The 72,089-nt window shown below is 38.6% G+C and overlaps 1 protein-coding gene across 1 annotated transcript; it reads left to right on the top strand.

Moving 5' to 3' along the window:
- Positions 1 to 6,978: 6,978 nt before the first annotated feature.
- On the top strand, positions 6,979 to 60,160 carry SNCAIP (synuclein alpha interacting protein). Its single transcript, XM_062513126.1, has 11 exons — positions 6,979 to 7,035; positions 16,945 to 17,017; positions 27,355 to 28,217; positions 29,896 to 30,075; positions 31,661 to 31,774; positions 37,222 to 37,347; positions 43,796 to 43,965; positions 50,388 to 50,480; positions 52,826 to 53,894; positions 55,690 to 55,757; positions 60,076 to 60,160. Exons 1-11 carry the CDS (start codon positions 6,979 to 6,981, stop codon positions 60,158 to 60,160), a joined length of 2,898 nt encoding a protein of 965 aa, XP_062369110.1.
- Positions 60,161 to 72,089: the final 11,929 nt, after the last annotated feature.

Below are 72,089 nucleotides of genomic sequence, written 5' to 3' on the forward strand. Positions count from 1 at the left end.
TAATAGAAATATGAGTTAGAAGCTGGGGTCTTCTAAGAGTTCATATACATATGGTGTTAAATTTAAACAGCTACTCATACCTAGATGATCATGGTAGGTCCATCCCTTCCAACTCAACTATTTTCTTCTAGTCTAATGAAACTGTATGCTTCCCATGTCTTTGAAGTTTTCTATGTCTTTGATGCTTTCTCCTTGACCTCTGCATTTATCACCTGCAAAGGCACCATCTATATATAGTAAAAAAGATGTTGCCTTGGGATCTTCTACAAAGCTTATAATGTGTCCTCTTCCAGGGCCCACTCTAGTGTATTTACATTATATTTAATCGGATTACTCTTGCACCACAAAGCTCTGTTAGTAGACAAGTACACCAGCTGTAGGAGAAGTTAGACTGTGGAGTGACCATGCAATCGCTGTCTCAAAGAACATGTAATCTTTTATAGGAGACAGCACACAGCCAGGTACCAGGAAGCATAAGAAGTAGTGGGATAGCTAGAGACATGGTAGTGTTAGCACAGAGTAGCTCTGCTAGAACCCAGCAGCTAAGATTTCTTGCCTTCATTCAGCAGTCCAATTCTCACATTCCCCAGTTACAGCAGTGCTCATGGACATACTGTAACTGCTTTCTGCACAGTGTATTAAATAGTGGTGGAAGGCCAAATTAATTTCTGGTAGAACTTAGGTGATACAGTAGAATATAAGAATGAAGGAACTGAATTCAGTATTAGGCATTTCCTAGTGCTGACATCCCTTCCTCAACAGTAGATGTTAATTGCATTCTGGACTTTTCATTGCGTGCTGAATAGATCTAACGTAATGTTGCACTGTTTTATTTGTTCGAAAGTGAAGAAATTTGGGGTTATGATCTTGGTATTTCTTAATGGTAGGGAATAAAAGTCAGATGCTTACCAGATTTCAAGCATTAGTTGAAACACATACTGTGTGCTTAAATTAAAGATTTAAAGTCTTTCATTTCTGCCCACAGATCTTGTTCATCTTCAGCTACTATAGCTCCCGATGCTTAGGAAAGGACCATATGTTTATTTTGTTATCTTAGACCTATAATTGAAAAATGTAACCTTATCCCCTAATTAAAAAGCAACTGTCATGGCATTCTGGCATTTAAAGCCTAAATCTTTAATATTAACTGTGCTAAAGGAAACAAAGAAGTATTTTACCTCTGATTCACTTTATATTTGATTGAAAGTTTAAGTAAATCCCCAAATTTTTGTTAAAGTAGTTCTGACATGTGGAAAATAAAATCCCATGTGGCATTTAGCAGGATTTCTTTGAGTTACAACTGAAAGGAAGATTTAATTGACAGCAGATCTTTTATTGTTTTTTGTTCTTGGTTTTTATGTATCCATAAATAATTAAATTATGCATTTTCAATTACTTGTTTTATTTTGTCTCAGCAAAGGACATTTTCCCTGTGCTCCCCCTTGGATTTAGCCTTTCACATGCTCACACTGAGACTGTATTTGTCTGAGATACTGGATCAGTTTGCTTTTGAAGCTACTGAATTCACTAGTGCCTTGTGAAAAGGGCATCGCTACAAATCAGTTACGCGGTTTTGTTCCCCAGTTTTGCATTGAGCAGTCAGTACAAGAACCTGAACCTGGTGTTTGAACATATCCTGCCTCCTATTTCAGTCTCCCTGTTCACTCATTTTATTTCCTGACAGCAAATGCTCACCTGTAGGGCCTTGTTCTTGCCTGTGAGTGCTAGGGGTTACCTGATAGAGCTGATCTGACTTTTAAAGCATTCCTGCAATTCCTGCATCAAGTCCACATCCTCAAAAGGCAAGCCAGCCCCTAGGGATTGCTGATGGTGTGACTGTTTGAGACTGTGTGGAGAGAAAAATGCAAGGCTTGATCTACCTTAGAAACTAAATCTGTGAACAACTGTAAGCATTACATCTGTTGGTAATATGTGCCATCAGTCCAGAGTGGGGTTTCAGTGTTTGCAGAAGTTGATGGATTTGTTCCCTGCATCTAATACTTCATTGCTAGTATTATTAGAAATATTAGTATTATTCTGGAAATTGATCTTTTTTCCATAACTCATCTGATTGTATTGGATGTTAGTAACAGGATTTGAGCTCAGGTGTCTAGTTTTAGCTGAGAAGGAAAACAGAGGAAATCTCTTTTGAAAAAAACTATGGCTGTGTGTTTGAAAAGGAGACGGATGAGTTTGGTTGCAAATACTGCTACCTGTTGCAATGCAACATATGCAATATGCTGTTATACCGGTAATCCTAGTACTACCCCATTTCTGTGTAGTGGCTTTTAGCTTGATTTCTCCTGGTGGACTGGTTCACAAAATTGTAAAAGGCCACTTTTTCCCCTGAGTACATATGCATGATGCTTATCTGGTTTTCTTTTTTTGGTTGTGAATTCTGAGACCTGATCAGATTTCTTTAACCTGCATAAAATATACGTGTGTGCATATATCTCTCTGCAAGTCAAATGGCCTGACAGGAAATGCTCTTTCTGGGGTTAAAACTTTGTGGAATATTAAATTACTGGCTTCCAAAATACAGTTAGGAACATTTATAGGTTAAATGTCAGACATTTCTACTGACAAGCTAGAGACAGTCATCTGTATTGCTTTGATGTTGGTTCTGGAAACACATTATTCATCTCATGTCAGCTGCTGCTGGAAGTTGCAATTTTGGTTGCAATTATTTCTACCTTGAATATGACCAGTTGTGCTTATGATCCCCCTGTGAATCCTATTCAGATTGTTTCTGCTTCTGGTGGTGTGCGGGATTCAGCCATCACAAAGCTCTCAAAATAGTCACAGCTCTGAGTACCATCCTTACCATATGGTTTGGATTATGCATGGTGGAGTTCTCCTGTGTTAAATTGTATCCAAAAAAATGCACCTTTTGCATAAAACACAGAGTATAGTAATGATAAATCTTACTTGCTCATAATAATTGAATTGAGGTGTTCTATTTTACTTTGTTAAGAAAAAACATAAATCTTGTAGCGAAGTGAAGACATTAATCTCTTGCCCTTTCTTTTCGTGTAACTGAACACTATTTTCAGAAAACTTTCCATAGAGAAAATGTCTTTGTTTTGGTTGTTGACTTCCTCTTCAGCCTTTGTGTGTTTCATAGTCTTTAAGTTTTGAAAAGACAGATGATAACATTTTGGGGAAGTAATGATACGGGACTGTGGACTGACATCATGGGTTTTGTATGTCATTAGGTGGAATGAAGTCCTTTTGTCAGCTGTGCATGGGTACAGCAAATTTCTTTTGCTTCAATGACTTCTTCCAATTTGGAGTGAAAAAATGTGTTTGAATGGTTGAGCTCTTTCTGTTCTAAATCTTGAGATATATGATAACCAGGAATAATAGTTATTTTGCTAAAGCTGTGGAGGTTTTTTTTACTGGAGATTTTATGAATGGAATCATTTCTTAAGTGACTAATTTTACTTTAAAAATAATTTCAAAATTTATTGAAAAATTATTATTTAATTTTAACTTAATAAATTCAGTTTTTAGTTGAAAATAAAGTCTCTAGGTCACTTCCTGATTCTTCTTTACATGACATTTTAAAGAAGCTTTATTTAGCTCTTCTGTTGAAGAAATATAGTGGGTGGGCAGCTTTTAATCCATTTAATTCCAGTGAAAAACTGAAACTCATTGAAGCTTTGGTTTGTTTCCAGACTACTTCTATGTTAGGTGGTGTATATGTTTTTAATCTTTAAACTTATATTTTAATGCTCATTCCTACTTCATCCATTTATCATCTTATGTGGTAACAGTCCTTTAATTTGCGTAGGACAGTGCATACAGAATCATACAATCATACAAAAATATTCCGAGTTGGAAGGGAACCACAAGTATCATAGAATCCAGCTTTTTACACAGAAAGCCCCAAGAGTCACACCAAGTTTCTGAGCACATTGTCCAGATAAACCTTGATCTCTATTAGGCTTGGTGCTGTGACCACCTGGGAAACCTGTTCCAGTGCCCAACCACACTCTGGTAGCTGGCATATACAATGAGAATTTGTCAAATAGGTTTGGCATAGATATTCAGCCTTTGTCTTACTTCAAAAACTGATAATAATTTGGTTTGAGCTGGTATCAGTAGCCGCAGTGATAGACTGACAGCTAGTCTCTGCTTCTCTGGAGGGAGGTCACAAGTCCTGCCTGCAAAAGTGCTTGTGCATTGTCTCCATTCTCCACATGCTCACAAGTCCTTTAAAGACCCTGCTCTTTGGACAGCATGAACTTTCCATCGGATCACAGCGTCCTCTGGGCTTCCAGCTGCTCTGACTTGGGGTCCTCCACAGGTTCCTCCAAGGGCTGCAGGGGCACAGCTGCCCTACCATGGCCTTCACCATGGGCTGCAGGGGAATTCCAGCTCTGACACCTGGACTACCTTCTCCCACTCCTTCACTGACCTTGGTGTCTGCATGGCTGTTGCTCTCATGTTCTCACTTCTCTGTCCTGGCTGCTGTTGCACAGTAGTGTTTTCCCTTTCCTAAATTTGTTATCCCAGAGGTGCCACCACCATCACTGAGGAGCTCAGCTGTGATCAGAGTGCTTTCTCTGGAACTGGCTCCATCAGACACAGCAGAAACTTCTAGCATCTTCTCTCAGAAGCCAACCCTGTAACTCTCCCACTACAAAAACCTTGCCTTGCCAATCACTGCAATACATTACCAGTGCACTTTGCCACAGTTAAGCTGTAATGTCTCCCAAATACATAAATCTTTAAAAAATATCTGGACATTTTATGTTTCTGTTGAGGAAAACCTGCTGTTGTTTCTGCAGTGCAGAACTTTCTAGGCTTGAATGTGTCATGCCTTTTCACAATAGCTATTGCCTTTCATTGTCCGACTTTTGTCTGATTTTAGTGGGTCCTTCAGAAAATAAACTTAGCATTGGGAGTGTGCAAAATAAAAAGCTTCTGATGAGTTTCACAATAGAGACACTTCTACTTTTAGCTTTCTGTAGCTTTCTCTCTTCCCACTGCTTTACTCCAGTCTAACAGTAACAGTGAGAGAAAATTGTTGGTAGCTGAGGTTGTTCTTACGTATTGCTGTCCTCCTCAGTGTTGCCACACAACTGCTTGGAGAGTAGAAGTGAGAAAACCCTTGGATTGAGATCAGGACAGTTCAGCAGTGAAGGCAAAAGCTGTGTGTGCAAGCTGAGCAAAACGAGGAATTAATTAATCTTTTCACATGGGCAGGCAAGTGTTTGGCCATCTTCAGGAGAGCAGGGCCGTATTGTGCGTAACACTGACCTAGGAAGACACAAACTCTGTCACTCCAAACACCCTCCTTTTCCTTTCCTCCAGCTTTCTGTGCAGATCATGATGTCATCTCTTGTGGATATATCTCATTGAATTAGTTGGGATCATCTGTCCTGGCTGTCCCAACTCCTTTTGCACCCCTAGCCTGCTCACAGATGTGCAGGTGTAAAGAGCAGAGAAGTCTTTGTCTCTTTGTTCTCAGCAGAAAAGTCTGTGTAAGCCCTGCCCAGCAGTAATGAAAGCATCTCTGAATTATCAACTCTGTTCCAGCACAAATCCCAATCCCAGCCCCATACCATCTACTGTAAAGAAAATTAACTCCACTCCAGTGAAAACTGGAACATTCATTTAATATGAAAAGGATGCTGATAGTGTTTCAGTAACTTGGTGAGAAACAAAAATTTGCTTTTTCATTCTATTTCAGCATAATATTGGAGTTTTGCCTACGGTTCTCTTTAATAGCTCTAATAATAGTTCTCTCTAATAGATTCTCAAGAACAGGTGTATTAATATCAACTTTGTGCTTGGATAGTGTGTTATTAGAGAGATTAATGACTGAGGTTTTGTTCTGTCTGAGGCTTACAGAAGAGCATTGTTTTCAGACCCTATATCCTAGGACATTTTTAAATGCATGTAGAAGTTTCAAGCAGTCATTTTATTTAGGCCTACACAGCTGATTCCATTATTCATAAACATATTTCTTGGTAGTTTTTATATGAATAAATTGAGTTTCTAATTTTTTTCCTGAAGGTGTTTCTTTTGTTATGTGCAAGTACTGGAGGATCTAATTTTCTTCTATAAAAACACTTAATGCTTATCTAGTTACTCACATTATTTAAAAGTGCATTGTGCTTTTGTTTTTCAACTTCCTTTAAAATACCTTCCCTTCCTACTTTTACTTCTGTTGCACTTGTCTGTAGTGATGACACACACCTTCATAGTAGTTAGGATTGACAATAAGGGGTTTATTGTCTTTGATGTTCTGATTGTTGAAGCTTCAGTTTATTCAGATCTAATATTGACTTTTCCAGCCATATTTCTTGCTTTGCAAGAGAATTTGTTCTTCTTTTCCTCTTGATGCAAGAAAATGATTAATGTCCCTGATAATTAGTGCGTGTGATATAATTCTGGTATTGAATTCATTGCTGTTCTGGGGGATGTGAACTCAGTGCCTGAGGGGTGGTAAACCATTAATCTGTAAAGCACGGGCTGCATTGTGTGTTAGTCTGCTTGTAAGTAAAGATAAGACGTGTGCACAGCAGGATTCACAGTTATTTTCTGCCATCTTGGGTGGGTGAAAACTATGGTGGCAGGATCTGCTGTGTGTAAATATCCTTATGAGAAGGCACATAATCAGCACAGCTGTGGTTGCAAGGTCTTGAGGGTGTTCAGCATCTTAGGTCTTTAAACCTGTGTTGAACTTCCTGAGAGTATGAGTGATGCTGAACCAAGTATTTTCTGCCTCTATTTCAAGTAGCACTTAGCTGCTCTCCCAGAAGATTGAAATGCTTCACAATATGCAGAAGAGAGGTGGCAAATGGTATTTATCTTTTAAGATCAAATTAAGAAACACTTTAATGTTCAAGTTAGATATTTCAGTAACATAGCAACTAGATTTTGGCTCTCTAAAGACAACACATTTCTCTTTTCTTAATTAGGTCTTTATTAATGTGCTGACTCACCCAAAATGTCCATAAGAGAATAATGGAAGCCCCTGAATACCTTGATTTGGATGAAATAGATTTTAGCGATGATATATCGGTAAGTACAACTCTTGTTTTATTTGTAAAATAAATTGTTCAATTTGAGACAACCTTAGATATCTCAGTCCTGATGTAAAAAGCAACAATGTTGTTAGACATCACACTTCTTTTTACTTTATATAGAAGAATGTTTAGATAGGTTGAATCTAGAATAAAAGTAATATGTTTTGTAAAGGAAATCTCTCTAAAAAACTTGAAATGAAAACTTGATTCTTTCAGGTAGTAAAAATTACTTGTAGACAAAATTAATAAAATAGTTTCATTTCTGGGTTGCTTCTCACTGATACTGTCCTGAATGAGCTATTTGTGCTGTAGTACTAGCCTTAGACACAAAAATTTTAAGTTTACTTGTTTTAATCTAATGTGTTTAAGTTGTAAAAAACACATTTCTCTCACCTTTGCCCTTTTCACCAGTAGCCATTTCCTAGTACAGCTCAATTTTATAAATAGGTGTGATGTGGTAGTGTACAGAAAGAGATAGACTTCAAGGGATTCATAGGCAGCAATTAGTGTCACAAATAAAACAGGCATAATTGCAAGCAAAAATAATGTGTTGCTGTGTTACTTTCTACGTTCTTAGTATTTTTATAGGAGGCACTGGTACTGTGTACTTCTCTATTACTCATAATACTAGTTCTACTGCCAGTGTTTCTGCTGTTTGTGCAGTAGAGTTGTTGATATGTTCAGTGTTTGATAAAAAATGGACTTGAATACATAAATCTCTTATAAGAGAATTTATTAATTCAGTTTTCAGATTAAAGTACGCCATCATTTCCTTCCACATGTTTCATAGTTTTGTAGTAGGTTCTTTTTTTTTTTTACAAAAGGCCTGGTATTCCCGTTAGCATTTGGTACTCTTGATTCATTTTAAAACATTCCAGATGCTTTATTCACTGAGAAATTCCTTTTGAAGAGATTTTTTTTTCCCTACCTATTGTACTGTTGAATTTTTATTAAAGCAGAATATGGCAAATGCCCAATACGTTATAAGACAATGAGGCAGTCTTGAATGAATACCTTATTATGGGCAACGTTCTTTATATTACTGTTATATGCTAATTGTGTCCTGATATCTGTTTCTATACTCAGTTTAGTAAAACTGTAAAACATATAGATGTAACCTTTCCATGTTCCTCCCATTGTGGCTGTTGCTGCATACTGATGGGTTAGGTTACTCACTTTTCTGCTGAAGAGCTCAGGCTGCCTGCTTTGCTAGTCTGTTCTTTCAGTGGATGCAGAACATTAAATAAAAAATAATCACAAATGATTGAGGCAGCAGTTTTTCTCCCTGCTTTAGCAGGTAAGAGGACAAAGGATTTGTTGCCAGAACCCAAATCAACAAGAGAATTCGTGCTTACTCTAGTGCTCTACTCATATCTCAACATACGTAGTTTAGAAATACCTGACCTTCACATTTTATAATTAGCCTGCTCTGGTAAAAGCAGCTGTATAGCATCTGTACTAGTAAATTATATTATTCATGTTAGCCCTCTGCTTCTAATCCAGTGCAGAAAAGTGACTAATAATAATGGCAGCAAGAAGGCTGTTAAAATGATGCACTTACAAATGTACCTCATTTAGAGAGCCACTGTTTGTAGTCCAGACCCTTGTCATCCATTACAGCAAAACTGTAATAATCAAAAATAGAGATGGAAAGGCAGGAACTTGTTTTAAAAGGCAAATATATATGTAAGTAAGGGAAAAGGTGGGGGGAGTGGGGGTGGAGTTTGTTAGGGTTTTTATTTTATTTTATTCTAGGTTTTTTTTGGTGCTTTTTTTTCTCTAATGTTACGTTTGTACACAAGAAAAGGAAACTACATTTCTCCAATATTGTGGAATCCTGGAATAGTTTTGTTCGGAAGGGACCTTCAACAATCATTGAGTTCCAATCTCCCTGTTGATAGGTAGGGATACCTTCCTCTCGATCATGTTGCTCCGAGGCTCCTTGTGATGGGTTGACATTGACTGGTCACCAGGTGCCCACCAAGCTACTCTGTCACTCCTACTCCATCGAGAAGCTTGTGTTTTAAGGAGAGGGACACCACTCACCAATTAGTGTCATGGGAAAAAAAGACTCCTCTTGGCAATATTAATTTATTGCAAATCAAACAGCACAGGATGATGACAAACAAGGACAAATCTAGAAGCACCTTTTCCTCACCCCTCCCTCCTTGCAGTCCCGACTTCAATCCTGAGTGGTTTCCCTTGCTGCCTCAATAAGTACAGGGGGGTGGGGGAGGATGGGATTTGCATTCAGGTTAAGTACTAGTTTGAAAGCAAACCAGTGGGAGATCCCAAGTCAGAAATATAATTTAATAGGAAAAATTAAAATAAATGCAATAATACAGAAAAACTGACAGAGTCAGAATACAGCCTAACACCCTATCTGTCAGGGTGTTGGTAGCAGTCTGATTAAATGGTGGTTGCAGTTCTCCTGGAGTGACAGATATGGTACTGTTGAAGCAGTAGAAGGGTTTGATTTTCCTCTGAAGATTCAGTTGTGGTTATGGAGCTTTTGTCCTCTGGGAATTCAGTGAATAAGGCTGCCAGTTGTGTTCTAAACCTCAGATTATATCCAGGTAGGAATGTTTGGCTCCTCCCCCTGGGTGGAGCATCTCCCAATGGGATTATGTCATTTTATCAGTCATGCAGTAGGACTCAATGGCCCATTGACAGAAAATATCCCTTGGAGTTATCAGGGATGAGTCATGAAGGAGATAAGGAACACTGCCCTACCTGGCTTTAACAGCTTATGAAGATGGTGATAGAATACATATTTTTGGGTACATCTTGCATTGCAACCTATGACAGAGTGTCTCTTCTGTTCCCTCCTCATCCACTTCATATCTGCACCAGTGTGGAGTCACACCCACTGAAGGCAGTCCTTTGTGAACTTCTCCTGTGTGTGCTGTTCCCATATACCACAGTTTTTCACAGACTGTACCAGCATGTGCAGTCATGGACTGCTTCAGTAGTGCATCCTTTCCATGAGATATGAACCTTCAGGAACAGACTGCTCCAGCAATGGTCTCACACAGTGTCACAATTCCTGCCAGAAAACTTGCTTGTATGTGATCTCCTCCCCACAGGAATTAGTTCCTGCCAGGAGCCTGCTCCAGCACTGTCTTCCCACAAGCTGCAGGTTTCTTCAGGGCACATCCACACAATCCAGTATGAGCTCTTCTATGGGCTGAAGGCTGGATACCTGCTCTACCATGGTATTCTCATGTGACTACAGGGGAATCTCTGTTGCAGCACCTGGAACACTGCCTTCCCCTACTTTCTTCACTGACCTTGGTGTTACATTTTATTGTTCCTCTCTCCCAGCTGCTCTTATGCAGTGGTTTTTACCCTTTTCATAAATCTGTTATCCCAGAGGCTACCAGCATCTCTGATGGGCTCAGCCTTTGCCAGTGGCTGGTCGTACATGGAGGCAGCCTCCACTCTTAGTTTGCCACATAAACCAAATACAGTCATGTGGTGGGCATCCACAATTTCTCTGTGCAACCTGTTGCAGCGTCTCACCACCCTCATTGTAAAAAAATCCTTGTATTCAATCGAAATTGATGTTCTTTCATTTGCCCATTGTCTTGTCACTACAGGCCCTGGAAATCAGTCTTTCTGCATTTTTTTAATAAGTCTCCTTTATATACTGGAATGCCATAAGAAAGTCTTCCCGCAGCCTCCAGGATGAAGAATCCAGACTCTCTCAGCCTTGTTTCACAGAAGAGGTGGTCCACCTCCCTGGCTATTTTCATTATCTTCTTCTGGACATACTGAACAAGTCCATGTCTTTTTTGTCCCAGCAGCCCCTGAGCTGGAGGCAGTACTCCAGGTGGATTTGCCCAAGAATTAAGCAGAAAGATCACCTCTCTTACTCTACTGGCTAGACTTTTTGTGCCACCCAGGGTGTGACTGACTTTCTGGTCTGCAAGTGAGCATTGACAGTTTATGTCAAATTGTTCATCCTCCAGTATGCCAAGTCCTTCTCTGCAGGGTTTCTCTCAGTATCAGAGTCTGAATGGATACTGGGCATTGCTCTGACACATGGACACATGGACTCAGGATCTTAACTTCTTGAAGTTAATGATGTTCACATGGGCCCACACCACAACCCATCCCAAGGTTCCTCTGGATGGCATTCCATCCCTTCAACAAATCAATCACTCAGCTTGGTCTCATATGAAAACTTGCTAAGGGTGACCCTGATCCCATCATCTATGTCCTTGACAAAGTTACTAAATACTATTTGTTGCAGTGTGCATCCTTGAGGGATGCCTCTCGATGCGTTTCACTTTGAGATTGAGCTGTTGATTGTCACTCATTGTACATGGACAGTTCCTTGACCATCTATCCATCAAACCTGTATCTCTCTAGAGGCAAGGAAGTTATACTTGGATACAGTGTGCCAAAGGCATTGCAGAAGCTGAGGCAGAGGACATCTGTAGCTTCCTCACTCAGTTGTAGGAGTCCACTATCTTAGGCACGATTTTGCCTTTGTGAAGCCATGCTGGCTATCTCTAATCACCTCTCTGCCATTCATATGTATCAGCATAACTTCCAGGAGGATTTCTTCCATGCTCTTACTGGGCACTGAGGCATGGCTGACCTACTAGGAGTTCCTGGGGCCCTTCTTTGAATCTTTACTGGAAGAGAATGTGAGATTCGCTTTTTTCCCAGTCATTGGAGATTGACTGTTATGACTGTTAAAATATTATTGAGAGTGGCTTAGCAACTACGTCTACCAACTCCATCAGGGTTCTGGAATGCAAATATGGTGCTTATTTTATAAACTAAGATCGTTCCATTCCTGGTCTAAATGGTGTAGTATATTTATTTGACTGTAGTTCAGACAGCAGAATAAGTTTTTGTTTATGTTAAACAAAAGCAGTATTCTGGCTGCAGTGACATTAAGCAATCCAGCTTTGTTTTAATTTATTAAAATTAATTAATTTAATTTATTAAAATTGCAATGTTTTAATTTATTTCTTCATTAATAACTGCTCATAAAAAGGAAGGGGGAGAAAAAGCCCTTTAGGTTGCATTAAATGATATGCATTAATGATAAATGATAAACTATTAAATGATAGTTTATCATTAAATTAATGATAAACTACATTATCAAATGTATGTTTTATGCTTTCACTCTTTTCCTATTTCTCCTGATTTTGACTATAAATTTATTCCTGCTCTGAAGTTTTATGCTGTTGGTATGGTTACCTGAAGGTTTCCTAATCCTTTGATTGAAATGCAGTATTTACATTGCACTAGCAGATTGAGAAAATGGAAACAATTTTATTTTTTGGTCTACAGAAATAATGCAAGGTAACCTCATCATAACCGGAGTTCTTCATGCTAAGATACTTGTAAACTGTTACAGGTTGAGTGTATAGATAATTGCTTGGATCATTCTCTTAGCTCTGTATGAAAGCCAAGCTCAGTGGTGTCAGTGTGAGACTGGACCTAATTTAAAGGTTTGTGCAATGCATGTGCAGTAATTGAGTTTAGGTCTTAGTGAACACCTGTTCAATCACCAGGTATTTTGAAATAGCTTTAAATACATCTTGTGAATGATTACCTGGCAGGGAAAACGTAGACTATGCATTGTCAGGTGTATGCCAAGCTGCTTGCCTCCCATTTACTCAACACAGGGCCCCTCCTGAGCCTGCTGCACCCTTCCTTGGCCACAGGAAGAGCTGGGTCACCTCTCAGGCTCACACACAACCAGATTTTGCCTACCCAGCCACCAGTCCTTCTGGGCTCAGCATGCAGGGTCCTACATCACTGTGCAGGCACAATCATTAGCTGCAGCAGATTGATTTATTTACCATCCAGCTGAAGCTCCCTCTGGCCTCTCTCTCTTTTCTTCCTTTCTCCCATTTCAGAATGAAGCAAAATGCATATGTCCACTAAGTTGTTCATAGGAAGTGCTAGTTTCAGAGAGATATTTTGTACCCCTAACAGTGTTACTGGAGTCTATATAGGTCCCCTTTGAAGCTAAAGGGAGGAATAACATATCAAGTGTCTATATAAAATGCACAACACATAGCACAAATAACCTAACCAGTACTCCAATGATGCTCATCACAGCTGTAAGAGGTACATTTAGTTTGGGGAGGTGATACTTCCCATATGCACCATACCAGTCGCATCTTTCCTTCTCTTTTTTTTTTTTTTTTTTTGGTGGTTTTTTTTTTGGTTGTTGTTGGTTTGTTGTTTTTTGTTTGTTTGTTTGTTTTTTGTTTTTTTTTGTTTTGTTTTGAAGCTGCTTAAATTGACACTACTATTGAGAAAAATCTTCCTGCAACATCAGGCCAAGTATTTTTCCTTTACTTTTTCTAAGTATAACTTGCTGTTTCCAAATAAATGTCTCAGAAATATGGTGGCATTGCATAGTTAATAAATTATTAAGAAAATGCATTGTAAAGTTAATTTAATAGGCTTTTAATATAAATGAAGTGTTCTGTTTTCCACTAACACAAATAAATGGAAATTAGACTGTTTACTTGGAAACACTTGGAAAAATAAAAGCTGTAATGGAGGAAGGTGTTTGTTTTCAGTATCAAAATGAAAACAAAGAGCAATACATTTAGGATCAGGACAGAGTCATTGCTGTCTTTATCCAGTCAAGATCATTAGTGGTGGTAAATGATTTGAGTTCTAATACTGCAAACAGCTGGACATGGTCCTTCATGCTTTAAGGGTGTCATGGTTATGATAATCTGCTTTGAGAGTCTCACTCTGCATATAGCTTTGCACTTTGACTCCATTTAGTTTACAACAGAATGTTGAAAAGCAACTCTTGTTTCTTAATTTACTTGGATTTTTTACTATTTTGTATAATATTTCTCTGCTACTGTTCTTGATCAGTTGTTTCTTCTTTCTGATACTTCTAGAACACAAGTGCCATCTGCAAGTGCTGGACAACTGGCACAGAGCAGAACAGATTAAAGATATTTTTCCTTGTGTGTTTTGTTTAAAATTCATTGCAATAAAATTTGAAAACTGTGTGAAATTTAAAAGGTTAACATTGGCATTAATTCTATGCACAGTATTACATAATGGACAAATGTATTATATTATAAGGGAAATCCCATTTTTCCCTGAATTAGCAATGTCTGTTGGAAGAAGCTGGTAATATCTTGCATTTGCTACTGCCTCTTCTCTCATTTGCATTGATACTACTCTTCCATCTTGCAAAGTTCTTCAGGGTCTTATTAGAATTGACTCTTTCAGGTTGGACATCAGCAGACCTTAAATGCAGAAAAGGAGCCCAGACCTCAAACAGTGATCAAAAATTCCATAATATGTTGTCTTAGGAACAAGCTCTTCATTTGTTACTGAATATCACCATCAGCTACAACAGACTTTAATTAGATATCAAAGATCACAGTAAGCATTGACTAGGGAAGTAACATGATGTGCTGAGCTCTTACATTGTTAGTTATGCCCTTGGGCATGGCCCTCAGCTCTGGCTGACATGCTTACTCCAATGGTGAAATGTGAGAAGTGGTATTTAATTTCGTATGCAAAAAATAATTTGAAATTATTGGATGAAGAGTGGGAAGTAATTAATTTTATGTGCTGTGGAATAAGCATTAAGTTTTAAATTCTGTTCCAAGGGATGATTGCAATCTCAACTTATTTTGATGTCCTATGTAACCTTGAAATTTACAGTTGAAGAAAAGATAGGAAACATTACTGATGATTAGAACTGGAGCTTGATATGTGAGAAATCACTTCCAGTGGGAAGAGCTGGGAATGGATTGTTTTTATGGTTGGGAAAGGTCCACTTGAAAAAGTAATTTTAGTTGCTTCCTGGACCAAAAGTCAGTTCTTTATATTTTAACCACAAAATACAGAAGGCAGAAATGTAAATTTGCAGAAGTCTTTGAGGACTTCTCAAAGTAAGTGGGAGGAAATCTGTTAATGAAATCAAACCAGTATTATTAAAATGCATAACAAATTTATAAACATTGAGTAGATTATTGGTGGTGGGATGAATACATTTTGAAGCAATGCTGAAACAGAAAAAAATCTGTTTTTCCAAGAACAGGAAAATGACGAAAAGAAAGACGGCTTTCTGGTTTTGAAGTTGCCTGACATAGCAATAGAATACAAAAGGCTTCTTTCCAATTGAATTACAAACTGTGTAATAGTTTAAACTGCAACAGCTGGTCTTAGGAAGCTACCATATTCCTTGGAGACATGCTCCTTGGATTCTTGTAAGATTCTTACTAGACCAGTTCAACATTGCATTTTAAGTCTTTGTGCTGAAATAGCAAGATGTATAGCTTAACAGCTCAGACTTTATTAAACAATAACTAAAGTGAAGCCCAGCACATGGTGTTTGTCCACGTCTGTGTTTAACTTGTATTAATTTGTCTTTCATAGCATCCTTCTCCCTGTCTCCACTCTGTTCTTTCTTGCTTTAGGCTGCCACATCCTGGAGCAGTCACAGCCTTATAGACAACTCCTTGTTTAATGGGGATTGGAATCAATGGGTGGTTCTGGAGTGCTACTACACGTTTTAATTAATAAGTTCAGTGTTGATCCTGGGAATACTTACGAGGTTTTCTTCTTGTGGTTTAGGTTTCACACTACATCCCTGTATTAGGTTGGCGAGGGAAAAAGTAGAGCCTGGGAGGTTTTCTAGGCTTAATGAAGGAACTACAGTCATTTGAGTAAAAGTCTTAAACTTGCACCAGAAAAGTACATTACTCTGCAGTTGGTCACATGAGCTTGAATTTAGATTATTTTGAAGGAGATTGCCAGCTGTGCTTTAGAAACACATCAAACACTGAATGACAAACTGTCAGCAGAACCCAAGACAATGTATCAGAGTTTCTTTTTTGTATGGAAAGTTCATATGTTTTTTCATGTAGCTGTTTTGCTTCATTGGTCAACAGCACACCAACTAAAAATATCTCTTTCTTTGAAAACATATGGTGTTTATGTATTCTTAGAAAAATTTCAGTTGTGCTAATCCTAAATGCTTTTTTTCTATTTAAGTTTCCAAAATACTGTTTTTAATAGGGTCTTTTTTGTAGGCAATGTAATTGATATTTCTTTCACAGACATAATGATTTTCATTTGTTTAAGTGGAGATTCCTGTAACATTTAAACATTTAATTAAGGAAGACTTGCTATAAAGCAACTGCATATCAGAATGTATGATTTTTAACACTGGATCCCATGTCTTTCCAAAGGTATTCCACAAGTATATAAACTAAAAAATTCTGTTTAGTGAAATACCTATAGTATCTCTGGTTTTTTTTCCTATTTTGAATGGTTAATGTGGTGAATAACATGTTGATTCATATCAGATGTTTTGTCACATCAAAATAATAATACAAGTTTGCTTTAATGAAGCCCAGGTTAGAGAAATGAGCCTGTTGTCTGATGTGTGCAGGTTCACACACCCCTCTCTGAAATCAGACCTCTGCAGTGGAGATATTCTGCATCCCTTTTACATATTGGTTTGTGACAGCTTGAATTCCAGTTTTTAAGCATGGTAATTGTGGAAGTGCAGCACCATAATAGGTGAACAGGTGGGCAAAGTGAGATCCTTGAAGTTTATGATGAAGCCTGAATGTGGTCTGAATGTATCTCTCATTGTGTTGCATTGTGTCTGTGCCTTGAATAATAGTGACCTGCAGGAAGGAGAAATCTGAGGTGAGGAGGTGCTTTGCTCTAGCTTTGAAAGTCTGTTTCATATGTCTCAAGGTGGAAAACAAAAGCAAGTGCCATCTGATTTTCTCATGCAACATAAGAAGACTATCAGGCTTCCAGAAGCAGTCTTGTTTTGTAGATTTTGATAGTATCCATGACACTTGAACCTCTTGAAAATCTTACTTTTTATCTTTTTTAATTATTACATTTAGACATTTTTTCTCCTTTTTTGCAGTATTCTGTAACTTCTCTCAAGACCATCCCAGAATTATGTAGAAGATGTGATGCACAAAATGAAGACAGATCGGGTATGATGCCTGTTTTTGTCCATCCATTATATTCTAGGGTTTGGGGGGGTGTTTCTTTTTTTTTTTTTTTTGTTTTGTTTTGGTTTTTTTGTTGTTTTTTTTTTAATCATGTACAATTTGGCAACAATAGCTTCTTGGCATTCTCCGGTTGTTTTGTTTTTTCTCATTTATGTACAGTGTTCTGGAAACATGGGTTTCTTTTTTTTCAACAGATGTTAGTTCATTAGAAGGAAAGAAAGTTCCAAAAAAGGATTTGGCTGTGTACAGATAAATGTAGGGCTTCGTCTCAGCAGCTCCAAACCACAGTATGTGCAACAATTTACTTGAAAACCCGAGAAACCATTGGTGACAAGATGTAATAATGTAGGCGCCAATGAAAAAATGTTGGATACATTTACTACCCGTATGGCCAGAACCAGTCTGAGGGATGATGTTTTGCCAGAGTCTGAAACTGTATCAAGGATGCTACATGGTAGAATCTACTCTAAAGCATACTGTAGTAGTTAAGATTAAAGCTGAGTTTTTTAGTTTAATAGAGTAAACTAAATGAAGAATCATGGCATATAGATGAGAACCAGCTGGAGACCTTCCCCCTGCCCCCTGACAAAAAGTGCATTCAGTGTTGTTTTTCACTCTGTAAATCAGATTAATCCTCTTTTATTTTTCTTTTCCTAATAGAGGAGAAATTAATTGGTAAGAGAAGCATTTTGTTGAGCTATGAAAAGTTTATTGTGCTTTTTAATCCTTTAATTGAACTTTTGTTAATGTTACTTCAGCAAGTAATTTTATAACAGAAACAGGAGATCTGGGATTCATGGGATGATACAAGGACAAGAACCATTCTATATTTCAGCAACTTTTACTTCTTTATTTCCTTTCAGACTTTTAATTTTTTTTTATTGTGTTTAACTTGAGTGGAAACTTTCTGATTGCTACTTCTTCTAACAGTTATTAAAGGCCAGATCACCACATGTCACTATCCTTGGCAATAAAGAGAAGCAAAGCTTTCCTTATTATGGATTATTATTATTATTATAATCTCCTTATTGCAGATTACTGCCCACACAGGGCACAGCAGTGATTGCACATACAGTATTGTTACAAGCAAGAGCAGGGAAGAAGTGTAAAAGGCGAAGACTCCTGATCTGCCCCCCTCAAATTGTCCTATCTCTTTCTGCCTGGGTGTCCACCCATCCTCCCCTCCATCCTCCACTCGATATTCCCCTCTTTCTTCTCATCCTGCCCTATTACACCCTTCTATCCTTCCTATGCCTCATCCCTTGCATCCCTTTTCTTCTCTCTTCTTCCTTCCTTCTTGCCGGTTCTTCTCCCTTTCCTCATCCCTTGCATCCTGCCATCTTCCCCCTTCATTCCATTTCCTTTCCTCTTTCTTTCTGTTTCCTTCCCTCCTCCCACTCCCCTGCTCTCTCCCTGTTATCCTATCGTCACACCATTCCACACTATTCTTCTCCCAGTCTTCTCTCATTCCTCCTGCCTCCTTCTCTCCTCCTTTCCTGTTTTTCACCCACTTCCTCCTCCTTCTGCTCCTCCTTCTGCTCCTCCTTCTTCTCTGCCATTCTCCATAGCACTTAATCCCTCATTGCTCCCCACATGCTTCCACTGTTCTCTCCCACATTCCTCCTCCCATTCTTCTTTCTTCATTTAAAATAGTAAGGATGAATTACTAGTTATGAACTCTTCCTTTGTATTGTAGGATGCTGACAAATTACTGTGTATCTCTCTTGTTCCATGGTTGCCTCTGCAGATGGACATTTTTTGATTATTATTTTAATTACATCAATACTCATCTATTCCCTTGAAAAGGGTTTGACAGAAGCAAATACAGGGATTGCTGGAAGACAGTAGTAGTTCTGAGGAGTCTGCCAGTGGACGTAAATTGCAGATTGGTTAAAAGTCTTGAGTAAAAAGGGGCTCTTTTTCACTGATAGTATTATTGGCAAAGTGGAAACAGTCCTAAAAGCTGTGTTTTCTTACTACTTACCACTGATTTTGGTGTATAGGAGATGGTACTGAAGTCTTTCTATTTTTACTCTGTTTAGTCACTGAGTAATAATATAGTGCTGAACAGGAGTGTATCACTTTACAAGTCTGTACAGACTTCAGTATCTCCAGTCTTGAAATATCAACAGAGCTGGATTTGTCAACATTGTGTAAGGCCCCATTTGATAACTTCATAGTTGCTTTTGACAAAGTCTTTTGCCTTCCCTATACACACAGATCATTAAAATAATTAGATCATTAAAATAATATTGTCAAAGTATTGATGATGTATGCTATTTTTTATGAAAATAGATTTTGTTGTAAATCTTCCATACTATAGCATAAAGCATTCATACTGTTTTATATCTGAATTCCACTGTTAATTCAAGTAGTTACAAACAAAAAAAACTCAGAGGTTTTATGAAGATCTGATCCAGCTTTCTACCTCATACTGCCTCTTGCTTAGTTAGAGGTTGCATTTCTCTTTTAAAACTGAGAGGACTATGAAAGTAGAACTATCCAATAATTTTTTTTTTTTTTGAGGACTAAAAATTAGGCAAACGTTGATCATAGATAAGACATGTCATAGTCTAAAATCTGTCATCTTTGTCTCAGGAAAATACTTAGTTTGCTGAGACAGTTAAGAAAATTATGAAGAAAGTAAGATTCAACTTTATACTTGTAAAAATAATTACATACATACACATATACACAACTGTTTTCACTATCTAGTTCCTCATTGTGGAATTACATTTCTTAACTTTATGGCTAATAATGTGAAAGTGTTACTATTCATTGTTTGCAGGTAGGTTTGGTAAGTATGCCTGTCATTCCAATTTTCTTTCTCCCTTTCATGTGAACATTGAATAATAAGTTAGTAACATATGAAGGTATTTGGTTACATTGTTTTCAAATTACTCCAAGCACTTCTAATCCTAGGCAGATACTGGTGGTTTTAGAAGTCAGAGAGTCTTCTCAAGCATTTCACATAATTCCTTCAGCAGATTTTTTTGGGGTTTTTAGAACTATTTCTGATTGCCTGTAACTTTTGCTCAAATTACTTGTTCTTTTGGAAAGGGAGGTATTAGAAAGTCTGACAAATACTTTCCCAGTGTGTAGTTTTTCCTCCTTGAAATGCCACTATCACCTCCCTTTATTGGACAGCAGTGGCTGGTGGTTTGTATTATTGGGAGGGTCCTGTTCCTGCCTTACTCTTTAGCAAGATGTGCATTGCGTTCATGCAGCAGCACAGTCTCAGTTCTGACTCAGAATCAAAGAATCACAAAATACTCTTGAGTGGGAAGGCACCCACAAAGATCATCACAGTCCAGCTCCTGGCCCTGCACAGGACACCCCAAGAGTCACCCCACGTGCCCAAGAGCATCGTCCAAACACCTCTTGAGCTCTGCCAGGCTGGTGCTGTGACCACTGCCCTGAGGAGCCTGTTCAGTGCCCAAACACCCTCTGGGTGAAGAACTTTTCCTGATATCCAACCAAAACCTCCCCTGACAGTTTCATGCCATTCCCTCAGGTCCTGTCACTGTCACCCCAGAGCAGGGATCAGTGCCTGCCCCTCCTGTTCCCCTCACATGGAAGCTGTAACTGCAGTGAGGTCTGTCCTCAGTCTCCTCCAGCCTGAACAGACCAAGTGACCTCAGCCACTCCTCACACGGCTTCCCCTCCAAACCCTTCACCATCCTCATGGCCCTCCTTTGGACACTCTCTAACAGCTCAATGTCTTTTTTGTGTTGTGGCACCCAGACCTGCCCCCAGCACTGGAGCTGAGGCTGTCCCAGAGCAGATCAGAGCAGATCAGGACAATCCCCTCCCTTGCCCAGCTGTGATGCTGTGCCTGATGCACCCCAGGACAGGGGTGACCCTCCTGGCTGCCAGGGCACTTCTGGCTCATGTTCAGCTTGCCATCGACCAGGACCCCCAGGTCCCTTTCCATGGCTCTGCTTTCCAGCTTCTTATTCCCCAGTATGTCCGTACATCCAGGGCTAGCCCATCCAAGAAGCAGAATGTGTCACTTTCCCTTCTTAAGCTTTGTACAGTTGATGACTGCCCAAGCCTCTGATTTGTTGAGGTCTCTCTGCAGGGCCTCTCTGTTTTCGGATGGATTGACCAGCTCCTCCTAATCTTGTATCATCTGCAATCTTACTTTATATTTCTTCAAGTTCTGCATCCAAGTCCTGTATGACTTCTCTGAATCCTTCTTGGATTTAGGGAATTCTGACTCAGGAAAATTCCAAGAGAGCCTTGGAGCTAAAGTGTATGTGCCAGTACCCCCAGATTACCAGGGGAAAGATATATAGTATTGGCAAAAACTTGCAGGGAAAATTATGGCTTATCCACAATAAAGCATGATTCAAGGGAATTATTTTTTTTCTGCAATCATGCATCAAGGTAATGATCTTTTAGTTAGCATAATAACCACTAAGGACATTATCTCAGTTCTTTAGAGCAAGGTGCTAATTAACTCTTAAGAATGTAGGTTTAAGCCCTGTACAGGCCATTCACTAATGAGCTAGACTCAGTGTTCCATGTGGATCTCTTCCAACTCAGAATATATTCTGTCATTCTGTATTTTTTTTTATCTTCAAAAATAGAAAATTAAAGAATGTGGTTTAGAAATGGACATAGCTAGCACATTTTTCCTGAAATGAAGTGTTAGCCAGAGTGTCCATGGGTTTCCAGCATTGTTTAATATAGGCTGATGAACTGAAACAGAAATCAGTCCTTTATGCTTTCATTATTAAGCATTAAATTGGTTGCATCCTTTCTGGGCGAATTTTCTAAGAACACTTGAACAAATGGTTCAAGACAACTGTATTCAGCAAACTTCACTGAACCATGTCATTGTTGAAGTGTATTCTGTCATTTCTGACAACTTTCACTTGTCATTAAATGAATGTTTCAAATGAAGACAATATACTGGTCTAGATCTTTATTCACAGATTGGTAAAAACAAATTCACTTTTTTCTGCACTGCTTTATTCATTCCCAAAGAAACTGCCATTTGAAAAATTATTTAAAATATTAGTTTCCTAATTGAGAAAAATAAATCAATGAACAAAAAGTTACAGAAAATTTCCATCTCAAGCTCTTGGTAATTTTTAGTTTTATTAGAAAACAAAATAAAATTTGATTTGGAAGCAGTGTTAAAAGGCATCAATTTCACAGGCTTATTCTCCAAATATTGCACAGGTAAATATGTCTGGAACAATACAATACTGATTGGATCGTTCCTTGGTAGAATACTGAAGAATTTTCTTAGTAAAAAACCAATTGTACTAGCTACATGTAAGTTCTTTTCCTACCTAATTTTTGCATTGTCCCTCTTCCTTTTTCACACATTTTGTGCCAGAATGACCTCTTCTCATTTTTCATTAGAACTTTGCTTGCTACCTTCCTTTTACATCCATAGATCTGTCTATACAAGAGTAAACCAAATTTATTGATTTCAAAATTTTCTTTGCCTTTCCTATAGTCTCTACTTGAGAATGACAGCTTTTGTGTTATTCTTCCTCAAGCCAAGATAAGAAAAAAAAATATTCACTGAGACACATAATATTTGAATTACTTGGGAAAGGTACACTTGTTATTTAAAATTATTATTTACCCTGTATACTCTTTCTTCTTTATAGTGACTTGAAATTCCATTTGAGCAAACCCTCTCCATTCTTATCTGTGCAGGGTTGTTCTTTAATTCAGGTTCTCATGCTATAGAGCTTGTGTTTAATAAGAACTCTAATATGTATTCCTGGTACAGTTATTGATATATTAAAATTGTAAAACAGTGCCACCTTCAGTCAAAATGAATTCAGTTAAATATGAATTTTGTGATATTAATAAAGGAGTAAATGGATGTTTGGATCTGGCTCTGATTGGCTGGATACTTTGATTTGTAAGACACAACCCTTCCTCTATCATACGGAGCCCACATACTTCTGTAAGTGTTGGAGGTATATTGGTGATAACAACTATGAGTTTTTTGGAAAGTTTCCCTAGTGTAGTCAACACCTCAGCACCTGTATATAAAGTCAGAATCACAGTGCCTTAAATGGACCTGGAATTAATGTGGGTCTTAATTTATTTGAGTCTCTGCTGAAGGCATATCACAAGGAAGAAGCCCAGGCATTTCTTTCAGATGACAGTAGAACTCTGTATATAAAATTTTGTGCAGACTTGCTGCAGGTCCTCTCCCAGTACTACAGGAGCAATATGTTGAAATACTGCATAAAAAAAAATATGGGCAGTCATCAATGCTACTCACAGACTTTCTTAAGGTAAAACATGATATTTCCATTGTACTCAGTACAATTTAGAGCCATTTTGATTTTTGGCATTAGACTGTAAATATCACAGAAACTGCCTGTCACAAGTGTAAAATTTCATCTGTGCATGAGGTTATCTTGATGATTGGAGAAAATTCAGTTCCCCTGTAGTTCTATAGGTGCCTGTATACCAGGTAAAATTCCATCTCTCACCATGCTCTAGACACAGAGATGGTTGAAAAATACTTTGAAATCAAAAGATGCTTCCAAATGGAAACAGGTTATAGGGGTCAGTTTTGATTCCTGAAAATAGAATCAGATGGGGATTAAACTGAATTAGAAGTTGCCTCCTAGTTGCTCTCTTTTCTGCTTATTTGCCCCTAGTAGTTCTAGGACATCTGTAAGTAAATAAATAGGTAAGAAAATCTGTAAATAATCCTGCAGGCCTCTGGACTCATTTGCATTTTGTCTTCCTCACAAAGAAACATAGAGCACATGTATGGTGAAGAACTACCTCTGCAAATGTGGCCCTTGCAGGTTTTGGGAGATAAAGGGGCTTTCTGTGGCAAAGAAATACTTTGACCCCTCAGATCTATCGGGCAGCCAACACTTCTTTACCAATGTGAATGAAGTCTGCAGTGTTTGTGTTCCTTGTTCTTCTTGGCTCAGTAATATAATAGTAGGATTGTCCAAGTCTCCTATATTAATGACTAAAAGTTAGGGAAATAATTTTTACACATAGTTTGGGGGGAAAAAAAATTGTCACCTTTTAGGAGTATACCAGAATTATTTGTCAGATTCTGGAATCAAACTGTCTGCTCCACATTCTAGCCCCCTGCCTTAAACTCAGGCCATCTTTTACTGTTGTTTATAAAATAATCAAACAGTATTTATTTGACCCAGACTTTTCATGGCCCCTGTCTGAGTTCATAAGTATGGAGAGATGAACAAGAGGCTCTTCCTCTGGAGCAGCTGTTTAAGACTACTCAATGTAACTCCTGCTGTGCTGGTGCTTTGGAGGCTGTAGGCAACACTTGCTTTTGATTGTTTGGGAACAAGCATCTGAAAGCAGAATGAAAGAGATTCTAGCCATGTTCTGGTCCACTCCAGGCTATGGCTTCAGTGTCATGTAGTGGGAAACTGCTGTAACTGCCTAAGGACTGATGCAGCTCCCAAGGAGTAAATGGCACAAAGATATACTGTCTGCTAGTTTGGCTTGCTTTCATTCATTCAGCTATATGGTTAAATGCTATGTTCTAATCCTTTATTAAAAGCAATGGAAATTCATAATCTCAGTTAAGTGAAGAGGGTGTTTTTAAATCAGTAAAAATATTGCTAACTGGTTTTGGTGTTCCAGTTTCATTTTTTTCCCCTGAAAAAACAGTGCTTGCAAAGAAAACAAATGAATGAAAAGTGAAAAACAAGGAAAAAATAATGAAAAATGGAAGTACCTTATTATCTGAGGCAGATTTGCAACAAACATTATTACTTCTTCTCAGTGCCTGATTTTACAGTTTGGTCACCAGTGGTTTATGTAAATGCATGTTATTAATGTTTAAAAGTGGAGAAAGTGAAGCAACAAAATAAATGTAAGCTTAAATAAAGTGATGACAAACAAAATGTTGATGCCTTTTCCTCTGCCTAGACCCCTGTGTTGAAAGCAGTGTTTTCATAAAACTCAGACAGAATTCATTTCCATACTGAGTGCTTAATAGTTCCTGTCAGAACAAAACAGCTGGGAAACATATGGTATCCATTTCCCTGTATCACTTGGAAAAAATTTCACATGTAAATAAAACCAACATAAAAGTGTAGGCCTTTGAACCTAGAATCTTATACAATACATAAATAAGTCAGTACAGTGCATTGTTTGTATTGGCCCCCTAAGTTACATGCTTTTTGATTATTATTTTTATTTCTTCTTCAGAAATGTTTTCTTAAGCACTTCCAAAAGTATTAATGTAATTTTCAGACATCCATAACTACTAAACCATACTAATCTTTTGCTTCAGATATTAGTGTTGCACTGGAAGTGTATATATCTGTTTCCTTAGGAAGGTGTGCATGGCAAATTGTGTGTTTTGACCACAAATTAGATCCCACTGATATGCAGTTAGCACATGTTATAAATCTGCTTTGTTCGAGCAGTATTCTTGACTTTTAGAGTGCATTAACTCTTAGTGTACATTGAAAGGGGCATAGTAACTGCCTATATGTTTTTATGGTTTTGGTGCTGTCCCTCAACTGAAAATAACAAGAGAGAAAATTCTTTGCCAGAATTCCGCTTATTATGAAGATAATTTGTATCAGCAGCTAGGACTATGAAAGAGTGCAAATTCTGCAGGATTGAGTTCAAATTCAGTAGGATTAAGAGTTTGATTGACTTGAGCTCCTTCCCTTCTCTCAAGTCAAATTCACGGGTCAAACTATTCGGCAGGGCAGTGAAATAATTGTCTGGAAGGTCCAGAGCTATAGGTGTGTCTGTGGGTGTAGACAGGTTGTACATATAAGGGATGGAAAGTTTGACAGAGAAGCCATATATAGAGAGGAGAAGTTCAGAAGGAACATCATACCTCAATAAGCAGGGTCAATTTTTAGAACAGAGAATCACAACATTGTTTAGGTTGGGAGTATCCACTTAAGATCATCTAGTTCAATGACTGTGCTTAAGTAGGGGCAGCTAGAGCCAGTTAAACCAGGTCTGTGTCCAGTTGAGTTCTGAGTATCTCTAACAATGGAGATTTCAAAAAGTCCCTCGGCAACTATGCTGGTGTTTGACCAGCCACACCATTTAAAAAGTGTTTTATTGTGTTCAGATAGAATTTCTTGTATTTTACTTCATGCTGGTTGCCTCTTGTCCTGTCATAGAGAAGAACCTTGTTGCCTCTTCTTAATGATGAGGTTCCTCCTGACACTTTCCTTCCCGAAGCTGAAAAGTCCCAGATGTCAGCTGATGTTCATGAATTTCTACTTCTTATAAGAAAAATACATCTTCCAGAGGAAACTGGCCTTAAAAATTGAGTTGTTGTTATGGGTGGTAAAACAAATCCACTATAAAGTTTTAACTAACTCTTTTGTTGCCCTCACAGAAAGTCATCCTACTCTTATGATGCCTCTCAATGCAGAGCAGAATACAAACTAACATCATTGGACAGGACCCCTATAAATGGCACTAGGCCATTATTCACAGAATGGGTCAGGTTGGAAGGGACCACAGCAGGTTATGTGGTCCAGTCTCCCTGCTCAAGCAGGGCCATCCCAGAGCACATGGCACATGATTGTGTCCAGGTTGTTCATGAATACCTGCAGTGAGAGGGACACCACAGCCTCTTTGGGCAATCTGTTCCAGTGCTCAGTGCACAGTAAAGGAGTTCTTCCTTGTGTTGGGGTGGAATTTCCTGTGCATCAGCTTCTGCCCATTGCCTCTCCTATTGCTGGGCACTGCTGAACAGAGCCTGCTTCCATCCTCTTGACACCCTCCCTTCAGATACTCATAGACATTGATGTGGTCCTGCCTCAGTTGTCTCTTCTCAAGGCTGAGCAGGCCCAGCTTCTTCAACCTTTCCTGGTAGAAGAGATGGTCCTGTCCCTTAATAGTAACCAGTCCTGGGCGCACTCCAGGAGCTCCATGTCTTGTACGGAGGAGCCCAGACCTGGACGCTGCACTCCAGATGTGGCCTTGTCTGGGCCAGGTAAAGGGCGAGGATCACCTCTAGATCATTGCTGGCAATGCTTTTCCTGATGTACCCCAGGATACCATTTGCTTTCTTGGGCTCAAGCACACATTGGCTCATTGACAATTTCTGTTCTTGGTTAGAGCTTGATTAGAACTAATTATTTGTAATTATTACATTATGCGTCCTTGAAGAAAGTTTTTTTTAGGAATGTAAAATTCTTCTCTTGATAGAGATGCCATTAAATCTGTTTAGATATGAATCTGGCATGTTATTATATAATTCTTGTTTCCAGTGTTTGGCTAGGTATATCATTAAAGCATGCTATCATGTCACATGTCAGGTAGCACTCACTGCTAAATCAAATTCCTCTATTTTTCTCTAGTTTCCAGTAGCAGCTGGAACTGTGGGGTCTCAACTCTTCTTGGAAATGCACAGAAACCAGCAGGAATTGCAGATGTGTGCAATAAATTCAGACCAGTGAAGAGGGTTTCTCCATTAAAGCACCAGCCAGAAAGCTCTGAGAACAATGAAAGTGATGACCAGAAGAACCAGAAGGAGGAATACCAGAAAGGCAGTGATTCACAGTCTGCACTTCCAAATGATGACCAGAGTGCAGGAGAAGGAGAGAACCTTAAAAGCAAAAGCACTGAGCCTGCTGTTCTGCTTGGGGAGCTGGAGCACTATGACCTGGATATGGATGAAATTTTGGACGTGCCTTATATTAAATCAAGTCAGCAACCTGTTCCTTTTACAAAGGTAGTTCCTGAGAAAAAACTTCTAAGTGTGTGTTCAACAGTGAATGGTCTAAATGTCAAGAGCTGTCCTGCAGGGAGCACAGATAGCTCGCCTACTGGCGGGACACAGTTCTGTGTGCTGTCTCCTGTGAAAGGCGCTCAGCTGAGAAAAATGCAGCCCATTGTTCTTGATCAGCACAAGCATTCAGCAGAAGAATTCGAGCTTTCCCAGCCTTTAGCTAAGTGTAGCTCAGTCCATGAATCTGAAGCCCAAGGCAAGGGCTTCCTCAGCAGGACGCTTGCTGATCCTCACACTCACAAAGCTGAGAAGAATATGCCGAACTGCCACCGGAGGACTTTCCACCTGCAGACAGCAGTGGCGGAGAGCAAGCAGCTAGAGGAGCTGGGTATGAGCTGGAGCAGTGCAGGGAGCCCGGAAGAGAGGAGCGAAGAGGTGAAAAAAATTAAGAGCATCTTAAACATTGTAAAGGAAGGCCAAATATCTTTACTGGTAAGTATCATATTTTTAATAAGAAACATAGAATAAAAGTGATCTGTGATTTGTTTCATTAAGCCAGCTAAGCTGATGAAGTTTATAATTTGAACCACTGCCCTTTTTATCTTGTAGACTCATTAGAAATTGGATGTATGGACTTCCAAATGGAAAGTATTTATAATTAAATAAAATATTATATATAAATTATAAAATTATAAATTATATAAAATATAGACACTAGTTTTATGAATGCATGACCAAATATGCTCTTTTATGCAGTACACTGAATTTATAAAGGCAGACATTTTAACTAATAGGATCACTTAAATATCAAGTTTAAATCCTGAGTTTTGCCTTTCACATTTGTAGGTCACTTTACTCAGTTATTGCTGGTTTACCACTGTTGTTAGGTAGAGGTTGATGATGGGATTAGAGAGGCTTCTGTTGTATTCTGATTATAATTCAGGAGTGTTTATGCTGTCTTGTTGCAGCAGCATTCTTAGGCAGGAGCTTTCTATAAAGCCTGGCTGGCCTCTGACCCATATGAAGGTTTTTTCAGTAAATTCTAGCACTGTGATCAGGCACGGTCAATGATGGTTTCCAAAGTAACTGGCTACAAGTTAGCAGCACAATGATGCAAAGCATGTGATCTCCACACAGAACAGCTGGTGAAGGCACAGTGGATGTATAAAAACTGTTTTTGTTAGATTTTTGTTTAGCTTCTCTGTTTAGCAGTCTAGCTCAAGCACAAAGGCATACCATTAACATAGAAGCAAGAACAAAGGAAGATATTCAAAACTAGACAGAGGCAGAAGAGAATATTAGATTACTCATTAAGAAATAAAAGCATGTTAAATTCATTCTGAAATAGAAGTTGGGGGGGAAAAAGAGGACATCATAGGTAAGAAAATACATGTTTTTTCTAAACTGGTTGGAACCCCTTCATGAAGTACACAAATGGAACAGTATTCTGGCAAGACTGCATAACTCTAGAAACTTGTTATTTCTACTCCTTGACTCTGTCTTCGATATTGTTTTTCTTTTGGAGTTTCTTAATCCAATTGTTTTGTCTTTAAATTAGAATTGGGCAGAAATAATGTATTATGTCATGGTGATGTAAAACTTTGAGTAAATATCCCAACAGTGTTTTTCACGTAAACAAGCTATCACATAAAAGTCTTCTGTCATTTTAAGCTGTTTAAACTGCATTTTAAATGGTGCTTTACTTAAGCTACCGAATTTGTGATGAGCAAAATTAATCAGCAATGTCTTTCAGTAGTCAAGAATGTTTTCTCTTCAATTACTCATCAATATAATGCCAAAGGGGGGAAAAAAGGAGAGAGAACTTGAAACAGACAGAAATTATTAAAATGTGGGTATTTTTGCAGCTACCTTGTTATCAGACTAGTGCAAAGACTGGAAGGCACTTAAGATGTTGCACTGTTGCATGACAATTGCATGATGAGAGAAACTTGACAATGAATCAAGCCAGTGAACATCCCACTTCTGTCCTTACGCTAACAGTATCCAGATTCTATACAGTGAAGCAGTGAAGTGAAAAGCTCTAGGTTTTGACTTGTAAAACAACATGTCTATTGGGAAACCTCCTTTTGCTTGGCTTGTGTCTGGGGCTGTGAGGATGAATATATCTTTTTATCCTGAGTTGTAACTAACATAGGGGTTTTTTTAACAGCCACATTTAGCAGCAGATAATCTGGATAAGATCCATGATGAATGTGACAACAATCTGTTGCATGTAGCAGCATCAAAGGGACATGCAGAATGCCTGCAGCATCTCACTTCTTTGATGGGTGAAGACTGTTTGAATGAACGAAACATTGAGCAGCTAACTCCTGCTGGATTAGCAATAAAGGTAATGGGCCCTTTCTCTACTGTAACCTGACATAAAGGTCTTTTAGTTTCCTCCTGTGATGGCAGTAAGAAATGCATCCAGCTGGATGTTATTTTTCAAGCTTTGTAAGTAAGGAAAAAAAAGCCCCTGTTGGCTGGTACTACATAAACAAAGTAAAATGGATTACTACACAAGATGTAATATCCACTGTATAACAATGACAGTGTTTACATTGTTGTCAATGCATATGCATTAATTTTCAAATCAGTCTACTGAATCTAAAGACTTATTTGTTGTATTTCAATGGCTTTCACTTAATTTGGATTCAGTTGTTTCCTTAGAGAGTATAACAGTTTCTTGTTTTTTTTACAAATACTGGTATAATCTTGTAAGACAAGCGTGACAGCAAGTTTACAAAGCATGAAAGCACCTCGAGGTGAAAATTCCCAGTTGTCGAAAGCAGTTGCATCAAAGTTAAGATGTATATGTTGCAGAATGACCTGTGAAAATCTAAAAAAAATTAATGTCCAAGTTTACAGGAAAACGTATTATGTAGGAAAATATGGAAATCCAGGGTGTTGCTACATTAAAATAAAAGATAGTGCAGGAAGGCCGGTGATGTAACCATAGTGGTTCTGGTTCTTTAGTGAGAGTGAATGGTTCAATGTCACTCCTTTTATCCTCCAAATACCTTAAGGACAAAGAAGGAAAGGGGTGAAACATAATACCAGAGTTTCTGTTTCTTTTGGGGTGGTTTACTGTTGCTTGCTTTCTGGATAAAGTTTGGAAACTGAGAAGACTGGTAGATTCCAACCTGCAGTTTTCCATATTTGAGGCATCATTTCAATGGCCTGGGGCCCTAGCACAGGTGGCAGGGTTGGGTTCTTTCATTTTTCTGGGCCAAGCCATATGATTAGAAAACTAAACTGAGACCTGGTTGTATTAATGAAATGCTTCAAATTCTTGGGCTGGGTCAGGCTGTATAGTAACAGTCTGCCAATTTAAAGTCTTATGAAATTTTAGCAATTTTTCTTTGTTGTTTTTTCAAGGTAGGTATGTAATGTGTTTGTCAGCCAATAAATTCTGATGCTTACCGCTTTTGTGGAAAATAGGTGCACATCCCACATAGTGAAGCATTATGGCAGTTACAGTGATACAAAGGAAGAAAGAGAAAAATAAATATCATTGTATCAGTGTCAAAAACCACCTGGGAAGTAAGGATCAAGAGCCACAAGATTTAGTTAAGCCAGATCACTTAAAGGCTCTTACAGAACTTTGCAATGACCCGGGACAAGTCCAGTCATGTAGGTCATCTTTAAAAATACTTGTGCTGGGGCACCCTCACTTGCAGGAAGAACTCCAGCACATTTACACTCTGTTCTGTGAATGACAAAGTATGCTAAGGTATTACTGGAAGTAAAGAGCTAATTGTTAAATAAGCCAGCCCTTCTGCAGAAAAAGACAAAAGGTGCTGTTGGCTTATTCTTTAAATTCTTAATCAAACTGGAAATTTTGTAATAACTCTTATAAGATTTTTGCTCTCTAATAGGTGTGTTTAGAATGGAAACAGTTGGAATTCAGACTTTTTTTTTTTTTGCTTGTTTAGAATGGTCAGCTGGAGTGTGTTCGGTGGATGGTGAGTGAAACAGAAGCTATTGCAGAGCTCAGTTGCTCAAAAGACCACCCAAGCCTTATTCATTATGCAGGTTGCTATGGCCAGGTATGACTTTCTCTTACTTTTTCAAATAGATTACTTAGATGCTTATACAAGAAATTAAAGTATGTGTGTCATTTTGTGGCTTTTAATTACAGGTGTTCTGAATTAGTTGAAGTATAGCAAAATCTTTCCCAACTTAATCTGTATAATTTTTTCAGCATTTTCCCTCTAAAGTAATTTGTTTGTTTGTTTGTTTGTTCTTTGGTTGGTTCGGTTTTGTTTTATAAGGTTTGAATAATGGCAAGGAGAAGATTAGCTGGCATATTAGCCCAACCAGTAAATCCCAAGAATGTCTACAGAGATCAGTTGTCATCTAGAGGATTCACAGGACACATGAGAAGAGCAACAAAATTTTGCAATTTAAGAATTCATTGTATTGGCAGTGAAGTGTGGTGGAAATTGAGCATCATCTCTCTAGCTTTAACCATTTTCATTGAAAACTACATAAATAAGTTGTAGATTGACAGAATATTCTGATTTGGAAAGGACCCACAAGAATCATCTAGTCCAGCTCTTAAATAAATGGCCCATATGGGGCTCAATCCCACAAGCTTGGTGTTATAGCATGCTCTAGCCAGCTAAGCTAATTGTAAATCAATCATGTTTCACACCTACCTTGTCTATTGATATAACTATGAGACACCACTGAAGTACTGCATTCTAGTGCTTTGCTAATATCTGGAGAAACATATATGCCACTTAATTACACTACATTCTCTTCCCACAACATCCATGATTTTTCTAAGTAAATCTTGCAATAGCCCCTTTTCAAGGGACCTTCTCCAAGATCCACTGTGAAAGAAATAGTGATCAGTTATTCTTCTCTAATCTCTTTGGCAGATGGATCGCTTTATCCCACAATTTCTTCAGCAGACATTAAAGATAAATCATGGAATCGTGGAATCATAGACTGGTTTGGGTTGGAAGGGACCTTAATGATCATCTAGTTCCAACCTCCCAGACATTGGCAGGGACACCAGACCTCATTGATTTTGTGCTAATGCTTTTTACTCTTTTAAGAGAGAACAAACAAAATATAACCACTAAGAAAATAATTCTTTGCTGATGTGGTTGTCTCATTTAATGCCATACAATTATTGTGGCATATTTCTGCTGCTAGCTGCTTCTGTCCAGGCATGAATTTACTGTAGGAATAGGGAAGGAGAGGAGGCAGGTTTGGAAGGCTATGGAGCTAGGAGTCTACCTTTTCTCCTGCTGTTTCCATAGGCACTCAGATACCCTTGTGTTCATGCTGTGCAAATACTTCTTTTTCTGCACTTTCCTTTTTTATGCAGACATTACTGGTGCAAGGTAGGACCCTGCTGGATATACAGATTTATGGTGTAAGCAAGTTTGCTATAAAGGATAGAGAATATGTGAGACAGATCAGAATTGGATTAGACAAAAGAGTGCTTGCTACTGGGAGGAAAAAGTTTGGAAGAGAAAGTTGCATGTAAACTTAAATTCTTATCTTCACTTGATTAACCTAATTTTGTCCTCATCTCTAAAGATATTTATTCAAACTAAAGCCAATGAAGTTTTAGGGTTTTTTCAGTGAGCTATGCTACCTACTGCCAGAAACATATCTGGCACACTTTATCTAGATCCTTTTCAAAGCAGAACGGAAGCTTTACCACTTAAGAAACGCCAACTACAATCTGCCACCCATGAAATTTGAAAAGGTGATATATAAATTGCTGCCAAATTTTCTTAGTTAGCTGAATGCCAAATAAAGTTCATCTGTAGTACCAATTATCTTTTTTTTTTTATAATCCATAAACAACCTTCAAACATGAGGGAGTATTGAGGCTGAAGGAGTGCCAGACTATCTTACCCAACTGTGTTAAAAAAAAAAAAATAAGAAACAAACTTTTGAGAAGTTTAAATGCTTACTTGGCACTGTCCTGGAAGCTTTAATTTATTTTACCATTACTTACATGAGAGATAATCCATGTAAACACTGGTCTTGGCAGAATTACAAGAGTAATATTTTTACAAGGAAGACCTGTTATTGAATCTTTTTCTAAGAGAGTCAGTCCATCCATTGTTTCCCCAGGCATTAGACATGCATGCCGTATTTTTCTTCAAGAATTATAATTTAGAATGGGCAGCAGAAGGGAGTTCCTATGTTAAAGGTCCTCAAACTATGGTCATGGCCTGCCTCCAAGGACATGTCAGCAACATTTTATTTTTCCAATGGGAGAGGGAACCGCGTAAGTTAATCAGATGGAAGACAAAAAAAGCTCGAAGTCAACCTGTAGGCTGGTCATCATAGCTTCTAGCAAGGGTTTCTTTAAGCATGAGCTTGTGCAAGAGAAACCGTGATGGTTGGCAGGCCTTTTCATGCTGGGCGTAAGTCATGAGTGCAGGGCATGCCAGCTGTGCCTGGCCCAGTCACCATGTCACAGGATCGTGGTGGTGCAGTCCAAGGTGCACGTTGTCCTAGTCCTGACTTAGAGCTTCATGGGGCTGGAAAGTCTTTCCATCAGAGATGTTGTGGTAGCACGGACTGCACAGGTAAGAGGCAGAGGCTGGAGAATGCCAAGGGTTTGTGGTTTCTGAACTCCAAAGAGTCTAGGGAGAACTTGGGCAACCAGCCTAAAGTATGGCTGAGCATCGAGAAGGGATCCTGTGCATGCCTTGATGGTGGTACAGTTCTGGAGAGCACTGTGGGAAGGAGTGTATGGCATTCAGATAAGCAGATACCTAACAAAACATCTTTGTTTTACACCTCAGGATATTTGCCTTCCTGTCTATTGTTATTTTTACAAAGGCAGTGTGTTTTCACTCATTCCTGCTCCTCTGCTGTGAAGAGATACTGGGAAGACCAGCTGATTTAATTAATATCAGGTGATGGGGCTAGGATTAGCTGTAGAGTCAGTACTCTTCAGCATGCTAACCCTTCCTTTTGTAGGCCATGTAATGATTTAAATGGTCTATGTTAGTTGTACTTTCTTCTCCAAAAGTCATCTGATGGAACCAAAGTCAGCAGCCTGTCCCAATTTTTCCTGAAATCTTTTTGTAGAGTGATTTGAATTATTGTAGGTCTAGACTATGCCAGAGGGGTGTTAATAACTGCTAAAGCAAAAGGACTGTAGGTCTTAAAAGTAACAGATATACTGAATAATTTATTAGTATTTATTGGTTCCTATTACTTAACAAAATAAGTTATTTTTTTCATTGTCTTCACCTAATGAATTTTCTCACTATCTTTCATTTTGTCTGAATAAATTGAAGACGATAGATCTATTCCTAAAAACACTTGTCTTGCAAATGCATAATGTAAGTGTTAATAAAGTGATATGTGGCATGTTATGGTATATGATGCTTTTTTTTCCCCTAGTTCTAAGTGGAAAACGTATTTGTTTTCTTGGTTTTTATTTGTCAAGGATGAATTTCTTGGAACTCAAACTGTTTGAGTAGAATTATGACCTTGTGCCTGTGGTCACTTAGTGCACAGGTAGTCCTATGTACAGATGATTGAATAGTGCTACCCAGCCATTTGATTTCCTTGTTGATAAGATAAATGACCAGGAAGCATTTTTTGTTCCATGCCAATTGTGACCATATAATTACAGAACATGCTTAACGTTCTGGTCCATAAAACGTTCCAAAGAAATATATCATTTCAAAGCTATAGTTATCTTCCAATTCTGCAGACAAAATTTGGTAAAATATTTTTATTTTCATTATTAAAGCATAAGGGCAATTCATAGGAGTAGTATAATCCTTCTTCCTTGCTGGCCAACACCACTGGTATATTGAGAAATTGCTCAAAAGTATTTTTAAAGGGATATGTGATCTGTAGTCATCTCTGGCTGTCAACTGTGTTGGGCATTAAGCCAAGGACAAGTCAAAATACCTATACCTTAACCCTGTAATAAGAACAAAATTGGTGCTGAAGTGAAGATATGAAGCAGATGAGTATCAGACAGAGTAGCCCTCTGAAGCATAGTAAGCAGAGACCCAGATGCTTGAATGGGCAGAATCATCCTGGAGTAGTTCTAGAAGGGTCTGACAATTCCTCTCCTTTTCATTGAGATTAAAATTTCCATGGTACTTTTGCACAAAAAACCACAGGTTTCCAAGCTTTTTTGAATTTTCTTTCTTCATTTTTATTCTTTCTCTTTTCTACTTAATTACTTCTACTTAATTACTTCTTTTTACTTAATTACTTTCTACTTAATCTCAGAGTCCTATATATGTTTTCAGTACTGTTTTATTTAGGTCTCCTTTAGTTTTCCACATTTATAATTTTGGAGAATTATGTACTTATGTGTCATGGAAGCTACTGAGGCACTGCAGGTTAAGTCTGTGGATCAACATTTGCCTCAGCAACAATAGAATTGACAAAGCACCTTTGAACTGGAGCTCTGAGTCAGTAATAACAGATACCAATGCAAGATATTAAAAAATACATGTTTATATAAAAAAGTTTTATGCTAGGAAGTAATTTGGTCTTTTCACCTTTTCAGATAGAAAAACTGGGAAAGCAGCTGTAGTCAGTTTTAATGGACCCCACTTTTCTATGTAATCTATGGATTTATTCTAGCTTTTCAGTATTGTATTCATTATGGCAAAATTAAATTAAATATGGAGTAGCATGAAAAATTCCTAGAGATTAGATTTTTTTTTTCCAAATAAACTCCCTGGAGGAAACAAGAAATCAAAAAAGCTTAGTACACATATATAACTCTCCACTGTTAGAATGGAACACCTAAATAAATGTGTATTTCACCTACATGCACACACAAAATACGGTGTTAGGGGAAAAAAAAAACAAAACCAAAACGTTTCCACCTCAGTTTTGGCTTCCAGACTTTCAGTGACAAGTTTTTGCAGTCCAAGTCTCTCCCCATTGTTCCCAACATGTAGGACATACAAATGGTCCATGAGTCAATACATCAAGTTGTTAGGGTAGCTTTATTTTCTGGTTTTAGCTGTGTTGCTACTTCTTTAGCACAACCACACAGAGATGGGGAATGGCTATAGATTTGAAAGATCTAATCTGCTCAGATCTGTGATCTTTCTGAGCATAATCCTGTTTTAATTTTCCAGAGAGGCTTGTGAAGTCTGTCCAAATTTTGCAACCTGATTTCCAGATTGATATATGGGTTATTCTCCCTGTACTTATTTCCATCACTAATGCAGAGGCACCCACAGTCTTTATGTACAATTTTTCAGAATGTGTTACAATGCTCATATTTTTCCTATTATGTCTTTTTATAAAATAAAGCATTTCAGCTTTTTTCCTTTGAGGAAAAAAAGAAACCCAAAACCACCAAAAAGAAAAACCAGAGTCCCATGATGCACTAAGCCTACAAAGTTAAGAGAGACTGAAACCAAGGAATTGTTGGATAGAATTAGTAATAGATGACAGCACCAATATTCCTCTAGTACATTTATCTTTTCATTATTTCTTACCTTTTGTGACATTTCTTTGCCCTTAGGAGAAAATCCTTCTGTGGCTTCTTCAGTTTATGCAAGAACAAGGGATTTCACTGGATGAAGTTGACCAGGATGGAAATACTGCTGTTCACATAGCTGCTCAACATGGCTATCTAGGATGCATACAGGTAGAGTGATAGCTATAGCAGAAACCTGTAAACTTCAAGCTTGAATGATAAAAAAATTATTATGGGAAATCAAAGTGGGAATAATTATTGATATATTAAAATATATCAGAAGGACAATCTTTAAACCAGTAGGAGTCAGACTGAAATACTGAAAAGCTCTGGGTTTTTGGTTCTATTCTGAAGCATGCTGTTGTAAGCCTAAAGTAGTTTGTATTGCAAGACGAAAGCATGATTATATTGTTTATATATAAGCAGCTAGTGTATATGTTTTTGTCTTACAAAAGGACAGCCAGGGCAGATATGCATACTTTTCTTATTACTCTGATATTTTCCTTCTGTTTCTTTTCCTGTTGAGTAGTTTTAGCTGTCCACCTTAGGGGAAGTATAAAAGAAAGCTTTGTTGAACAATTTACACCTTGAGTAAACCATCCTTTTCAGAGTGATTTCTAACTAATTTTCAGTGAGTCATCATGGCCATTGAAAAAAATACAATTCTATATAGAGGTGCTAAAAATGGTAATCTGTCGATCTGAGAAGGCTGAAGCATCTACAGTACTTATGGGAGCCAGAATAAATCAGTTTGGATACCTTTGTTCAGTACCTGTGTTCAATGCAGACATACCAAGAAAGTAATGGAGTTGAACTGGATGGTTGGCCATAGAGCCACAGAACCATAGAACCATTAAGGTTGGAAAAGACCTCAAAGATCATCACATCTGACCAAACTAGCACCACCACGTTAACCATTAAAGAATGTCTTCAAATGCTGCATCCACACTGGTTTTTTTTTTCCACTTCCAAATGGACAAATGAGTCCACCACTTCAACAGTCAGTCTGTTCCAGTACTTAACTACCCTTTCTGTGAATTTTCTTTTTCTTAATAGCTGATTGTCCTGGTTTGAAAAGACAGGTGTGCTAGGGAAGAGCAGGGCCTTCCCTTGAAATGGAGCTAATAAATCCCTCCCTCTGAGTTATTATAATTTTGGAATTAAGGGGCTCTCAGGCAGAGATATGGGGATAGGAATAACATTTCTTCACTTGTATATCTAACAAGACAAACAAAACAACAACTATGAAATTACCAACAAACTGAGCAGTAACCCAGTTCCAGTCCTTCTTGGCTGCAGGTACCCTTCCCTGTGCTGCAGGTACTGACGGTGGGGTCAGGTCCCGCCAGGAGCTGCAGGAGGGCTGGGGGTGATGGCAGCAGCATCCCAGGTGGGAAAGGGATGGAGGAGAGACTTTGCTCACAATGTCAGTCCTGGTGCTCAGCAGGGTGCTTGGAGATGGGAGGCTGAAGAGAGAAGGCAGCAGTGCGAGGTCCAACAGCAGAAAAGGTGGCTCCTGGTGTTGGGATGGTGGGGGTGGGAGAATCAGCTGGGACCGTTCTCCTCTGACTCCAGGAGCAAGCAGGGGCTGAGCTAGTGCCTCTCTCCTATCATTTACCTGTTTCTGATCTCAAGGATTTTAACCCCAATTCCCCCCCCACTTTTTCAACCTTCCCACTTTCACTAGCTATCAGACTTAGTATGTCAATGGGGAAAACTTCACAGAGAGGAAAGGGAAAAAGAAACAACCTCCAACACTGACCTAAACCTCACCTGGCACTATTTGAGGCCTCCTCTCATCCTGTTAACTTGTTACCTGGGAGAAGAGGCCAATCCCTAGCTTGCTACAACCTCTTATAAGGCAGCTGTAGAGAGCAATGTCCTCAGTGTCCTTTTCTTCAGTCTAAACAGCCCCAGCAGCCTCAGCCTCCCAGGGCTTTTGCTCCAGACCCTTTCCCAGCTCTGCTGCCCTTCTCTGGACTTACTCCAGCCTGTCAATGCCTTTCTTGTTGTGAGGGGCCCTGAACTGGACACAGGACTCAAGGTGTCCCCTCACCAGTGCCCAGTACAGGGGTACAGTCACTGACCTGGTCCTGCTGGATACACTATTGTGGACACAGGCCAGGATGCCCTTGGCCTTCTTGGCCACTTGGGCACAGCTGACTTATGTTCAGCTGCTGTCAACCAGTACTTCTAGGTCCTTTTGTGCCGGGCAGCTCTCCAGCCACTCTTCTCCAAGCCTGTTGTGCTGCTTGGGGTGGTCCAAGTGCAGTTGAATCTCATCTAGCTGGCCTCAGCCCTTTGATCCAGTCTGTGCAGATCCCTCTGCAGAGCTTTCCTGCCCTCCAGCAGATAATACTCCTGCCTGAGTTGGCATGTCTGTGAATTTACTGACCATTAACTTCATCCCTTTGTCCGTGTTGTTGATTACTATAAACAGAACTGGCCCCAGCCCTGAGCCCTGGGGAACACCGCTACTGACCAGCCACAATCTGTGGCTGAGTGTAAATACACTCACCACTGCTCTCAGTGCTCTGCCATCCAGCCAGATTTTCACTTGGTGAACAGTAAATCCACACCATAGACAGCCAGATTCTCCAGGAGAATACTGTTGGAAGCCGTATCAAAGGTTTTACTAAAATCTAGGTAAACACATCCACAGCCTTTTCCTTATCCACTAGGCAGGTCACTTTGTCCTAGAATGAGATCAGGTTGATCAAGCAGAACCTGCCTTTCATAAACCCATGCTGTGGGTGAGATCCCCCTGTTGTCCTGTACTTGTTGCAAGTACAAGTATAATTGTTGTACTTAGAGGATAGTCAAGATGATCTGCTCTGTGAACTTGCCTGGCACTGAGATCAGGGTGACAGGCCTGTTCTTCCCTGGATCCTTCTTCAAACACTTGTTAAACATGGGTGCCAAGTTTGGCAGCTTCCAGTCACTGGTACCTCCCTGGTTGATCAGTGCTTCTGGTAAATTGTTGAAGGTCAAGCAACTTTGTGTTAATTGCAGATGTACCCTCTGCCCATCAAATTTGCGAGAACCATTAGTCACAGGAGTACATTTCAGTGTTTGTGTTGTCGGCACTTTGAGCAAAAGCTGTTTGGAGAAGAAACAATAATAAAATGATTCCAGGAAATTGCAGAGAGGTATTTGATAAACAAACTAGTCACTGGAGAAGAACAGATAAAAGAAAAAATGACCTCTTGGCAGAAAGGCAAGAAATAGAAATTAAAGTGATTAAGTCAAGTTAAGGAGGAAAACATGTCTAAGAAGGAGCAGTAATTCTCAAAGGACTCAGATATTTATCAGTAAACATGTTATTCCTTTTACCACACATGAACCAATCCACATTACCCTTCAGGCCACTGCAACTACAGAACAGAATTGTTATTAGTCTAACCGTAAAAGAAATACAGAGAGTGAATTTCCATTAGCTAACCTCTTCAGAGACCTAAGTGTGTTTGTGCACACTGTTACATTGGATCTACATCTGCAGAGCTATTATTATTATTACTATTATTACTATTATTACTATTATTACTATTATTACTATTATTACTATTATTACTATTATTACTATTATTACTATTATTATTACAGTCTATTTATATATAGTCACCAAGAAGACATAACTCTGTAAAAGCCAGTTTGAGAGTATCATGTAATCAAAAAAGAAAAACAGGTTGAGCTGAATGAATAGACTTGAAGTCAGAAAGATTTGGCAAACCTGACCATCTTTGTATTTTCTTACTAAGGGGACATGTCTTTTTTTCTTAAAGATGGGAGGAATGGATCCTGTAGAAATTCATACGACAATAAAATAAACAAACCCTTATATCCATGCTGAATCTGGTGGGTTTGTTATTGTATTGTAGACAATTGCTCTGATCAGTTGGAAAAAAAATGGATAGAAGAAATGTTTATGTTAGTGGGGGCACTGTTGTGGTAGAGGGTGTGCTTAGGGTTGCTATGGAGTGTGTGTTTATGGTTGCTATCTCAACAGTGCCTCATCAAGATGTGCAGTGCATTTGAAGGAGAATGGGTGTATATTATTTTGACCAGAATGCTGACATCTGCAGGCTGTTTTCATGGATAAAACTAAACAAAGAAGAGACTAGCCCTGCTTTCCCTGGGAAGAGCAGACCTTAATAAATGGCTTAGAATTCTAAACATTATTTTATTTTAGGTGAATATGTAGTTCAACAAGTGCTTTTTGTTGAAGTGACGCCATGAGAAATAAGTAATGAAAATATCTAGTGGTGATAAAAATACACAGTGTTAGTAATAGAATTCACTAATACCTCACAGTCTTAAGCGTAGTTGATATTTTGTGATATAAAACAAAATAAGCCCAGTAATAGGCTCAGTAATCTTACAATCTAGTTTAAAATACTGTACAGTGAATAATCTGGTAAGAATAAAGAAGTAATAAAGGAAAAAGGGAAACTACAGGCAGCAGCGTAAGAAATGAAGAGACACAGGCTGTCAGTGATTCCCTGGTCCACTTACTCACTGTGTTTATGAGCATATGATGCTCCTATCATGTTTCAAACTATGTGATTACTTTCTGCAAGGTCATAACTCTCCTTTGTTTTCTTTCTTGACGAATTAAGCCCAGTCTATTGATAGGAGATTCATTGCAAGAGTTCATAACTTTCCTTTCTGTATGGTTTTAGCAGATCAGACAGACCACCCATTCCGCTTCTCTGTCAGCAGATGTAGAGGTCTCTGTGTCTGCTGTTTGTGGTCAGCCAAGTCACTCCAACCCTCAGTGGTTTACCAGCTCTGCTTGGATAAGTCAACCAAGAGCACAGCCATGCAATTCCTCTTCTGCATGTGCACACATAAAGTTAATGATGCTGTAGTTTCTGGCTGTACAGGATCACAAGTTGTCCTAGGGGTTGGTATCAATGTGTATCAAAGCAGTTCTCAGAATATTTAGGTCCTATTTTACCTACTCAGGTAATGCAAATAGTTCCTAACTCTGATTATCACAAACAGATGATAAAGAAGGAAGACTTGGTCTCAAATCTTGTATCAGTTAATGGATGTCTTGAGGTCAGCTGGACAGAACTTTTGCACATAGAACAATATTCTATCTCAGAATAACTCAGATGTCATGCTTATACCCTGGATGGTTCTCCAGAAGCAAGCTAGGGTTCTCTGCTGGCACTGTGAGTAACAGAGAGATATACATCAGAGTGTATTTTTCTTGAGGACTAAGAACTGGCACAGACTTCAGTATGTCTTCAAAAGAAAATAGTGACTAACCAAACAAGTGCAAAGCAGTGAAACTTCTCTCAGGATTAAAAAGCCACAGTTGTCACTGTTGAAGCAGGCGTGATGTACAGCTAGACACACTACATTTCAGAAGGCGAATATCCCATTTATTACAGCAGCCACCTGTCTTTTATACACTCTGTGAAGTTTACACTTTGTTAATTGGTTACAATAGATCAACAATTGTTGTAAAAACCATCACCACCTCTGTTTTCCACAAAACCTTCCCAAAAATACTTTCCCAGTTGCAGGTTTTCTTTCCCATGTATCTCCTTCTCCTTCTTCTCTTTTTGGTCTCCAGGCCAACAGCCTTGATGGAATACCTTTCAGAAATAATTCTTATTCATTAACCCTCTCTGGCTCACAGACCAGCTGTAAACCTCTCCACACACAGTGACCTCACTCCCCAAAAATTCCAACTAGACTGATAAAGTTATACTGTTGTACATTATACAGTTCTTTATCTGCAATAAGAAATATGTGCCTATCTGACCTAAAATATCTGCCATATCTTTCATATAAAAGCATTACTTAAGGAGTCAGACACTGAGACTTCCCTATTGAGTGTTTTAAGCATAGGGAATCTAGTGTGGTAGAAAATGGAGAGCTAAACAACAAAAGGAGTCAGGAGCACTGTAGCAAAGACATTACTAAAATGAGATTCTAAGGGTGTGTTGCAATACCTTGCAGTGTGAAGATCCCAAGAGCAGAGCTGGTAAGCCATTTCAGCTCATCACCACCCGCTATAAACTGGCTAAGAATGTGTTTATGCTGCTCTAGTCACAGATGTAATCTCTAACAGATGTCCTGTGTCTTCTTTTCTAGATCTGCCATGTGTACAGTTATCACAATGTTCTGTAATGCATAGAGAGGTGCATCTGCAAAAATTTATTACTGTGGTGCAGGGGATAATCAATAGGTCACCAAACAAAAGTCCTCTGTCTTCATTTGGTAGTCCCACTCACTGTATGAATTCTACAAGTGATGCTAGGCTGTACAAGTGAATGAACAGAAAACAAATTAATTTGGTAGAACTCCAAGGGGAGAGGAAGGAATTATATATAAAATACAGTCTCTTTATAACTCTTCTGAACTGCAACTCCTCTTCTATGTTACTGTTGCACCTGAGTGGTAGATTTCATTGTTATGTGGTTTGAATTCAAAATGCAAGCAAATTTTTCAGTGACTGAATTTTAAAAATGACTGGCTTAGGCTAACATTATTCAAGCATTTTGTTCAGGAACATTTTTTTTATCCAACTATGCTTGTGCTTATCAGAAGTCACAGCAGAGATTTGCACTTACAGATGTCACTGTTTTCTTTTATGTTTTTACAGACATTGGTGGAATATGGAGCAAATGTCACCATGCAAAACCACGTGGGAGAGAAACCCTCACAAAGTGCTGAGCGACAGGGGCACACCATGTGTTCCCGCTACTTAGTAGTTGTGGAGACATGTATGTCACTGGCCTCTCAGGTTGTCAAGCTGACTAAGCAGCTGAAGGAGTAAGTGTTTCATTGTTAGCAAGAGGAATTGATCTTAAAACAATACCCTAATTCATCTTCAGTTTATTAGCAGCAATTTTCTTCTTCTTATGTGTAACATTTTAAAATCATATTTCTACCTTATTTCTCCACTCTTCCCTGCTGTCAAGTATTTGTCCCTTCACCTTTAACAGCTCAGTTTTTCAGCTGTTCTTTTTGTGGCAGTTTGCTGTGAACATATATGGAGGGAGTGGCAGCTGAAAAGGGTGTGTATGAGGAAATCCAGTCCATTTTCCCTTTGCATATCTTGCAACCACATCATTACAGATCATCATTTCTGTACATTTAAGCATGCTTTTATATACAGGTTACAGTGCTGGGTGTTGATGTTGGGAGGAATAGCAGAAATAGTAGTTGGAAGGTGTTTTCATTATTTTTGGTCTTGGAAAGTCACCAAAAGCTACAATGGCTACTCAAAAATATATTCTATTCTATATTTCTTCATTTGAACTGGTTTTAATATTTTGGTATGGTTTTTGTTAAACATTCTGTAAAGAGCCTAATATGTTGAAACAAATTGTTATAATTGCTTGCTTTAACTGTAAATGCAGTTACTGTGGCTTAACATGTCAATATCCCCATAAGACTCTTAGAAACCATCAGCACTGACCTGGCATTGTTCCAGCAATTATAGCCCAATGTTTCAAGGAGACCAATATTGTTTCAAAGGTGATAAATGTGTAGCTAATTGTATTGGGTATAAATTACAATACTCTGCTGGCAGGGGAGCTGCAGAGTGGCCTCAGTCACAACAAGTGAGGAGTTTACCTTTACTAGATAGAACTCTCTGCAACAGACCCTCTGCAGGACACAGCTAAGCCCCACCGGTCATTCTTGTAGCACCTCTTTGAAAACATATCTGAAAAAGAGAATAAGATGCCAGAGAGGCAAATAAAACAGAAGAGTGATAATCAGAGGGAGCAGCAAGGCCAGAGGAGCTGGAGGTGCACCAAGGTGGAGAGGGCACACCCCTAAATGGTCCATGGAGTACCCATGTAGAACAAGTACATCCCTTGAAAGGGCTGCAGCCCATGGACAAGCCCAGAGCCAGTGATTTTCTGATTGAAATGCAGCCTGTCAGAGACCCACCCAAGGAAACAGAAAAGGGTGGGAAAAAAGGAGCAACAGAAAGAAATTGCTACACATGAGTCCTGACCTGTGCTGCATGTTGGCTTGCTGAAAAGTCTGGGGGTAACCTGCAGCAATGACAAGACTGCAAGAGAGGTGTCAAGTGTAGCCTGGGAAAGGGTGAAGAGGAGCTGGGAATGCCAATGAATCTGGGAGAGAAGTTGAGCTTGGAAAAGGGGAAAATAGTAGTTTTAAATGTCTGTCCTTCTTTGTTTCCCAGTACCCAAACCAGTAGCTAATTATTGCTAAATAACCATGAATTAAGCTCCCAGTGTTGAATTTTGTCCATGACAGAAACTGGGAAGTGATCTCCCTGTCTTTACCTTTACATTTTGCAATATCTTCATCCTTTTACATTTGTACTGTCAAAAATACGCATGCTGAACTGAGGATCATTATAATATTTACCATTTTCATAATTTTACAGCCTGACAATGTTCCCTGGTTTTGACAACATACCTGGTTCTACTTGGTTCATTTGCTGAAAAATACAGTCATCTGACACAAAGAAAAAAAAAACAAAAACATTTCCCTAGAAGGCAGAATTAGCATCTGACTCATATCAATAGATAATGAAATATATTTTCCCCATAATTCAGCAGAAGAAAATGAAAAACCACACACACACCAGGAAGTAGAGGTGGCAGCCACCAAATACCCATGCTTCAGTTCTTTTCTGTTCTCACCCAGTGCTTGATAAAAGTTTCACCTCTCATACCGAAAAAAAAGAGTTGTTATGTGAGTCAGCAGGCTGCTTACTCCTGCAGAAATAGTCTAGTTGTGACTTTAATGACAAAAGCATTAACATTTTTCCAAGTATCCCTGTTGTCTCACAGACTGCATCTGTAGGAAGTCATTGAAATTATTCTTATCTGGCTCCTGATTAATATCTTTGCTTGTTTCAGCTGGACTTAAATCTGCTTCCCTTCAGCAGCCTCTTTCAGGCTTCAGATTAGTTTCAGTAAGTGCAGCAGGAGCCTTTTCTCCCTTTTCAAGAGATAAAAATATCTCTCTTGTGCAACCCTGTTGCAGTTTACTGAGGCAGTGAAATAATCTATTTTCTGCTTGAAGGAGCAGCTTCTGCATGGCTAAGGCTTCAGACCACGAGTGGTTTTGGTAGATGCAATGGACCGTGTTCAGAGGCTCAGGACCCAGAAAGAAGGATGGAAGAAGACTCTTGCCCTGTTTTGCAGTCCTCACCCTTCTAAAAAAATCCAAGGATGGTACAAAGTACCCCTGTGGAGCATCTTGTCAAGGGGACCTTTATCACAGCAGGAGAATTCACTGGCTGCCACACCTCTGAAAATCCTGAAGGCAGTTCTGAAGATCCTAAAGACATTAGATGGCAACAGATGGAAGTCAAGTTTGCTGTCCAGTTCTTTAAAATGTTTGTAATGTAGCTGTTATGCAGGTATAACTGTAACCTGGGCAGTTGAGCTGGCTTTCCTAGATTTTCACCAATTACTTCTCCCAGGGTTAATGAACACTATTTTAGAGACAGAAGAGGTAAGATTGTATCATGGTGGATTACCTGAACAGTAAATACCAACACTGAGAGCTCTTACGTGCTTCCCAGCTTTCCCTAGGCTTCCATAAGCATGAGCTGATCATGCAGTCCTCTTTATTTTGAGTGCCTTAGTGGTGAAAAAAGAAGCCTCATCAGGTAACGCTATTTCCCCAACTACAGGAAGACAGGAATGGTTGATACTCTGCAAGAAGAAAAGCAGTGCAGAAACTCTTTAGACAAGCACTTACCAAGACCTTTATCTTCAAAGATTTCAACCAAAGAAGTATGTATCATTTTCCATTCTCTTTTTATGAGTTCTTCCAGTCATCAAGCAACACAGAGGAGTTCTAAAGAGAAGTTGTTCCAAGCCATCATACTGTTTGGAGCCATTCCTTAACAGAATGCACAAAATTAAAAGAATAACATCACATTTTTCCAGTTTTCACATCTTTCAGCTCTTTGAACCAAAGCAGTTCAGTTGACAATTACAGAGGAGTATAGAAAAATATTCAAAGCTAGTCTCCATTCAGGGGAAAAAGCCTTTATATTTGGAAGAAGGAAATTAGTGGAAATTACAGTGTTCCTTCAAATCTTCACAAGAGAATTGAGCGTTTACCCCAAAAGGGAAAAAACTAAGGAATTCTTTCCACAGGTAGAAAGGAAAGTGGCCCACAAAGACCTGCTGTTACTGGTTTCAAAATGCAAGCTTTGCTTTAAATTTCTAGCTAATTACAGGAATGTTTTCAATCCAGTATGACTTTCTGAGTTAACAAAATACTTAGGAGAGAAAATTTTCTCATTGAGACTATACAAAACAATTTGCTTTAATTTTACTTCCTGAAGTCTTCACAGGTCTTACAATCTTAGTTATTCTCTCACTGATTTCACCTGCCCAAAAAAATCCATAGTTGCCACTTCAGAAAATTCCTACATGTAGTATAACTTGTATTATTTGGGCTTTCCTGGTCTGAAGAAACTACATCAGAATTAATGACATAGAGTACTTCCACAGACTTCTTTTGCAATGCTGCCTGACAATGGACCTGCACTTCCAGACTGTAGTGTCCTACATTTATGAACCTGGATGGCAAATCAATTAATGAGTGAGACACCTACTGATTCTTTTGATATGCTATCAAGCCAAAATCTCTGTCAAGGCAAAGATCAAAACAAACCATGATTCTCTGTTTGTAGGTATTTTCTGTGTTGTGTGAAAGAAGTCCATGATTTTCCTGAAACATCTTAGGACTAGCTGTAAAAATAACTGATAAAAAAAATCTCTGTAGTGGTATGGTAAAGTGTGTGCAGGTTGCTGGGGTTTTTGGTTGGGTGGGGTTTTTTTTGGGTTAGAGCATTTTATATAGACATGTAGTAAAAAACCTAATATAAACTTTGCAATGTTCATCTCTTTTCTACTTAGGTAAGCCATTTTATGTTCTGCTTTGTAGCATAGTCATTCTCATGTTCTTTAAAAAAAAAAAAGGGAGAAATAAGAAAGCATGCTATGAGAGACACTCCTGTGGAGCCCAGTGCCTCAGCCTATTTCCTCTTCAGTTACTGAGCCCCCTGATTTCATAAAGAGATATCTGGGGTCTCCAGATGTCTAATTAGACACTGAAGGGTCTTTACATATTAGTCACTGGGAACATTGGCTAAGCTAAGATCCCCAGAATTTGGCCATCAATTATAATAAAACAAGTATACCCTCTTACCCCTGAAGCTACAGTGATCTTGTCTCCTAAATCAGTCTGGCTTTAATACTTTGCAGTATTGCTATTCCAAGAAGTTGTGATCCCCTGTTTCCAATGTTTTCTTGGAATATATATATGAATGTTATTTATCTTCAGTGCTGGCAAGATGTGTGGGTGTCTGTGACTTATGCACTAACTAATTAAACTGTGAAAATGGAGTTAACTTCAACTCTTTGAGCACAATAAATTCTTTAAGTGGAATGAGAACATTACCTCAAGGAGAAGATGTGTCAGAGATCTCCACTGAAGTTAAAAACATAAAAAACTGTTAGCTGCGTTATTTAGAAAAATAAATTTAAGGAATGATAAAAGGCAAAGAAAACAGATGAACTCCATCACAACCTAAAAAGAATTCCAGTGGCTCTTATAGGAGAGTATCTGGGGAGCTACAGTATAAGCTAATGTTGACAGATGGTAGGAGTAATTTTAAAATACTCTAAGGAAGTGTGTAGGCCAGAGGAAGGAAGGATAGAAAATAAAAGGAAGAAAGGATCTACATAAAGCATGGCTGTGTTGTAAAATGCAAGGCAGTATGTTGATATCACACCTTTATTTCCATTGCACTTTTCAAACTCACTTTGGTATTTTAAAAGTAAAAAAAAAAATAAAAAATATGCCAGCCCTGCAAGTACAACCTCTAGTCTAAAAAGTGATATGGATTCTTTCTGTCTTTGACATTGCCAGTTGTAAGGACTTCATTTGGAACACAGCTAAATCTTATGTTGGTGGCATGTGAGCTAGGAAAGTGTCCAGCTCACTGGTAAAGAACTGCCTTGGTTCTGCATATCCAGCAGGAATAAAAGTACTAAAAACATATTGCTTAGACAGCAACAGAAGCAGAGCCTGGGGGAAGCAGTTAGAAAGTAATTTTCCCATGGTCATTTGGTCAGGACCAAATTGGAATAAAAACCTCTAGATCTCTTAATTTTCTAGAATTTTCCTAATAATTCTGTCTGTGCAGTGCTTTGATGCACTGGAAATTACAGATCACTAAACAGATGTTTTCTGTGGTGGTCGACAAAAAAGGAATGTTTTGCTATAAGAATGGAACGTCTGAATTGTTTGGAAGCAGGGAAAAGACCTTTTTGTGACAAATTGACCTGCCATTTTTGTAAAACTGTTTGAGGATTTGCAGGTTATAATGCTCAACTGAGACCTTCCTAAGGAAGTAGGTATGTTGCAGGACAACAGATGTGATTAGAGGTGATAAATGGAAAATTGAGTTTGTACTGTGGATATCACTCTCATATTGCTGACTATTTTTAGATACTGTTGCAATTTTTTAAGTGCTGGTCTCTAAAGTTATTTGAGAAGCAGTCTAGATCACAACACCACACTGAAAGTGATAAATTTGGGTGTGTACAGGACAGGGATAAGGTGATGCAGAGCCCAGGTAGGACCATTGGAAAGGTTGTGCCAGAAGCAGATGTGGTACACTCATCAAATACCTAACTCCATCCTGCAGCTGTAGTTTGGACCAATCCTTTCCAGTGGGCAGAAACTTTTCTCTGAGTTAATTTGCAAGTATAAAGGGAGGGAGCAGTTGCCTGAGCTGTTGCTCAGTTCATGAGGGCCATCCTCCAAACACAGGAAGTGACTGCTTAATCTGTGTGCTTCCTATTCTTTTCCATAAACAAGTAAGAAACAAGTAAGCCTCAGTTTACCATATTTCTGTGTCTGTGAGTCACTAATTTTCAATTCATTGTTACTTATGATCACACACTTGTCCTTATATGAAGTATAATAAATAATCTGACAAGTAAATTTTTCTTACTTGCTCTTATACAGTGATCACAAAATGTGATCAGCACAGATTCAGACAGAAGTACAAACTTTCTATGTTCTTATTTATAAGTTCTCTATTCAGTACATAAAGTACAGGTGAAGAGGATGTCTTCCTTTAATACAAAGTTGAAAGGGTAGCATCCGTTTTCCTGTAACTTACTTATACAGTCAGCTTTACAATTTGAGGTAAACAGTCTTAAAATTTCCTGCAGGCAGACTGTGGAACGTGTGACATTACAGAACCAGCTCCAGCAGCTTCTAGAAGCCCAGCGGTCAGAGGGCAAGTCACTGCCCACATCCCCAAGGTAAGGTGACTGGAACTGTACTGCAGCCTGTATTTGCACGTTTTCAGAGTACATCAGTTATCAGGAGAAGCTGGGATCTGGCTAAATAGTTGATGTGTTCTGTAAAGAAAATGTGAGGGTATCTCATGGTCTCAAAGCTGATCTAGAATTTGACAGTGAGTAATGCTGATAAATACTGGCAATTTCTGAGTATAAGCTAAATAGAGCCTGCTTCCCAATAGAGTGAAAGCCAGTTATACAGAGGAATGTAGTGTATTTTGAATTAGATGAACAGCAGAAGACCCTAGAAACCCTGGGAAAAATGTAAAATTTGATGTTTTGTTGCTCTATCATACATTACTTTTAGCAGTAAGTTATAAAAAGTTACCCAAAAAACCTTCTTTGGTATTAATAAGGCTCCTTATATTCATTAAATCTTTCACCTGCTATAGCTTGTATGGAAGTCAAAACTGCAGAAACTTTATGTATTGTTTATATATCCTGCCAGAAGTCATAGAAAGAAACACAAGTTTCAGACATTAAAGAGGAAGACTGAGGACTTTGAAAGAAGTAAAGTAACTCACATGCAAATAGAGCTTGGTTTATCCTTATTATTAATCTATTTTCCTCTCTGGAAGCCATATAAAGTGCTTCTCCCTGTTTCAGAGTTGTTAGGGAGTTACATGCATGTGAAACTGTAAAGCCAGCATAAAAGCTTCTGCAGCCATTAGCAATCAGATCTTTGGGTCATTGAGTATGAACTTGTAGGCTCAGTGACTGCTTTTTTTCAATTCTCACAGAGCTCTCAGCATTCTTCTGTACAAGTGCTCCATGGCCCTGAATTTCATGTGTCGCTGTTTCAGACAAGTGCAAGCAGTTGCAGTTGTAGATAACAAAACCATTAGGATTGGAGATGCATTTCTGTAAAGCTACTTCAGCTAGGAAGGGGCTGTAAACTCCAAACTCCTGCTGAAGTAGAAAACCACACTGGAAAAAGCATTTTTTGCATTTTTTTAGGAATCTTTGTCTTCCCCATGTGCCATCTCAGCAGGGACAATGGGACCATAAGCTGTTTTCCAGCTCATTTGGTTTCTGTGATTTTTGCTGCCTAATCTTTCCAGGAGGTCTCTCATCCAAGTTCTGGTGTGGACCAGGACTGTTTTACTTTCAGTATCAGATAAGATCAGGGGAAAGCAGATCCCTTATCATTCATTATTCCTGTGAAAGTGTCGGCTTCAACATCATTTTAGATAAGTGATCAAGTCTGAAAATTGCTAGTCTGAAAATTTTATTTCATAGTTGGCTGCTACTTTTCCTTCTAGTTGGATCTGTCTACTCACTTGTAGATATTTTCATCATCCAAGGAGGCAGTAGCAGATCTAAGAGAACATATCCCTTTTGTTAGGAATGTGCACTGCAGATAAATGCATGTTCTTCAGTGTTTAGGTTTGCCACAGGAAAAAGAAAACATAAAATTAATTGGAAATTAGGTGTTTAGTATAGGTATGTGAATTTTTTACACTGTCACAACTATGGACTCATCAGAGAAGAAGGTGCTTGCCAGCCTCACAAGAACCTAAATTTTATCACCTTGTCCTTGCTTAGAGGAAAAGTGGTTGAAAGTAAGAATGTGAGGAGTTACAAGCTTTCACATAGGTCACAGGAAAAGAAAAGATCCCTGCAATTTACCTTCTTCACAAATCAGGCATTGTTGAAATTGCTGTTTCCTTCTGTAAAACAGTTGGAGTTCTAAATTTAATTTATTATTCTATTAGTATTGAAATACATTCATGTCACATTTCTCTTGCTTTTTAGTATTTCATTTGTGAAAAGGTTTTGAGTGCAAATTGCCCTGACTTTTTATGAGGTCTTGTGTGGTTGTTATTAATACCAGATGCAGTTTAGATTTATGAAATCATTGCTATGCATAGAGGTGATACATTCACAAGACTTAGAATAAGAATACTAGAATAAGCTACTTTCATATTATGATGTGACTTGGATAGTATGCATTTGGCCTTGTGGGTTTTTTCTGCATGTCAACTCACACAAGTAGGAGTAGTTTCTCTAGAGTTTTCCTCATAAAGTCATATTCAGTGTTTGAATAACCATTCTTAGTTTTGATTTTAAGGAGGGGCTTTTTTGTAAGCAAAAGTGAAGATACTCAAACTCTGCATAGGATTGGAAACAGTATTACATCCTTCTCTATGTAATCTTTGCTGTGGCATCACAGTAATGAATTCCATGTGAGCAGTGGTGGAAAGGATTAGTAACAATAAAGTGAAACAGACTCATACATTGGAAATGCCAGTTTCACATTTTAGATATGCCTTAATTTTGTGACATTTCCTCTTTTTTTCTTTAAGCTTGCCATCATCTCCTACTTCTGGCAAGCCCCAGTGTAAACCATCTGAAGCAGATGAATTGTCTCCACCAAAAAGTAAATTGAACACCCAAGATGGGATTCAGATTCTTGGCAGCTTGGGAACAAGCACATCTAGTGGTGCTCGAGCTAAGATAAAAGATGAGGACTCAGATAAAATCTTGCGCCAGTTGTTGGGGAAGGAAATCTCTGAAAATGTCTGTATGCAGGAAAAGCTGACTTTGGAATTTCAGGATGCTCACACATCTTCCAGGAACGTGAAGAAGATTTTGCCAGAGAAAAGGGAGTTGAAGTTAGCCCGACTGAGGCAACTGATGCAGCGGTCTCTCAGCGAGTCTGATACAGATTCAGCTAATTCTGAGGACCACAAGAACACCCCTGTGAAAAGAACTGACAAACCAAGACCTCAGCCTATAGTGGAGAGTGTTGAGAGCGCAGAGAGTTTGAACATGATGCTTAAGAAGCACACTTCCACAGCAGGACGGCGCTTCCCTTTTGGTATCAGGGTCTCCAAGTCTGTGGACGGCCATAGTCCTTCCCCTACTTCGGAGAGCAGTGATCCGGATAATGAAGCCCCATATCAGTCTAGTACAGTACCTCAGGGCCAGTTTTGTGGAGACAACTCTCCATCCAGCACAGACAGTGCTGCTGCCCAGAAGATTGCCACCAGCCCTAAGAGCGCTCTCAAATCTCCATCTTCAAAGCGCAGAACCTCTCAAAATTTGAAACTTCGAGTAACTTTTGAGGAGCCTGTGGTGCAGGTGGAACTAGCAGAGTCAGAACTAAATGAGGAAAAGGATAAAGACCGGAGCAAAGGACTCATGAGGGCTCCAGCCAGCTCTGGGGAGCATGCAGGGGATCAGCTGAAAAGGCCTTTTGGAGCTTTTCGGTCCATAATGGAGACACTGAGTGGCAACCAAAATAACAACAACAACTGTCAAACAGCAAACCTCATCAAAACCTCCTCGACACTACCTTTTACCTCACTAGGAAGGAAGACAACAGAGAGCAAGGGAAATCCAGCAGTTGTCTCAAAAGGAAGAAACAAGCCAGTGAGTACACTGAAAGAAGGAGGGGCCTTTGTTTTCTTGTCTCATTAAGTAGTGCATAAGTTTGACAGTTTTTTCCTTCTGCCTTTCTATTGCAAAATTATGCACACAAATATTTCATTGTATTTGACCTAGAGAAAGTCCACTTCTTAGTTTTAGAAGAATTTTCCAAGGAGTAAGAGGTATTGCTTATGTATAGAGTCTGTGCTCTTAGGGCACATGATTTACATATTCTGTGTTGAAAGCTTTCCAGAGATGTGATTCACATGGAAATGATGTTTGGTGTTGCAGTCAGTGACAAAATATACAGTGAGAATGCCAGTCTTGAACCATGGGTTTTCTGAGGAGTAAATAACTGAAGGTCTAGCCCTGTCCTGTCCTAGAAAGACTGATGAGGCCAACAGAATAAGAAAAATAACAAGGAAAGATTGCAGAAATTACCCTTCCTGATTCTGTGGGAGTTACAGCCAACCCCAGGCATTGAAGCTGTCAGCAGCAAGTCTCTTTGACCACCTTCTTTCTCCTCATAGCACAGAATCTTCTTGTGTCAGAGCATATGGTTGACCTGTCACAAAACATCATGGATTCATATCTCCCCTCTCCACAGTGAACAGAGCGCCTTTTCTGGAAACTCAAGGGAAAGAGGGGTGTGTACACTTAAAAGACTGGTCCTCTTGTTTAAAAGAAAGGAGAACAAATGGAACAAATGTATCTTCCAAGGTTTTAGGTCACAGGTTGGACTTGATGGTCCAAAGGTCTTTTCCAACCTAGCTAATTCTGTGATTCTGTGATTTTGTACTTAATAGAAGAGACAGATGTAGGAAATACTGTGGATGCAGTATGTTTGTGGAGTGGAGAGAAGGGTGAGCATCTGGAGATTCAATAGAAGTGAATGAGAGGGAATGGTAGTTGATTTAATCCTCTGTGGAAGACAGGAGGGAGGGAAGCAGTAGATGGAGACACAAGATGAAAGAATAATTTCAAGAAGGAAAAAAACCAAAACTGTAAAGTAGGTCCTCCAGTAGGAGGAGAAGCAGCAGTAGTGAATTATATACTGTGAAAAGTATGACAAGGTATTGGGAGAAAAATACAGGAAAAAAAATACAGCAAAAGAAGAAGTGGAAAGAGAGAACTGGGAAGTAGCGAGAAGTCCAAATTAGTGAGTGCTGTTAGACCTGTAGTACTATTGCAGACTTAAATGAAATTAAGTGAAACTGAATTAAAAATTCAAAGGAGACCTAAATTGAAGTGGGTCTGCATTTCTTAATTACTCAGAATCACAATTTGAACTACTGTTTTGAGTATTTAAAGACATGCACCATCTAGCTGAACAGCTAGCTTAACAAAGAAGTATTTTTATAACAATGGCTCTTTTTTTTTTTTTTTGTAATGGGTGATTCAGATTTCATAGCGACAGGGGAAAAGATAGTCTGTCTTCAGAGATGTTCTAATAGGTTGCGAGGCCATGAGCAGTTTTGGTAATTCCCTAAGAAATTTGAAGGATTGTATGATGTAATTTTAACAGTATTGATGCTTGCAGTGTAAAATGCTTGTTCTGGGAAGAGGCCATGTTTGCATGTCGCTGCTGCCAGCATCACAACTGTGGAAAGAATAAATTTTCATACCAACCCAAAGGACCAGAGCACATATCTCAGAGGTGACAGGTTCAGGCACAAAAAGAAGTCTGTTAAAATGTTACTGTAGCTATCTGACCGCATGTTTTAGTAATTTCCATGTTATGCATGTGGGAAGCTCTGTGCATGCTGCTCTTAACTGATATGATGTTGTGCTTCCTTAGGATCCTTACTTCAGCTACACCAGTCTTTCTTCTAGCACGTTGAATGAAGAGCTGTGTAACTATGCTTGGTATGTGCTTATGCCTGGTAATGTTTAGCATCTCTGTTGCCTTCTATTCTCAAATTGTATGTGTTTGTTAACATTGTAACTGAAACACTGGCATCCCTTCACAAGAGGGGAAATAGAGGAGCATCTAAATTCCTAGAAAAGCAGAAATTTATGATGGATTTCTGCTGATGTCACCATTGAACTGGCTACAGGATTTCAGTTCCAAGCAACTACAGAAAGTATTCACGCTCATAAATCCACCAGGGTGTGTAGCAGGCTCTGGCTGAGTGTTCTGCCTCTGTTGAGTAAAAGTCAAGTACCAGATGAGAGTGGAAATTAAATTTCCTCTCATGAGACGAGCAAAAATACCACAGTTCATCTCTAAATAGAGAATACAGAGAACATGAAGCAGAATGCTGTACTTTAAGTCTAAGCGCTCTTCTATTTTCATACATTTTTCTTACTCTCCCTTAAACTTTGAAGTTAAATACATTTTTAGAAGTCTGATTAACTCTGACTGTATTCAGACTTCTTTATTTAGTCCTGTTCCATCAGGACTATTCAGGCAGATAGAGACCAGTCCTTCAATTCCATAAAGATATGTTGACAAAACAACACTTGATAAAATGTTTATTTTATAAGCAAATGCTCTCTAAAAATGACCTGTCATTTTCACTTAACTCTTAACATTCACAAATTCCTTTTTTATTTTTCTGTTAACTGAGATGTGAAGTTAGTTTGATATTAGTTATTCTGCAGTTCAAGACCCTAAGTCACTTTCAAGTGTTTTCTAAGTATCTAATACATGGAGGAAGGGGTGGGGGGTGGGTCCATTCACTAGTTTTCTATTGCCAGGACCTTCCCATATTTAAAAACTCAGTTCTGTAATGGAAATGTCAGTCTTGTTCACAAGCTATTGGCGCAGTGTATGTGAAACCAGAAACTGTAAGATTTCCAAGTGGTTTTCATTCTCTCCTGAAAACAAAGAGGGAAACTTCTGTGCAGAAAACTGGATAGCACCAGTTTGAGGGAGCATCAGTGGGCAGATTCCAGTCAAAATATCCAGCTGCCTGTCCAGATCAAAGAGTAATGCAAAATGATTGATCTCATCCTTATGTTAGAGCTATCTCCCAGATGAAGGCAATTTAAATTTGTCACTTGCCTTCTGTAAGTGCTCTTGTGTGAGAAATCGCTGGCAGTGTGGCATTTTCCCAGCAGTGAGAGGCAGGGAAAGTTTGGCTGCTACTGCAGGGCTGTGGAGTCACCTGCTGGGAGGGTGATGGCTAGGCATGAACTCCAGGCACTGCTGGTCCAGGCACCATGTCCTAAATCTGCCCCATTACCATGGACACATGGAGAACCAGAGAGCAGGAAACAAGGAGCAGAGTGCACAAAGGGCACAGCTTGAGGCTGTTACACTACCCACAAATTAGGAAGTGGGCAAACTATGTGCCATAGTCTGTGGCACAAGATTTCCAAATATCATGTAAGAATGGAAGCTATATTTTGCCTTTCAGAAATCAAGACACAGACCAGAAGGTTTCAGATCTTCTAAGCTAGTCTTTGTAATGACCCTTAGCATATGTTGTGATTTTTGAATAACCAAATGGGTCCCTGTCATTCGTCAGCTACATGATGACCAGTAGTTGTGACATTTAAATCTTAAAAGAGTATCACCATTGTGTGCACTACAAACCCTGGAAACTTTAAATTTTCTGTGGATAATCTGGGGAGACTACATAATTACCATTTCAGAACTATTAAAAAAAAAAAATTGAAAACAGGATGGCCTTTGGCAGTTAAAACCTTTATGGATTTTTATATTGGGCAGTTATATTTCTGAACAGTGTCCCAACCCCATTTTGACACTACACCCTTATAAAGGGGATTTCATTTTCATTTTCTGAAATCTGAAGTCATTATACAAAATCTACTTTCGGTGAGATGACATTCCTGTCAACTAGTTTCCAGCACCTTTTTCTTCAGCTTCTGTTCTTTTAATTTGTTGGGGTTTTGTTGGTGTGGTTTTTTGTTGTTGTTGTTGTTTTTTTGTTTGGTTGGTTGGTTTTTTGTTTGTTTGTTTGTTTTTGTTGTTGTTTTAGTTTTTTGGGGTTTTTTTGTTTGGTTTGATTTGGTTTGGTTTTTTTTGTTCATTCAGAATACCTCAAAGTACATTAAGGCTTTGTAGTTTACTTTTTCAAGTTGGTCAGAGCTTGATAGAAGAGGACTGTGCTAATTTTTTTGTGACCTTTTTGAAATTGATACAACCTATTAAAGTCTTGGTGGAAATTTTGGATGTGCAAGATGGTTTGGGATATTTTTTCCTCTTTTGGAAGAATTAGACAGGTTTTGCATATGACAACTCCAAGCAAATTCTTGTAGTATTTTTTCCATCTTAGATGTATGCCAATGAACAGTTCTTTCCCACACTTTAAATCATCTGAAATCTGCATTACATTAAAATAAGCAGTAACTCACCATATCAATATAAAGCCTTATCAGCAGCATCTACCAACAGCAAAAATTGCTTCCTACATAGGGGCACTCAGCAGAATGCATCATCAGATGTCTCAGGTAGTAAAATGAGCATGCGTCTAAAACAGCAAGTGGATCTTACATAATGCATATCCCATTGCTAGGTCTAATGCTGGATAAATTGCAACTTCAAACATATCCTCCAGAAAAGGAATGCTTATCTGTATGTCTGACAAAATAGTAACCATTCATGCCAGTGGAGTATTAACATGACTGTGAAAGTACCTTTGTCTCAGAAGATCCACATTTATTCTCTTGTGAACTGTTGTGATCATGCATCACTGCTTGTTGCATGAGAAGATGTATTAGTGTTAATACAGGTACTAAAAGATGTTAGAAATTTAATTGGAAACTTGGTTACTAATTAGCAATATTGGTAATACATTTTCTCCAGGTCAGGAGGCACAGTTGTAAAAGGCATGTCTGTTCAGTATCGTCACATAGAGACATCTGCACTAGCTGAAAATTTTCCTCTTTGAGATAATATTGTAACTGTAGAGCTGCCGAAAGGGATCTTTGATGTGCCTAATGAGTTTGTATATGGGGAACTCACCCACAGGTTTTTTCAACATTGCAAGCCTAAGCCAATGCAGCCGGTAAATCTTAGCCTTAGAAAGCATCCTTTAGTTGGTTACATGGTTAACACTGTGATAGCAGCAATGCATGTAAAATGCCAATATGTAGGTATGTCAGAGTAAAGCTCTTCTTTTACCTCCTCAGACTCAGTCCTGCAAAATCTGTCTCACCTGGCTCAATTCTGTGCCTTTTGCTCTTGCTTTGGGTATGTGACAACGGTAATTTAGATGAATAAAGAGGAAGTTAAAATAGAATGATTGCTCATGCACTTCTTATTAGGACCTAAAACTATGGTCCATAAGGTCAGCTTCTGTTAAACCCTGAAGCAGTCACCAGGTTATCTAACCATCCTAAGTATAAGTATATTGGGAATATATGTTTCCTTGTGATGGTTGTAGACTGAAATAAAGTTGTTCTGGCTTACAGGAGTCAGGCTCAGCAATACTCAGTAAGTTAAAGACAAACTTCTTCATACACACTCTTGCTCTCACTCTGGTGTCTGTCCTTTGCAGCAGCAAACCATCTAGTCATGATTGTATTGTAGGAATTTTGCTCTTCAATAATAATAACTGAAAGTGAGGGAGTTTGAAAATTGCTGTGGATTGGATGCCTGGTCAACAATCAGTTGGAAGGTTAATTAAAGAGAAGGGGAACATACTGGGAATTCAGAGCAAGAACATGTGAAAGGAAGTGAAGAAATTGAGTGCTACAAATATGTTGTGCTTAATATTTATACTCTCATTGGCAAGCTGTCAGTCAAATCTCCTACACAATAGATAGATAGGTTCATTTCTCTCTGATGATTATTAATGGGAACAAATTAATTGTATTACAGGCAGAGTCAGAAACCAATAGGTTATGTCTAGTGTTGATTGTAGTGGATCTTTCTGTCACAGTGATAGTTTTCACTAAAGTATGAGGAATTTTTTGTGTTCTGTGCATTATTACCAGAACATGACAGCAGCACACTAATTAATGCTGTGACTTAAAAAGCTCCTCATCATCCCATTGGTTTTTAGGTTTGATTTCAGAATGGAAGTTATAACTCAGAAAAAATCCACAATATTGGAAAGTATCTAGCACATGTCTAGAAAAATAAGCCGAGAGAGAGAAATTAATTCAGACTTCAGTACATACAAATGAAACAAAACAGAGTAAATAAACACATTGCCAACCCCTTTATATTTTTATTGTTACCACTGAGTAATTATCTCCTTTCTTTCTCCAGGCATGATGACATCAACTGGAAAATCCAGAAATCTGATAGTCAAAAGAGTACTGAAGAGCCAGAACAGCAGGAATTCTTCCTCTAAACCATGTCATGATGTCTCACATAGTTTGAAATACCTGAAATATAGCCTTTTGAAACACTAGTATGGGACGTACCCCTCACCAGCAAAACAGCAGCTGTTAGGATGCCTTAATTTGTATCAGTTAGACCATATACAAATCTTTTTTATGATATATGTGTATACGTAACTTGTAAGCTGTGCTGTGTAAAGGCATAGGTGAGCAGAAGTAACAATTTGAAAATTGTTATGACACTTGCAACCTTCAAAATGTTTGTTAGGCCACAGAACACGTTTTGTACTTTGTGTCTTGCATGGATATATTGTCATATATCTTTATTTCCCTTTGTCAATAGCATATACTGTCAGATTTTCATCCAGGACTCTGCCTGCGCAGCTCCTCAGTGAGATCAAGGCAAAAGCATTGAATTTTTTTTTAATATGTTTTGTCTGTTGTTATTTCTATTTTTTGTAAAAAGGAAATAAAGACGATGTTAATAGGACACACTGAGTGCAGACACTTCTTATAATACATTTTTGTCTTTGGATCTTTTAAATTTTTTATTGTTCTTTTTATATTAAAAAAACATCCAGTTTCCGGATTTCAGTCAATCAGTTGTGTCAAGGGTTGCTTTAATGTTTAGTAGTACTTTATCAGCTTTAAAACGTGTAGAAATAAAAATGTGTACATGCAGTTTTAAGTTACCAAATACTGCTACTTGCCAAACAGTGGTAGTGTGCTCAGCTTTGTTGAAGTTACTGCAGAATCTGCTGAAACTCTAATCCACATTCTTTCAAAGGTGTCACGATCCCTTTATTGAATGTTTTTTAACTTTTCAGAGAAAATTAATTAAATCACATTTTTCCTGTGGTAAACTATGAGTACATTCTTCAAACGTGTCCTACTGCACAACATCAAAAAGCAGGCTACTAGACAATCTTTATTTGTCACACTTATAACAAATATGTGTGAATATATTTGCTTTATTTTAGTTATATTGATTTATTTCCATTTGAAGACTGCTACAGTTTGCTGAGAAAGATCTAAATTCATGAGAACTTATTTTGCTGACTGTTCTAATAGAACACAGGGAAGTCAAAGTTTACTAAGGAAATTTTTTAGTTGTCACAAAGACATTCATAGAACTATTAAGTGGTTTGTGCTGGAGAGATCATTGAGTTCCAACCTCCCAGGAGTGGGCAGGGACATAAAAATTATGATTATATGATAATTAAATTCCTGCTAGTGCAGAACTAGTAACTAAAATAATGTGGGCTCATGAGGGTTTTGATTAAGAACAATGGAGTTGCTTTCTGTGCAGTTTCTCTTTGTCTTTTTTTGTGTGTTTTTCTTGACTGTTGGGATTCATTTATGGTCAGTGAGGAGAGAGAAACTTCCTGAATATGATTCATTCTACCTATTAGATATGTCTTATTTGCCCAGAGAAGCAGTTAGTCCCTTCCTACTTACTACAGGGGAGCTGAGATAGTAGAGCTATTGGAATAGTTACTGACTATTTGGATGCCTTTAATTAGGTGTGATAAATGTCTTTCTTTGTGTCAGTCTTCAGAGTGATTCACATTTGGCCACACAGCTTGCATGGATCAAGATGGTTAAATGCCCAGGCCCCCTGTTTGTACTACTGGATAATACAGGGCTGAGACATCAGAAAAACAAATAAACATGCTAACAACCACAAACAAAAAACAAACAAAACCAAAACAAACAAACAAAAAGACCAACACACACATACACACAAAAAACCCATGCCAAAGCCCACACAACATCAAAAAATAAAAGCCTGTACTTGCAGAAATTAAATTCCAAAATTCCTTCCACAGTTTTTATCTGCCACTTGGCAGCACTCTGACTTTTTAGCAAAAGTGATAAACCTAGCACTCTAGCTGACCTGTTTAAAGAAACAACCAAACCTCAAAAAATATCTGAGCCAGAAACAGCAGTACCTCTAACCAGCCTCCTATCATCTGTGTGCATATGAAAAATCTGAAAGCAAAATTAGAAGAGACACATGTGCTGCAATTGCCAGACTGGTGAAAGAGAGCTAAAAATTAGAGATTCTGTGTCTGGTAGAGGGACTTAAAACAAACTGGAAATTTGCATTTTTAAGAATGTGAAGAGAGTTGACTGTGTTCATGCAAATGGCAGAGGCAGCAATCCTGCTAAGTGGTCCTGACTGACTGGAGATGTGTAAAATCTGCCATAGTCTGTAGTACCTAGCTGAAGCAGGGGATAAAACTGAATTTCAGTCAAAGGGTTTGAACCAGACCAAGATGTAAATATTGTCAAACCCTGGAAGTAAGAAACTGCCTACTCTAGAGACTGAGGATTTAAAAGTAATCTCTCTGCAATGTAGCAATTTCCAAAGTATATTCTTATACTGATGTGGAGAATCAAATTGTGCAAGTATCCTAGGGCAGTGCAGATTACTACCTGAGATAATATGATGCCAGGAGATGTTTGGGATCTGTGGTTAAAGATATCCATGACTCCTGAGCACATTGCAACAGAAAGATATTTTGGGGTAAGCTAGTGCATAAGATAGGCCAGCTTGATGTAAACATAAAAAGTGGTGTCTGGAAGGCTTAAAGTGAACTCGTGTTGTATAAACTGCTGATTTTATTGTTCCTAATTTGTAGTCTCTTTCCTACCCAGGGCCCCAAAGCCTGCACAGGGTACACTGTGATGTCATACACCTATTAGAGAAATGCTGATTCTGTGATGTTCAGCTGGCTGATGCCTGTGTGCTTTGCGTATTTGTATCATTAGTAGCTATAAAATCCAGGTGCCATTACTCCTCCTGTTTAGTTTATAATTCTCCAAGCATATCCCTTCTGGCACGAGTGTAAGTCAGGCTTCTGCCAACAAAGCATAAGTATTTCCCAGAGGCAGAAGAGATGATCAGGGCATTTCCACCAAACATCTTCAGAAGATATGACTTACCAAAAACCTTTATCAGGAACATAAACCCCTTATGATTACAGCTCTTGCATGAAAGATCCTACTCCATCCACTCAGAAATTTTTGATCAAAGAAGTCAGTGATTTGCTAATCAATCAATGTGTGTAAAACTGTACCTGTGGACACCACAGTTACAAAGAATAACTATTCATGACCTGTCACCCCGAAGATGTCAGAATAAACCTCTCAGTGTTTATCCTGCAGTTCTGTACCAAAGGTGATAAACAAGGTGCCAGAGAGCAGTAATGAATTCTCATTTTCAGGAAATCTCTGGCTCCTTTTTTGAAAAATGAAAATCATTTGCTAAGAGCCTTGTGATTTTTTCATGGTTGACTGATTTATTTGGTTCTGGTATTTGAGACAAGCAACATGATGCACGTCGCATCAAAATGCAAGAATAGTGCTTTAATTTCACCAGCAGAATGGTGGGCTGTGCTTTGTCCTGCATTATTAGAGCATCATTTTCATAATATTCCATTTATTTGCCTTTCAGAGTCCAAGTTAGGAGTCAAATACATTGGTTTAGTAAGATATTAATAAATAACTATAATCAGCACAGTTGTATGAAATGGACGGAGAAGACTAGTTAGTTTATAATATTCATTTCACTGTAACTCTCATTCAGAAACCTTTTTGTAACATCAAGATGGCATAAGATCAATGGCATAACAAAATATGACTGACAGCATGACAGTAAAAAAAGTACTCCAACATCCACTTATTTATGACAAAATGGTAACTGTCTCAGAAATATGCTCTCTGAGAGCTGATTTGTTCCATGTTTCAACTCCTACCATCACAAGAAATGTCAGAATATTATCATGCAACGCCGTCAAAACTAAAGTAAAATTGTCAGCATATAATATGCCAGGTATGATTTAATGGGAGTGAATGGAACTCAAGGTGAGACAACTTTCCATGTAGACTAAGATTCACTTCCTCATACACTTGAAATATTTCTTAGCCTTTTAAAAACCTACTTGATAAAAAAATCAACAGAAATATTTGTTTAAAGTGTAGTCCCTGCATTTATAGCATCAAACTGCAAGGGTTAATTGTCTGTCATGAAATATTGTTTTAAATTATGTAGTAGGAATAATTTCTCAAAATATAGTTCATTTTCTATTGTAAGTTCCAAAATGTATTTCCAACTTATATCAGCTGTGCCCAAGTATGGGTTCTTACTTAGTTAGCTTTGGTATGACTTCCTTTGCATGTTGAGGTTGGAACGAAGCAAACAGTTATGCAGAAGTACAGCACATACCCTGCAACCAAAACATCTTTCAGACACAGAACTGTGATGAGCACTGTATGCCCAAGTGTAAAATCCTAGGCAGGGGACTACCTGCAGTCTATCCCCTGCCTCTGTAGAATATCACTGCCCTATCACCTTCTTGCATAACCAGACATACTACTCACTATTTGTACCCATCTTTTCTTCATTATGATGGCCACACAATATGTAACCTTGATATCAAAATATCAGAGAGTTTAGACAAGAGGAATCAGATAGGCTCTTAATATGCCACACAACCCCTCCCAAGTAAAGAAGGGTACACAGCACCTCCCACCCGTCCTCTTTGCACCATCACTTTTCCAGATACTCCAGATTTTGTAGTGTGGATGGCTTTTGTCTAACATATATGGTCAGCTGTAAATAATAGCTCTAGCCATCTGTTTCCTGGAGAACATTTCTTTGACAGCTGCAGTCACTTCCTTTCCCACTCTAACAGTTAGGTGTTTTGCCAGTGTGCAGGAAGGAAAATAATTATTCAGGGTGTATTTGGGAAACTGATAAGAAGTCCTGATGCTGTTAGAACACAGAGATAACTTTTTATCTTTGTTTTTAGAAGGCAGTACTGCTCCAAGAAAAGAAAATCATAATGGGTCTGGAAGTGAAGGGAAAAGGCCCCAAAAGAGTTTGCCTTCTTTCCTGTTCAGACATGAACATAACTTTATGTTTAGATAGGGTATGGAAAAACTGCAGTTTAGGGGGCTTTTCAGTTCAAAAAGCTGTGGCCTGGCCATATACCTATGTGTTTGGATATACATGCAAATGTTAAGACAACTGTCTCCCAGTACACTAAAAAGGAGGATGGAAATAATGCCCCTCCTTGCTGGTCTGCAGTTTGTCTGCTAGGGGCAGAACAAGAAGCAGTAAATATAGAACTGTAGCAAAGGATGTGGAGGTCATGTGTTAGCAAAACTTTCTACAAGTAATGATAGCACTGGAAACAATAGGCAGGGGTAAGAGAGAGTTGTAATTAGAGGATTTTAGGAACAGGTGGGAGAAGCAACTGTCAGAAATGACATGCCAGCAACAACCATCAGAAATGCCATGAGGCAGGCAGCTGGACTTGGATGAATTCCTGAGATCCCTTTCAGGCCATTTTCCTTTAATGGGTCAGTGATTCTACTGCAACAGAACCAACTTAAAAGCGAAAACTGTGAGGTCTTCACACCTTGTGACTTTTATAGCACTATCAACCAACAATTCTGCCAGTGGTCCATGATACAGCATTTATTTTCTGAGAGCACTGGTCAGATAAGATTCACCTACAGGTTTGCTAAGGAATCAAATAAGTGACTAAACTTTAAGCTTTCTTGAAAATGTCTACCCAAATGTGACAGCTTCTAAAATATTCTTCTGGTCTTTTAAGATAAAATCCTCCTGTTCAGTGCTGCCCAGTTTTCACTGGGCACCAGGAGCTATAAGCAAAAGTTTGTTTCCAGGATTCTCAGGTTTCACTGTACATGCAATAGTGGCACAGGAGAAGGCAGAGCCAATGTGTCCAAGAAGGTCAATGGAACCCTGGGCTGCATTCAGAGGAGCATTGCCAGCAGGTCAAGGGAGGCAATCCTGCCCCTCTGTTTGGCCCTGATGAGGCCTCACCTGGAGTGCTCTGTCCAGTTCTGGGCTCAGCACAAGAGAGACATGGAGCTGCTGGAGTGGGTCCAGCAGAGGGCTACGGAAGAGAACTGAAGTCCCTCTCATATGAGGAAAGGCTGAGGGCGTTGTTTAGCCAGCAGACACTCTGAGAGAGGGGTTATCAATGTCTATGGGTATCTGAAGGGAGGATGTCTGGAGGATGGACCAGGCCCTCCTCAATGGTGCCAAGCAATAGGACAAGGGACACTGGGCAGGAACTGGAGGATGGGAAGTTCCACCTGAACAATGTGGAAAGCTTTAATGTGAGGATGAGTGAACACTGGAGCAGGCTGCTCAGAGAGGTTGTGGAGTCTCCTCTCTGGAGATATTCATAAATATGACTGAACACAATCCTGGATAATGTGCTCCAGGGACCCCTGCTTGAGCAGGGAGCTTGGACTAGCTGACCTTTAGTGATCCCTTCCGGACCTAAACATTCTCTGATTCTGTGATGGCTTGCAGAGGGTAATTGAACAGTTGAGCTTTAATTAAAGGGAAGAATCTTGAGCAGCAGCTCAAGTACATGTTATACTGAAGGAAAGTTGCCACTACCAAGTGAGTTAGTAGAGCAAATGTGGAATGTCAGAACAGAGATCCTGGGAGTGACTGACCCTGTCCTGTATTTGGCATTCTTAGTCCCCTTCTCTGTTGTTCAAATATGGATTCTGTCATTCTTTTGCTGGACATGTGTATAAAAAAAGCATCTTAGATATACCAAAACAAAAACAAAATACCCAAACAAAAACAAAAAGAATCCTTCTAACAGCACAGGAAAAAGGTTTGCTATTCCAGTGATAGAGTCAGTTCTTTAGCATTAAAAGGGCATACTGGTGTATTGTTCTTTAAAGCCAGAATTGCTGCTGACAGTGGCATGTTCTGGGAGGAAAAGAGTGCAGAAGAGTTGCATCATCAGCATTAGCTGCTTCATAAAGTACTCAGGCCTCTCACTAATGAGCAATAGTCACTATGATTTGCACTGCCCCAACACCTGCAAAAGAGGGTTGGTACCCTACAATCTGTCTACTTTACTAGGAATGGGAGCAAGGTCTATGCAGAAAAGAGCTCCACCATAAAAATGTATGTGTAAAACAGGTTGTTGGCCTCAACATTTTTTCCCCGCTTTTCAGAGGGCGTTGTTCTCTTTATGCCACTGAGTGAATTGCCCAGTGCACTCACATGCTGCAGTGCTCACTGTTTCCTGCTGTTGTCAGGGGATGATTAACTGATGTTGCTCAAAAACAACACACTTGGCAATACAAAATAGGATGCTGATTAGATCTGTGTTGATACCAAGCAAAAAAAATAAATAGATCAGCCAATTCTTTTATTTCCTGGAGTATGACACTGAGAGTTCACCTAGAGGAGACAATAAACTTCCTCTTACCAAGAAGAATTAAAACCCAAAAACATGTCTGAGGCAGCTGCATTTGTGTGAACTACTTTCTAAGACATTTGATAATGAGAAAATCCTTTGTGTACCCCTTACAGATATTACAGATCACAATTGCCCTTGGATTTTTCTAAAATCTTTATGGAAGAAAGACATTTCCTTAAAATCTATAGCCTAAAATTTCTGGATCCACTGGAAATGCATTTGCAAGAAGTAATTTTACATGCATTGCTTTTAAAATAGTACAAGCAGCTGTGGGCAAAGTGCTGACTGGTCTCACCTAAAAGTCACTTGGATGTCTCAGTGTCTTGAAGGTGTTGGCTGGATATGGTCCTGGGCATACCCTTCTAAGTTTCTGAAGTTGTTTCCCCTCAGCAATATGGAGTAGAAAGCAGTCATATTCATGAGGAGTTCGAATTCTGTGATAGAAAATTGACATCCAGTGACATCCAGTGTCAGCACTGAGGATAATTTTTGCCAGTTTTTAGTAGAATAGCAGTATGGCTTCATGAACCTTATGGTACTGAAGGTAAGTGCTTTAAAGAGTACTTCAAAGCATTAAAAGAAATTAATAACAAAGATTACTACAAAGAAATCCTATTGTAGATAGTCACGATGAAAACCTTTGCTTTGAGCAGGCTAAGCATATGTTGAAACAGACCACAGTAAAAGAAACAGGGAGAAAATACTTTTTATGCTGTAGGAATTTAAAACCCTAGGAATTCTCCTAGTTTGCTTTTTTTTATACTTTTAAAACAAATATTAAATAGGCAGTGTTAAATAGACAAAATATTCATCTGGATATCAAATGTATGTTTCAATTTAATTTGAGGTTGTGTTTGTGAAAGTCCTCTACTGGAAAAGTAGTGAACTTGCTCCTTTGGAATTTCCGGTTTTGTTGGAGAAAGAAATTTGCCACGTGACAAATAGTAGGCATCTATAGGGAGCTGTTTCAATGCCTATTTCAGCCTTTCTCCTGAAAGACAGGAGAGACTTGCACTTCCATGTTAAATTTTTAGAGCAGAGTGTGTGTGTTTTAACATGTCTGTTATCTGTTCTGAACAGCTTTTAAAACAAAGACTGGACCATATCCAGCAGAGACTAAGGAAAAGAGAGTTTGGCATTGATTAAAACCAAAGCAACTAAGCCACGTGGAGATTTCTATTGTTGTCTCTTAGATAAGTGCTTGGCAGTCAAGAGGGCCCCTCATGCTTCTCCTGTAACTGCACCTTTTGAAGCAGTTAGAAGCCACCCTCCTTCGGACTATTAAGTCAGTTAGGGGAAGAGAATGAATTTGTTCTGAAAGTAAAGAGAGTACAGAAATCCAGAAACAGGAGAAATCAATTTCTACAGAGATTGATTTTTCATTTTTACCCTTGTCCTCTAAATATGTGGATGGATGTGGAAAAATAGACACTCTTTTATATGTATATTTATATGTAAATGTATAGATACACATCAGAAGAATTTAAGATGTCACACAGGTATAACACAATATATATCTTGGCAGCTACTGTTAAACTAACAGGTTTTCTCTGTCATTTTATGTTCTTGATCTAGATTTATGGAGAAAGAACATATGTCAGTCAAACCCGGCCTATTCAGAATAACAGTAACTTCAAAGCACTGAAAGTATGTTGTGCAAGGCATTAGGGAGCTATTTAAGAAATATTTCACATAAAAATGTCTTTAGGAGCCACAGTTCTAATGATGCATTTAGAGTTCGATTCAACATGTCTTGGAAAAATTTTACATACAAACTTTGTAAACGACAAGATCAAATCTTTTGTATTTGAGTTCTATTTGAAACTCAGTAACTGCAAAATCATATGTCAGTAGTATGATTATCCAATTAGCAACTATCCTCAGAGTATTATTTTCTGTATTCCAGATGCTTTTTAAATGGAACACTGAGTGCAGCATGCTCCAGGTTTTAAAGCATAAGTCTCTAACATTTTCTCTACCTTCGGGCACTAAAGTATTACAGGAACATTTTTCAGCAAACTGAAAAAATGCAGGGATTAAGCTGTTAAAATATAAGGTAGGTGAGTAAGGATGCAGATGTTGCTTGCATGCAATCGTTTGTATTTTGAGTGGCAAATGAACAGTGTCCCGTGTGGACCACAAGAGACAATGAAACACATCATGGAGCTGCCTGCTGCCCTGTGGCCTCGCTGATCACCAGAGGGAGACAGAGTGTGTAGAATTTTAAGATAGTGCTGAAAGTGGCAAGCGGTTCTCAAGGTAAAGGTAGTATGAGATTTGCTGGGAGTTTCCAAACGTAGGATTTTCCAAAACAGTGACAGATATGAATAATAATGAGACTTCAATGCTCTGCTCTGTTTTCTTTTGGGTGGACATGCATACAACAGGAGACAGATGAGTAACTTCATACCAGCACAGGACAAAATATTTCTGAATATAAGCAGACTTACTAGTAATCATTTTGTTTTATTCTAAGTTAATGAAATACATATGTAAACAGAAATGGTTTGACAAAATCAGTGAAAAAGCATACATGCTTTTTTGGGCTGTTACCTTGTTGAGAGAGAACAAAAGGGGTGTTTGAGACCCCATCTTCACACCAGAGGGAACCATCTGTTATTAAAGAGGACATGTCTACAATGTTATTTAATTATTTCAAAACTTCTTAATATGATGCAAATTTTAGTTGTGAGAATACTGAAAAGTACATTTTCTTTTATAGCCACAGCTCCTGTAATTAACCTGTGTTATAAGAAGGATGAAGAGACAGCAGTGATGGTCTCTGCCTGACACCTGCAGAGCAGTGAGATCATCCTGTGGATGATGAACTCAAGCCTTTACTGTTTCATCAGCCAAAATAATGATTTAGAAGTCTACAGTGACTGTAGTGACTGTTGGAAAAAATCTGGCAGCCAAAAATCATGGTACTGCTCCAGGCAATAGACCAGTAGGTCTCAGAGGCCTCATAATTACCTGGATGAGATGGCTTCTCATAGGTCCCATAGCTAATCAACATCCTCTGCTCTCAAGAACTTGCATTTGCTAACTGCGTATGTGGCTAAATTATGTCGTTCTGCTTTCTATCTTACTTTGCTGATAGGAAAGGAAAAACTGGCATCTTAATGATTTGCAAGTAGTTGGGCTGTCAGACAGTTTTTCCCTGAAAGCCCATTCAGTGTCATTTCCCTGACATGTGTTGGAGCAAAACCATTCTGTAATGGTCAGGATAATGTGGACTCTCAACTATTCTGTATGCCAAAATACACACAGAAAATCTATCATTTCTTCTGTGTACCACCCATGATTGTAGGAGGAATGGATTGCTTACACAGCACTTGTTTTAAGTTACCAGGTAAAACAGCTTTTATCTGTTCAAACAGAGTGGTATGAAAAGTTATTTAAAGTATAGAGGAGGAGAGGAAGGAAAGACACTGAAGTTTCCAAAGCACAGCAAGGCAAAAATAATTTTTAACCAGATAGCTCATTTTTTTTTCTGTTCAAAATAGCACCTTCATATATGGCTATGGCCTTGGTTCATTTTGGCTATTGCAACTGTTTTAAATTTAGTGTGGAAAAAGTGTCCCACATGTCAGTTCTATGAACCATTTATTTTGTAGGACTGAAATAATGCCATTTCTTGATCAGTCCAGCCAACAGGATTACCTGGTTGTTAATTGTTTGGGTTTGGCTTTACTGAAAGTTTTTCACAATTAAAAATAAACTGAAATAGTTAAGCAGATCTCTTGTTCTAGTTCCTTTCAGATACCTGAAGTTTGTTCTGTTTCTCACTAGCCAAATGAATTCTATATAGTGGCCAGAGAAAATAAGCCATATATATTTCTACAGGTAGGACATGCACTCACATGAATATTACCTGAACTGAAGTTTACTCTGCTAGTGCATGGTTTGCTTTAGGAAATCTCTCTGTTAGTGCAAACAGAAACTTTAAACAGGGAAAGACTTTCCCAAGACAGCAAAGCCTAGAATTACATCTATTTTGAGCACACATTTTAAGATCACTTCAGAAAATACATACTACTATTGGTTTTTTTTGTCATGTCTTTTCCTCCTTTATTTAGTCATTTACACAGTATCCATCATGATAAAATTTAACCATCTGTACTATGTCACATGAGCCAAATATTCCTTCTAATGAAGCTCATTGGGAATATTATCATTAATTTCCAGTTATACTGGGAATTTTTCCCAGTGTTTAAAATTAAGTAATGTCTTTCATCTCCAGAGATCTTCAGAGTTTCTCACATGCTGTGGACCTGCCCCCAGTCATACTTAATTCTTCAAAGAATTTGCCTCCAGTGATGTGATTTAGGTTTTAGTTCTGCACATGCAGTGTTAGGTGTGTATATATATAGTGTTTTTATATCAAAAGGAAACACATTTTGTGTGAGTGCTTGAGTCTGCACACGCACAAAGGCAGGTTGTGTGTTTTAAAGAGACATTGTTTCACTTACTGGCAGAGCGTAATACAGGAGAGGCTGACAGGAGGCAATGGAAATATTAACTATTTTGGCACAAGAGTCAGGAAGATAGCTGAGATCCAAAGAAGAAATTTGATGCTTTCGCACCATCTGCAAAAGGATTTTTCTCAGCTGGTTGGTACAGGCAGCTACAGATCATGAGTGAGCTCTTGCCTGTGTCTGTCTCATCA

This window comes from Cinclus cinclus, chromosome Z (assembly GCF_963662255.1).
Source record: "Cinclus cinclus chromosome Z, bCinCin1.1, whole genome shotgun sequence".
Lineage (NCBI taxonomy): Eukaryota > Metazoa > Chordata > Aves > Passeriformes > Cinclidae > Cinclus > Cinclus cinclus.

Bases quoted from the DNA above. Each gene is read 5' to 3' on its own strand.
- SNCAIP (XM_062513126.1), top strand. From the start codon at position 6,979: ATGGAAGCCCCTGAATACCTTGATTTGGATGAAATAGATTTTAGCGAT. The intron at 7,036-16,944 runs GTAAGTACAACT...CCTTTTTTGCAG, and splicing joins ATTTTAGCGATGATATATCG to TATTCTGTAACTTCTCTCAA. The intron at 43,966-50,387 runs GTAAGTGTTTCA...AATTTCCTGCAG, and splicing joins CTGACTAAGCAGCTGAAGGA to GCAGACTGTGGAACGTGTGA.